Source organism: Chaetodon auriga, chromosome 7 (genome assembly GCF_051107435.1).
Source record: "Chaetodon auriga isolate fChaAug3 chromosome 7, fChaAug3.hap1, whole genome shotgun sequence".
Classification (NCBI taxonomy): domain Eukaryota; kingdom Metazoa; phylum Chordata; class Actinopteri; order Chaetodontiformes; family Chaetodontidae; genus Chaetodon; species Chaetodon auriga.
The window spans coordinates 12,537,476-12,598,423 of NC_135080.1; the positions used below are offsets into that span (position 1 = coordinate 12,537,476).

General features: G+C 42.5%; 3 protein-coding genes across 8 annotated transcripts; 1 reads left to right on the plus strand and 2 right to left on the minus strand.

The window, feature by feature from the left end:
- Positions 1-856: 856 nt before the first annotated feature.
- On the minus strand, positions 857-35,083 carry mcamb (melanoma cell adhesion molecule b). 6 transcript variants are annotated; one of them, XM_076735856.1, is made up of 17 exons: positions 34,790-34,934; positions 10,201-10,325; positions 9,885-10,116; positions 9,122-9,192; positions 8,931-9,018; positions 8,654-8,833; positions 8,355-8,485; positions 8,073-8,208; positions 7,862-7,977; positions 7,131-7,272; positions 6,766-6,893; positions 5,893-6,034; positions 5,500-5,562; positions 4,396-4,437; positions 3,833-3,956; positions 2,731-2,842; positions 857-2,607 (listed from the first exon to the last, which is right to left on the minus strand). In XM_076735856.1, the coding sequence occupies exons 1-17, from the start codon at positions 34,851-34,853 to the stop codon at positions 2,605-2,607; spliced, it is 1,899 nt and encodes a 632-aa protein (XP_076591971.1). In that variant the 5' UTR covers positions 34,854-34,934; the 3' UTR covers positions 857-2,604. The 6 variants fall into 6 exon arrangements, with proteins under 6 accessions (XP_076591971.1, XP_076591973.1, XP_076591975.1 ...); XM_076735861.1 differs by having other exon boundaries at positions 2,437-2,602; positions 34,790-35,083; XM_076735858.1 differs by lacking the exon at positions 5,500-5,562.
- Positions 35,084-45,258: 10,175 nt separating this feature from the next.
- Positions 45,259-48,678, plus strand: rnf26 (ring finger protein 26). The gene has a single exon (XM_076736133.1). It carries the CDS (start codon positions 45,724-45,726, stop codon positions 47,092-47,094), a length of 1,371 nt encoding a protein of 456 aa, XP_076592248.1. The 5' UTR covers positions 45,259-45,723; the 3' UTR covers positions 47,095-48,678.
- Positions 48,679-55,530: 6,852 nt separating this feature from the next.
- Positions 55,531-60,633, minus strand: c1qtnf5 (C1q and TNF related 5). Its single transcript, XM_076734285.1, has 3 exons — positions 60,298-60,633; positions 57,438-57,682; positions 55,531-57,353 (listed from the first exon to the last, which is right to left on the minus strand). Exons 2-3 carry the CDS (start codon positions 57,667-57,669, stop codon positions 56,833-56,835), a joined length of 753 nt encoding a protein of 250 aa, XP_076590400.1. The 5' UTR covers positions 57,670-57,682; positions 60,298-60,633; the 3' UTR covers positions 55,531-56,832.
- Between the last annotated feature and the right edge of the window lie 315 nt (positions 60,634-60,948).

A 60,948-nucleotide genomic window follows, 5' to 3' on the forward strand; every position in this document is an offset into this window, starting at 1 on the left:
GGAGGTGTAAATGGACCCACTGTGACACTGAGTCTTCACAGCAGACGTTTTGACTTAAAGCAGGAAAAGCACATGTGGCTGATGTGGGACACTTCATCTGTGCCATCTGTGCTCTTCCTGCTTGGACACGTCGAAACGTCTGCCGTGAAGAGGATCTATCGAAAACAGGAGAGGAGAGGAGCTGGATTATGAATGAGTGCGGAAGAAACAGGTTTTCAGGATGAACAAAGTGTGTTTGACAGCAGCAGGATGAGAACTTTACCAAGTGGTCAGACAGGTTCAATACTTCAGTGCTATTTCTGCTTCTGCTCCGTAGCCAATACGCTCAAAAGCTCACTAATGCATTTGGTGACTGCATTAAAAACCAAAATCTGATTTGACTGCCTGGCCAGTTGATCAAATCTGCATCATATCAGGCCCATTTATAAAACCCTTCTGTAACTTAATAAAGCCTTCTGTGTTCCAACTGACTCGAGATACAACATGTCATTTATGTCTGCAGGACAGATAAACATACGAGCGCTTTAGTTGTCTGCATGTCACAATAACAGAACAAGTTATACTTTATCTGCAGGCCCTTAATTTCCTCCAAGTGCACAAGGTAATTATAGGGATTTTTTTTTTTAATGCTTCATATTCACACATTACTGATGTAACATCAGAAACTTAATTCTCTGTATATTTTGATGAACTTCACATTGATTAAGCTCACAACGATTGGAATTAACTGGAAGTGACTAAATGAACAGTTTGTTTATACAGTAACTCTAACTGTAAATCCACAGATATTAAAATATCGTATTTTTGTTGAACACCGGCCGCTCGTTGTTTAATTTAGACACGTTTTCAGTCTGCCTTCTCATTTAACAGTCAATCTTTATTTGGTATAATTTTCAAAAACTACAAACAATGAATTTGTTGGTAAATTGGTTTGAACGGCATCAATGACATTGATTTTACATTTTACAACTCCAAGGCATTAAAAGGCATTTTGCAGATTTCAAACATCCAAAACCATTTAACAGTGGTAGTTCTTCCAAACAGCAGAAAACAACAGACTGACGGAGGGCAGGACGGGTAAGTATGGACGACATCTACATAGAACTGAGCACAGAGCGTCTTGATTGTCTGCAACTTTTAATTTGCATATGTGGAGACACAGTCATTCCCCCTCCTCAGTAGTCATATACTGTAGTTACCATGTCATTAGTGGTCATGTCAGAGGGTAATTATGTGTCTCTGGGGTCCAACAGTTAATTCCAAGATCCATTCAATGCTTGAATTAATGAATTTGTTAAACAGAAATGTGTTTTACTTCTGAAGAGGGCAACTTCATGCCATGAACCATACTTACCATGGACCAATAATCTGTTCCACCCTCATCCTTCCTCTTAAAAAAAGAAATAAAAATAGCTACAGAACTATCATTCAAATACAGTCACATTAAAGAAAACGGCTGTTTCACATTAGAGAAACACAACTGCATGAAGAAGAACCACAAAGAAATCAGTGCACTGAACATTAAATATAAACAACAAACAATAGAAAATGTTGGGTTTGCTTATATTTCTGTAGGCTTTGATTGGATTCCTAAGGCATCTGTAACCTTCTGACGTGAATGTTGGCAATGCTGAAACTCACACACGCAAAATATCAAAGCAAAGAGAACTACACATGTGAACCCCTCCGTGTCGAACGCTGAGCGGATTATTCACCCGTCTGGCAAAAATATCTTCTTCGTTATGCACAAACTGCAGCGTGTGAGGAGGAGAGTGTTAGCGGTACAGAAGAAAAGGCTGTGAATGGTGTGTGACTACGTGACCTACGAGTTTGTTCTGAGCTAACGTTTTTGGTGAGGCTGTAACTGGCTGTGAGGGGAAGCATCGCTGCATCCACAAAAAATTCAGTGTACAGACAGAAAACACAGAGGAAAAAAAAAAAAAAAAGACGTCTACCTAAACTACATCAGCTCCCGAACAAAGTAAAACATGATCTGGTCATTTGTTTTTATTTATTTAGTTGTTGTTTTTTTTTTTTGTATTTTTTAATGGTGTTATTTTAAATAAAGAAATATATACATAGATTATAATATGTACACTTGATAAAGAGCTAATTCAGGCTGCTCTTCAGTGATTGCTTTGCCTGAGGTGATGCGTAGTCGGGTATAAAAACAGTCCCTGGTCAACGTTGTGCTCTAATTCTTGTTCTACGGACAATCAGCAGTATACAACACTCATAGTAATGAGAACTAGAGGCTAAGGACAGTCCTTAGTTTGTAGGTGGAAGATTTGTAAGCAGAGTTTCGTCACGGAGCGCTCAGATCATTTCCTATTAAAGCTCAAGTTGAAGTCCGACAGAAACGTTCCGGGACGTACGGGGCGGTAAGCAAAGGCTGCAGCGAGGGAGATTTTGAGTCTCGGTCGTCCATCATGACATTAACTGACAGGCAGCTGAGCTTTTCCATGACGCTACTCGGGGATAAGGACCTGTGGTGGAAGCTTGAAGGCATCGGCGGGTCTGAGCCTGAGAGGGAAGAACGGGAGCAGCTGTTGGTGCGTCTGCAGTGACCTCCTCACTTCTGCACGTCCAGGTACTCACTGCTCTTTACTCCAGAGGGCAAACACACATTAAAGCACAAGCAAAGAAGAGGGGGAGGGTGGGGGGGGTAAAAATGTTAATGGTGTCATCAGACCAGCAGAACAACAGCATCCTCGTTCAGCAGATACCTACCTGGTCGTTAGGAGGTTGCTTTTCTCCGTTGACCCCGAGGAGCACGGCTTCCTCTGTGTTATCACTCTTCATCTCCACCACAATGTTGTCTTTGTTGGACTTTTCTTTGGTGCTGCAACAGCAAAGCTTGAAGTCAGACACATACACACTGCAACAGACTGTTCTTCTATTCAACCATAACGATTAGTTGATTAGTTGCGTATTTACACATCCAGCAGTTACAGAGCAACAGGGTCATTTTTTTGGAGTCGTGTTTGTGTCCATCTGACGAATCCAAGTCCAATATTCGCTCTCCGTTTAGCTCTGTTTTTGGTCTCCACCGACTCCTGAGGGAAATATTTGGCTCTTTAGCTGCTAAACGCTCCACTTAGCGTCACCAGCTAAAGGCTAACTGTGTCTGTCTGCTGCTTGCTGCTGAGCAGGTGGTGTACGATGAACAAACGATGAGCTAAAACATGCTGTGATAGAACTGCAGAGTTGTTGGTAATGATATGTGGGTTCACCCCTACGAGCAGCGCTAGCATGCCTATAATGTTGCTTGTAAATGTATTCAATTATTTCATTCTAAAACTATTTACTTACTTACTTTTTAAGCAGTTTTGTCCTCGTATTTTATTCTATAGTTGATTTAAAGCCTTTTGGGGTCCTGGTATCATCTAAGTAGGATTGCTGAAACCCACAAAATCTAAATGTCGTCTGCCATCAGGTCTAACATCTTTCTTTGCACTTAACATTCACATGGGCACAGAGGTGATGGCAAACAACCTGTGATGATGACCATGCACCTCTTTAGCTGTGGACTGGATAAGAGGAAAATTATAGCATTACCTTTACTGTGTAAAATGTTTGTTGAAAGAAAGCATGAATAGACTGCACTGACTTAAACCATAAAGCATCATCTCCACATCTGATGGTCATTATGTTGGACAATTTGCCTTATTCTGTCTTACTTTGTTCCCAAATGCTAGTTTAAGCTTGTTTCATTACTCTGACAATTTTTGATAAATATTCAATCTTCCTTACAATTGACGCTGGCTCTAAAGGGGTAAACACACACATCCCGTCTTTACATCCAACCTCACGTGGCTCTCTTTGCACTCACAGGTCCTGCTTGCCGGATCGGCCACAGATCTTGCCCTTTTTGTAGAGGAAGTACAGCACACTCCCCAAGATGGCCAGCAGCAGGATGCAGATGATGATGACTGCAATGATGACACCACTGCCCTCTGGTGGAGAAGAAGCACAAGGACAACCACAGGTTTACTCACTGTAGATGAGATGACAGTGTGAGGCATGAGAGTGGATTACAGGATCACACCAGGCAGGCGGTGCAGCATTCCACACTGTGTAGGTGCAGTAGATAGCATTTAACAGTGCGTCTAAAGAGAGTGCAGTTCTAGCATCATTCAGGTGGACTAAACCTGGCAACCTAAAGAAAGGAAGGTGTCATTCAGGGGTGTTGGAGGAAAGGTGTGCTCATACAACAACATGATAACATGCACAGGAAGGGGTGAAGATGAACAGCTCAGTGACGGTTTGATGTTTGAGGGGGGGTGTGATGAATGCTGGGAGTCGAGAGAGGGAGGTGCCGTGGAGGAGAGGTGGATGGAAGCTTTGAGGAAGAGCAGTGAGGAGTCAGAGTCTTCAGCAGCGTAACATACAAACCTTTCTTCATTTTCTCTGGTTGTTTAGCTGTTTCGTCTTTGACTGAGAAAAACCACATGAGCACAATTATCAGTGGGTGGCTGGATGTATTAATTAACTCACATGAGCAGGCCTGACACACACACACACACACACCACACAGGCCTGAACTGAACACAACAAATGTTTAATTTGAGAGGATGTTATCTGTGATTTGAAGCTAAACTTCTGGCCTGATAGGCCAACTGTGGTCAGTAGCACAACAGTCATCTCCCCGAGCAGCCCTGTTTAATCTCATTTAACCAGAGCTTTTCCAGAAACGATGACCCAGAACAGTTTTCCTCTGAGGGGCTGGATATTTCCTGGCATGACGTACAAGAGAGACGGGAGGCAGAGAGAGAGAAAACACAAGGCAGCGCCCGTAATGGGAGTCAGGAGACTTGCTCTGAGTGCATTTAAAGCATCAGCTGCTTTCTAGAGTCACACTCAAGCATGGGTGTGTTTGTGGTTGTGTACTGTGTGTGCATCTGCACGCCATAACGCTATCAGGAATGCAATCCTCATAACACTGCACAAGGTGAACCTTGTCAATCTGATTTCACTGACTGTTGTTCTGGGAATGTTTTCACATTATTTGTAAAACTCATTGAAAGGCCACATATAAGCAAATAAAGTTTAATTCCATAATAACAAGCAGAAACTACGAGCTGTGCCAACAAATTAGTCAATAAGACACCTTGTAGTGATGTCAGAATGCAATAATATCGACTATTTGAAACAATAAATACCTTGTAGAAACCGCAATTTTATGTAATCAGCACGATCACAAACCAACACTTCTGTAATGACCTTTCAGTCGTGCCAGTGTGGTGATTACTGCAGCCTTCAGGTGCTTTCTCGTTTTCAAGCTCTCATTTTTTATGTCTGACTCACAGAAAAATGGCACAGCCAGGCCCTGAATGAATGGAAGCCTGTAAACCACCTAACACTGAGGAGCAGGCAGATAAAAACCTTTCACTCTCAGTCAGGTCCTGTTCGTGGGATTTCCTCTGATAGAGTCAACTTTTTCAGCTGATTTGACTCGAGTGGTGCTTGGTAGGCAGTGCAGAGTGACTGTGGTCTTACCTGTGGTAGAGGACATGGTAGTGCTAGTTGTAGTCGTGGTGGTGGCTGGTGTGGTGTGTATAACTGAAAACAGTTAGAGGCACAGACGGGAGGACACTCTGTTAACACACTGGGGGAGGAGGGGAGCACATTTAACAGCCGCACAGCTTTGCAGCGTCTCGTCAGAAACAACAACAACACTGACTGAAATGTCCAGAGTCACAGGCAGCACGTTACAGCACATGGCCGAGCTCGAGGCCTTCAGACAAAGTAGAAATAAACAACGAAGTGACAGACATGAAGGGCTGGAACAGAAGGAAGAGGGGGGAGCGAGGAGGACAACAAATAGAGACGCACACGCATATAAACACAAAGAGCAGAGACAGGAAAAGGCAAGCAGCTGGAGGAACTCACTGGCTTTGATGTTGAAGGTCACCGCGTCAGAACCGTACTCGTTGGAGGCATTGCACAAAGCAGTGATGTCAGAGGTGACCTTGATACTGACCACACTCTGAACGCCGTCCTCAGTCTCTTCTTCGGATGCTGTCTGGAGGACCTGCCACAAAAACACACAGATAAAACCGCAGAGTGAAGCTGGTGCAGCACAGGTGCACAGGTCAGACTTGAAGAGTTGAATGCAGCTGTGAAAGACGCAGAACAGAGAGTCTACAGCTATACTCGTGAGTCTGTAAGGCTACATGTGAGCTAAAGGCTAATGCTAATTGCTAAAGTACCACTTCTTAATGGAAGTCATGAATGTGAAATATTTTGTGCCAATCCATCCAGTAGATGGAGATAACTGAGACTTTTGTCATGCTATTAGTCACTAAGATACATCCTCTTGGCACCATGAATATCTGTACAGATCCATCCAATAGCTGGTGAGCTATTTCAGTCTGAACCAAAGCGGTGGCCAACCGGCCGACCAACATTTTCATCCACCAATACCAAAAGATCTTTACCTTGAATTAATTTCCCAGTAAGGTGAATTACTAAAAGGCATAAACAAGTCAAATCAAATGATCATTTGAACCCTGCTTTTCCTTACATTGCACTTAAACTTCCCTTTAAGTGGCTTTTAAGTTAAATAAGACTTCTTTCTGTACTGTGACACTGTGGATCAGACACTGTAAACCTCTGCAGGGTTTGAATGAGTTTCTCATGACCGACCTGAGTTGAACTCTTCAGGATTGAACAGATTAAGGTCTAATCTAGCTGGAACACACTTGGAAAAACTGTGCACTTCTGTTACAGCTGTAGCTAATGTCACGCTTCCCTCTGCCGTACCTTTCCATCAGAGGTGATCCAGGTGATGCTGGGAGCAGGGAAACCTCTGGCATGGCAGCTCAGTTCGACTGTCTTCTCAAAAACCAGGTCCATCTCCGTGTAGTCCTGCTCCATGATCTCTGGTGGGCCTGCAGAGAGGAGAAATGATAACCATGAAAACCACAACCTATTATAACTAATAATAGCACCTGCTGTTGACACACAAACATGCTTTCCTTAAAACCAAAACTCGAAAATGCAACTGAAACTCCCCAAACTACACATAAAACGTATATTTACCCACATTAAAACATTACATTCTGCATTGTGCACTGCGTAATGTAACACTGTAATATTCAGTATACAGCCTCTGTGATCAGATTTACCCTGGACATGAACAAGAACTGTCCCCCTGGTTTCCATTCCCTCGATCTCAGGAACAGTCACCACACACTCATACGTCCCTGCGGTGTCAAACGTAACGTCCTGCACGATCAAACTGTGGCCCTTTGACACCTCCTGTCCATCCTACACACACCAGGACACAGAAAGATCAGATCAGACGGCTGCTCAACAAACTTTTACACAAAGTTGTGCCAAGAAATTTCAAACAATCCCTGAACAGATTTAAGTCCTATTTTAACTGAAAACCTGAGCTTTCGCCAAATGTTTTCAGCTGACGAAAATACTTTTTCTACATGCTCAGCAACTACCAACAACACAGGACGCACTGCAGCTGTGTCCAAACGAAACAAGAAACGATCGACAGCACTTTGGAAATAACATAGAGCAGCGTGTTCACTGACGAGGGAAAGTGAAATCATCATAATTTTATATGGCGTAATAACAGAGTTTGAGCAGTTTGTCTCTGGGTGGAGCAGAAGAAAAGATTAGGAGAAAAAGTATGAGTTCATTCATTCATTTAATCTATAATGCAGACATGGAAGCAGACAGAAGCGGTGCCAGTCTGACTGGATCAGCAGTCAGCCTTCATGTTCCCAGGAGGGGCCACTACATTGTGCAATTCACTCTATAATGATGCATTATAGTTTTATAACTTTTTTAGACAAATCATTGCTGTTTAGTAGCTGTACTGTGCTGTAGGTGTGGACCTGACCTTAAACCAGGCTGTGTCCAACTGCAGAGAAGAGAGGGCGTTGCAGGTGGCTTGCAGCTCCTCTCCTTGGGCCACCACAATAGCGTCTTTAGGCATCACCACAGCAGGATCGAGATCTGCACGCACAGCAGGGAGAGGGGATTCAAACTGCCCTGCTGGTAACAGGTACACCTTCTCACGGTCAGAAATCATATCGGTACAGACTCCTTACAGTTGACAAACACAGAGGTGTTTCTCGAGATATCTTCAAAGGTGTCCGTGTCCGTAGAGGTGCACTCATAGACTCCACTGTTTAGACGGGTCACGTTGTTTAGCACCAACACATTGCTTTCCCAAGTCTGATCGCTCTACAAAAAGCCAAAGTAATGTGATCACCACATAAATGTGCAACTTTTAACTCACAATGGGTGATAAGTCCTTAAAAACATTAACAAAGGAGGCCTAAACTACACATTTGATACATGAATAACGAGCACAAAGGGGTTTCTCTTACCTCGGTATGCTTGATTGAAATAATTGAGGATGGAATATTCCCATTGCCGTGGCAGTGAAGCTCGATCGAGTCTCCTTCCTTGATTTTGCCCTTCGGTGACTCCACCCAAATACTTACAGCTGTGGAGGGGTCTGAAACAGAGAGAGGGATTCACTGGCGGCACAGAGTCCTGACCTCAACTCCACCCAACACCATGGGGAGGAAATGGAAAGCTGACTGCAGGCCAGACCTGAGCGATCAGATCACAATGCGTCGCGGCGGTCGTTTCTACCTCCAGTTAGTCTATGTGTGAAACTCACAGTACACAGTGATGTTAATACGGTTGGTCTCGGTCATCCTGGTTCCTCCAGGAACAAAGTAGGTGACCTCGCAGTAGAACTGATCATCTTTGTCCTCCTTCATCACCTTCATGCGCAGCTCACTCCGAACTGAGAACAGACCACTGGATTCAGTGGTGATGCTGGGCACTATTTTCACCACTGGAAGACACCAAACAGACACACACAAGACATGAAACCACATTAAGCTCAAATTAAAATGGTGCAGAAGCGCATTGCAGATGTTGATCCGTCTCACCATCCTGAACAGTGTGTAGAGGCATCCTGTTTCTGTACCAAGTGATGTTTGGCTTGGGGAAGCCATTTTTGACCTCACATGTCCCAATCTGTAGGAGAGGAGAAAGAACCACATTCAAAGAAATAAAGTGCAGCCTGAGAGTCATTACATCACTTTTATACTCCGACTTTCACGATTCAAAGCTTCCTTACCTTGGAGAGGCTCTCTTCATTGGCTGAGATCCCCGTTTGCACGCTCTCAATGGAAGGGAGGTTTGGCGTTTCTGCACAGGAATTAAAAACTGAATCATGAACCAGAAAAGGCAAAGTGTTCTGACAGCAGCTAATTGAGAACAGTCTGAGGCAGTTTCAACGTCTTAGCATGTTGCATGGGGGAAATGTTTGGCGTGAGAGGAGCTGAAGTGTTATTGTAAGAACTAAAAGAGATTGAGGCCTCAGTCGAAGGGTAAGCGATGGAAGTTTCAGTGGAAGTTTAAGGGCTGAAGAGGCAGAAACACGCTGAGCTGTTAACTGAAGCCTATTCGCGGAAAGAGACGTTAAACTCTCATTAAATCCTGCTGATACTATTAGTTCATTTTTTGAATGTTTTAAACTAAACTAGACATATCGCATGCATTGCTCTGTTATTGGGAATGTAATATGTGAAAGCAGTTGAAGCGTCAGGGAAAGCACTAGAGTTTAAGTGGTTCTGCTGCTTTGAAGGCCACAAGCAGCACGTCGCATTGCTCAAAATGTGACATTGTGTGAGAGAGGATGGGGTTGTGAACACTGTGATGTATTAATTACACATGAAGTGTGGAAACTGCAGGAGTAACAAGAGTTCGAAGATGTTTTTCTGACAAAAGTCAAGCTGAAGCTGACAAATCTGAAAATGTCTCAATATGACAAAGTCCAAAGGGTGGAGACTGATTAAAAGTCAAAATCAAATTCCACGCCATCTCAGATTGAACCTTACCAAACACCTTGAGCTTGGTTCGTCCCTCCCCAGCTCCCCCTGTTACACTTTTGATCAGACAGATAAATTCCAGTTCGTCTTCCAGCTGCACATTGCTGATAGTCAGTGCCACGTCTGCAGTGGCTCCGGTGCCATTCACGCTGATGCGGTCCGTGAACGGTGTGCCTCGGTCTACGATCTTCGTGGTGATGTCCTGGTAGTAGATTCTTTGCTTCTCACCTCCCCGGGTCACCTAAAGGTTAGAGTTCACACACATGAAACACCAGGTGCGTAGACACAGCATACCTCTCTGTGCATGTGTGCGTCAGAAACTCACGTAGAACCACTGCATGATCATCGCACCGATGCCTTCAGACGATGTGAACATGCAGCCGATCAGAGCCGTATCTCCCCTGAACGCCTCCACTCTGTCCTCCATGGTCACCTTCACATCAGCCCACGCTGAAAAAGAGAAAGGTCCCACATATTTCAGTCATTTATCACTATCGTTCTCATGTATTAGTACTGGTTCTCACTTTCTTGATTTTCAACTGCAATCACCGTCAGTCATTCATTTGTCCAAAAATCTACGAAAACGTAACAGAATGTAAAAATGTATCTGTGATGTATTAGAGCACCACCATCACTGACCTTCTGAGGCCAAATGAGAGTCCCAAAAAAGTCTCATAACGATATAGCTGACACTAATTAGTGAACACTGACAAATAAATAGTTCGGATAAGGATTCCTTAAAGTGCTCTCTAGTGGACAAACTGTGTCACTACAGCATGCCTCAGGTTACGCGTCAACAAGACCTCAGCTACCTCAAACTCTTCTGTGCTGAAATTTCATATTTATCAACCAGAATGTATGCCAATACCAATATATCTGTGTTAGCTAATATTGTCCTATACAGTATAACAATGTGAGAACAAAAAGCCCATAAAGCTTCATTCCACGGACCCAGAAATGGATGGGATGGTTAACAACTGTGATTACTACCATCCTCACAAGAACCTGAGTTACGCTGAAGAAGCGCAGCACTTCCTCATCCACACCCTGTTGACTCAAACTCAAAGGAGGCATGGAGGCAAAAAAAAAAAAAAAGAGAGAGAGAGAAGAAAGTCATGGTGGGTCAAAGGGATGAGAGAGATGCTATGACAGGAATGAGGAGCCCACACATGTCCACATTAATGTGCTGCATTCCACCATGTCACCCTCTCACAGGAAGAAAGGCTCAATTTACAGGCAGCATAGTAGCTCCACTGTTCCTTCATGGTCTGTCTCTGAAGAACGAGTGGTTTTCCCCCTTCCAGGGTCTCTCGCTGTGGCGCATCCTACTAGGAGGGACTCCCAATTACACTTTACATCAGTGATTCAGTAGATGCATGAGATGCCAAGAGGAGCTGTAGCCTGGAGGTAACGAAGCTGCCAGGTTTGATTTAGCCTTTCCTGAGCGTCTGTTCATTGTGTTGGTGAATGCAGCTTTTCTTGTGACGGAGAAAGAAGCGACGGCAGGAAATGTCTGAGTTGATGTCAAGTGTTGCGCAGAAGAATGTAAATGTGCTTCATCTGTCCTGCATTGACCTTTTTTAGTCATTCATTTGCGCTTCAAGAAGCACGGCAGACAATACACAATAGAACACAAAGTCAGCCATTTGGTCTTGTGCTCCATAAACATGCATGCACCAGAAATAAGTTAATGAGTTCATTTTTGGCCTTTTTCCAGAGCTTTCTACCGCATCTCATGCTCTGCCTTAGCACATCGAGTGTGCTTAGTTGTCATGGAGTCAATTTAGTTGTCATCACGTGACCTGAGCCACGATGGCAGTTATCATGTGACTAAAGTTCTACAGTTGGGTCAGTGCATCAGCTGAGGAAAACTGTGAGCTCTGAAAACGTTCTTCCTCTTACACACAAAATGTTGAACTTAGCAGAAATGCACGCACTTGTTATGGAATGAGCAGGAGTTTATGGTGGCTAATGTTAGCAAACTTTAGGCTGTGTAATGTACCGTATGCCCGTCCTCTACCTGTGCTCCTGTTACTCTGTGTTCTAGCATTTACCATGATTAAATGATTGTCAATCATGGCCACAGCGGCTGCTGTTTTTTCTTTTCGTCAAAGCCATCTTTGAAAGTCAGACAGCAGAAGATCAGTGGCTCAATCCTCTGACCTGCAAAATGAATCTGCTGAGGTTCCAGCCACGAGTTTGGAGCACAGCCCTGCCAAACCAACCATTTCCTCTAAACGAGTGGAGTTCTATAAAAAGGTTAATTGTTTTACATTTCATCTGTTTAAAAAATGGAGGAATTGTTAAATAAATCTTTCAGATGGAAAAGCCTGACAGAATCAGGGCAGTATTACACAGTATCTGGACTCTGAATACACTTCATCCAGGGAAAATGATCAGATGTGCAGCCCTGCAGTTAAGTGAATTACCATCACACCATAGCTGCTCGCTGATGAGTTATTACACACACACACACACACACACTCATACCTGCTTCACTCCTGGTGTTTCATTCCATCAACATCTGCATGTCTGACCAACATTTACTGTCTTAGTAAACCTCCCTTCTCTTCCTCACCTCTTCCTCCCTCTGCCCACCTCTCAAACTCCCTGATAGTCCCCCCCCTTTTCTCTCCCACCTGTCTCTCCCTCTGCTGTGTGTTGCTGTTTATGGCTAATGGAGCTGGACGGATGCTTTCCTGTTAAAGAAATCCAATTAGACTCTCCAACATAGACATTTCCTGGCCATTAGTGATGGAAGGACAGCGCTGACTCACTTGCAGCCTCCCATCCCCCACCTGAGGACCTACCCACAGTAAGAGGAGAGATTCATGAAGGGATGAATATTGTGATTCTTGTTGGCATTAAACTGAATGTTTTGCAAAGTCTTTCCCATCCTGTCTGACAGCTGGAGTCTGTTTGCTCGTGGGGGTATCAGTCGAATCTCATTAGTAATTTGACCAGTTTTCATCTCCACAGCGCATCAGTCAGAGGGCCTGGCGCTCCAAGGCCTCAGATCGATCCTCTCTGATGATGAGAGAGCAGATATTGTAGTCCGTGCACATTGGATAATAGTCCTAAATCAGCATGACAGAATCAAGCTGAGCATCCCCTCTGATAACAGCACAATGGGAAAGCTGGGCCGCTCCATCTTTATGAGCTCCCCTCAGCAAACAATATATTTTCCCCGAAGAGTGTGTGTTTGACCCCGAGATAACAACTCCAAGTGCTGAGTGTGTGATTTCCACGGGAAAGGGGAATTTGCTCTGTCCACTTTAGTAAATATCCTCTCTGACCCTGACCCTGAATTCAGATGCAAAACTGTGGAAACCTATGAAGTGGCGTCAGCTTTTTTGGAAACAAACATATTTTTTAGATGCCGATACTGAGTCGTACTAATCAGTGTTCAAATCAACAGAACTTTACTGTAATGATCAAATGTGTCGCAACTACAAGAATAGACAATGACCGGTTTCCATTAGCGATTCATTTGTCAACTACTTTTTCATTTAATCGATTAATCTTGCTGTATAAAATGTCTGAAAATGGCATTTTTTTCATCCGACCAACGGTCCAAAAAAAGGGAAACAGGAATGGAAACAGCTAGCCTTCCCAGAGACCCAGGTGGTTGCCAGGCTAGCTGCTTCCACTGTATTTCCAGTCTTTATGCTAAGCTAAGCTAGTAGCCTGCTAGCTGTATATGATTCATACTGTATTTCCCTTACAGACATAAGAGTGGTGTCAATGTTTTCATCTAACTCCAGCCAAGAAAATTAACAAGCATATCTGTCGAACTCTTCCTTTCAACAAGTTTGAATGTTTCAGGCAGTAAAAGCATTAAAAAAACTCAATGAAGTGGTGGAAGCAGATGTAGAATAAACAGTGTATGTGACTTTGGCATACCGTGTGAAAAATGTTTTCTTCAAAGACAGACGAAAACCATACAGCGAAGTTCAAATGAAGGCTCGATTGAACAAGAATGCATTCAAAGGATTCCCACACCACAGAAAGAGGAAAGCCCCCTCACAAGAATAGCACTGTTTATATTTCCGCAGATACACAGAGGACACGTCAGAGAAACATCGCAGTTAAAAGGGATGTTTGCCTTTGATTTATGACACCAACTGAGTCTGGGTCACACACATACACACACACACACGCACATATCTCAATTAGTGTCAGCGCTGATAATCAAGGCATCAGAGAGCCCCTGTCGAGGCTACAGGTGATCTCTCAACAGGAATAAACGTCTCGGTTCAGCTGTTCTCCCCCAAAACACAGCTCATCCTGCAAAGAGGGTGGACTGCATTTAAAGGCAGTGCAAAATGAGGTGCACTTAAAGATAAGAGGAAATAAGCCCCACAAAACGGCCCTTATAAAGGAGAGCAGAGGCAGAGAGGATAAGATAATCTCCAAGGGGAAGTCATATCAAACACATTGTTATGTCTACAATGAAGTCAGAGCCTTTTGTCAGGATACACAATCACTTTGTGTCAGTGGAGAGCCATGATAACAAAGCTTCCTGCCAGGCTCTGAGCTTCTGTGGCTGCTTATCCACACTGATAACATCTCTTCATTTAGACCTCTTACTATAAGAACATGTAGAGAAAACCTCCTGCAAAGACACACAACTACTGCCAGGTGATCTGCACACAACTGTAAAACAGACACTTGACAGTCCTCCCTCTGACAGGCACAGCAGAGATGAGATACGACATGTGGTTGTTCAAAGGCTGGAATCTGGGCTGACTGTCTATCCACGAAGGTTTAGTTGACGGCCTGCAGTCGACCTGCCTCCCTCTGTCTGCTCTGGCAACTGGCCCAGACCACAGATGGTCAACAGCGAGGGAGAGGAGAGGACGTCCACCTTCAGCACGTAAACTGACATTCAAAGCAGATTACCGGCCTGGACTCTTTTTGACATTAATCTAACTGGGTGGCAGATTGGTGACTGAAGAACATGCTCCCACAATGATTCCCCTTTGTCCTCTCTTTTTTACTTTGTTCTCTTTATCTATTCCATATGGAGGTGTATTTATGCTGCAATCAACTGAAACCCCATGAATACACCATTTAAGTACTCATGTGACTTCTAAAACCAATTGGCTGCACCAGTTTGGATTTAGTTTGATTAAATGACATAAAACCATAAAACATGGTGGCCAAACACTATAGAGCTAATGTATGAGCTGCATATGAATAGATCACTGCACTGATGAGTGGATGCTCTCTACCTTCTCCTGTGTCAAAATGTAAATGAAACTACAATGAACACTCAAAAACATTTAGAACAAAAAGCCTAAAACTATTACATCCTGTCTCTTGATATTGTAGGGGAGTTAAAAAAAAGACAAAAAGTGGCATAAAATCACTGAGATTTTGTCATCACTGTTTGTTTTGCCAATTGTGTCTTTGCAGGAAACAACGCAGGACTGTGACACCAGAGACGGGGGATTACGCAGCAGACGCGCATCCTGTTTTTTCCTATCCTTAACCAAGCGCTAAACATAAACATGAAATAACTGCTATCATGCCTCAATCACTGAGGCAGATAGTGCAGTGCTAGAGGACATATTGTAGGAAAACAAACATATGTTGTCAGTGCGTATTTTGCTGGTACGCTTAGTGTCAACATTTAGTGACAGGGCAGATAAGTCAGTTCACAAAGTTTCCTCTCTGTGTACTCGTGCTCTCTGAAAAGCACTGTGATTCTTTCTAAAACTTATTTGCTGCTGCAAATTAGTTTAGAAATTTATTTTTAAAAAGATGGGGCTGCAACAGGGAGGAAAGCTTAAAGCAGGTCAAGAGACACCACACAATGTGAAAATGACTGACAGAATCAACAAGATACTGAGTGGGAGGTGCAACAGGAGAGGAACTTGAAGAGCATGAACATTTTGACCTGAAGGTGGGTCACAGGAGAGCTCACAGGGTGCATAAAATAATGACATTTCACCCGCTGCTCACCATGAATATACTGAATAAATATCAGGACAAGCTGTTGATTATATTAGATTTGTTCTTGTGTAAAAGTGGAAAATGTAGTCTGTTGGTGGTGCTGGAGGAAAGGTCAGGAGGTCGCAACCACGGTGAATATCCATAACAAACAGGTCAGGTCAAGCTGGCTACTAGCTGTCCAGACATGGTTCATATGGATGGACAGACTGACATCGATTTGCTCAGGCCCGGCTGCCTGTGGAGAGAAAAATCTCAAGAAAGCACTTCTTCAAATCTGTGAAACAAAAAAAAAAGAAAATCAGATCAAAGCAGCAGGAGCAGCGACTGACAGGATGACCGCTGAGGTCAAGGGAAAGCACACACACACACACACACACACACACACACACATAACCTGAGATCTTTCAGCCTGTCTGTCTGGAAGTTGTGAAGTGGGCCCATCAGATGTGCAACAGAAGCTGCTACACACACACGCACGCACGCACACACACGTCTCTAAGCTGTATTTGACTGCTGACCTGAACATGAGACTCGACTCCAGCACTAAACACGTTATTACATGGTTTGAAAATGTCTCAGGGCTCAACTCGCACATGACGCACATCCTACTCTGCAGTGTTTCATTCACCAGTTTCCACCCACTTCATCTAGTGATTCAACAACTGCCTTTCTGATCTCTCTAAAAGGAACTATGCAGACCAGAATCCATTAATCAAAAAAGAGAGAGCATGCAGTTTTGTTTGCATTAGAGTCCTTATATAACATGTTTCTTCTGCCACGAGGTTAGATTTTAAGGTAGTGTGTTAGTATTTACATACCGAGGATTCCCCGGCTCAGGCTCTAATTCATGTTTAATTTATGTCTGGCATGTCCTCCAAAGAAAAGGCTGGGGCTCCACTGAGTGAAGACATTAAAGGATGAGTATGAATATGATATTAGAAAGGGAGGACAGACAGCTTCTCTCTGTGTGTTTGTTGTTGAATGCAGTTTTAACTGCTTTAACGACCCACTACTTTATCCCGTCAGGTGATAGTACAGCTGTATGTACACAAAGGCAGCAAAGAACAACAACATGTGGAAGCGTAATTAGAAAAATAACCAAATAATTCCATGTTAAATTCACTTCCTTGCTGGTTTGCACTGAAACACATCATGCATACCACAGTGCATATTAGCTGGAACCGAATATTTCCCCTCAAACACGGCAGTAAAATGAAGCGACGGCTCGGGGACGTGTTTCCAGCGCTGTCACATCTAAGAATAACAATGGCCTATCAAACTTGTTTGCTTACATGATACAGCAGAATTAGAGTGCACTGACCCGACTGGCACCAGAAATAGCAGCAGCCCTACTTCAGGACAGGGTGAGACAGAGAGAGGGAGCATGGGAAACCAGGGCTTCAGTCAGGCTGCTCTTTTGTATGGATGTAAATAGGTCTGAGACGGGTGAATAGGGTGTAGAGTTAACGTGAGAAAACAGATAAAAGACGAGCGAGAGAGGACAGAAAATGAAAAGACGGAGGCGGGGCGGGAGGAGAAAATCAAGGTGGCAGACGGAGACGTGTGATGAAGTGGGTGTTCGGCTCTCTGCGAGCTGCTGCGGCCCCTGACATTTATCACACTAATCCCTCAATGGCACACTTGAACTATCATGCAGAGAGAAGGAAATGTTATCAAGCTGAAGATAACAACTCTCACTCGGCACGGTGAGAAGGGAAATGCAGCGAGGGGCTCAGAGCTGCAGCACTCCCTGCCCCTCCGCTTTTATTCCTCCTGATTAGCTGCAGGATATGAAGTTTATTTAAGTCATGTGACGCAAAGGCATTTTTTACTTTAAGGGTGGATTTATTCCTCTAAGCAGCTCTCTGATTCACGCCAAAGATATGCAGAACTGCTGTTAAGAAATCTGGTGATAAGAGGCAGCCTGACAGGCAGTGCAGCAGTTATGGCCTCGCAAATGTTGAATTGTTATCTTTTAGATAACCCTTAGCAAGCAAGTTCATGACTTTTCCTTCAAAAAGGTATCATCCCTTCATAAAACCAAAACCATTAGTCTCTATATTATTATGCCTGAGTTCAAATTTTTAACCCTTGATTGTGAAAAAAAAAACCTGTGCAGCCAAATTTGCACAGATTTCCACAGAGCCCAAGATATTTATCTCAATGAGAAGGAGTGAGGGACCTTTAGGAATCCCATCTAGAGGAGAGGAAGACAACAAACAACTCTGTTTACAAGATATGCACATACATAATACATGAAACACTACATCAAACATGCACGGCTCTAATGACACCAGCATGTCTGCATAGTCAAAGACACACATTTGCCTCTTTCAGAATACAAACAAAAACAAATGAAGTGGAGAATGGCTGGACTTTAGAGGGTGGCAGCATCAACCTTTCTCTCCATCACTCTTTTGTTTTGCTCTCCATCCACAACCTGCTTTAAGCCACATAACGAACCTCTCAGGTGTGACTGGAGCTTCAGGCAAATCCGTCCACATGAAGGTGAATTCATGTCGCAGCACCATCAGTGATATCTGGTATCTGTGTATGAAACAGCATCTAAACCTCAAAAAATAAATCTTCCATTTAGTCTTGAAGCACAAACACACAGCACAGGAGTTTGGGCATAATGGGTGGTACCACTCTGTGAAAACAGCTGTGTAATGTCTTATTCTTAAATCTGTCTCTCACAACTTCCTAAACTTTATGGTCATTCAGTACTAAATCAAAGATAGTTAAGGGGAAAATGAAGGCTCGATGTGCAACCCTCCGCTCACAGATCCATTACCAGCACAGTAGCCCTACTTATCTTGGGTCAGCTCAGCTTTGCTACATGGCATAGAAGAATGCTATAAGACCCTGTTGAAAACGTACACACTAAAGGCCTTGTCACATGTTCATCAATCACATCAGTTCTGTGACGCACCGCAGGGCATTCTAACTAACACCACACAGGGCACTTGGCTTTATTCAGGCAGTCACAACGAACAGGACTCTCACTGACTCATGAATCCCCCATACAGCTCCTGGCACAGCAGACACATTTCTCCATAAACATGCAGCAGGGTTTATAATGCCATAACTAAGCCACTCAAATAAAAGAATGCCTAATAAATATACATGATATGTGGAGCCTTTATCTTTTTTATGCCACTTTGCAGATCCATCTAACAATCCTGCAAGTTGTAACAGTACAGAGAATTCAAAGCTTCTTTGATCCACAGTAAACGATGGTGTTCATTAGGGATCTTTCCATGACACCCCCCCCCCCCCAGCTCTTTGACCCAAGTGTGTGTTTTACTCTTTCTTCATAAATATGCATGCTTCTTTTTATCCTGTTTGCTTGCATTGGTTGTTACCAGTTAGCGAGTCTTTCATTAATTAATGAGGACTCCAGTGACCTTATTGAGGTCTTCAAGAGGAGACTTTTCTAAAGCTAGTCTTGTTGCTGTGACCTTGGGTTAGTGGGATGGCTCCGTGCCCGCCATGTTGGCTGCACACAGTAACTCTGCTGAAGTGAGAGGACTGGCCAACAGCACCAAACAGAAATAGCAGCTAGAAACTAGACACTAGAATTTTAGGTGTGAATGGATCAAGACAGTGAGAGTGCAGATTTGTAAACTAGATGTAGTGGATCAGTGTCGCATTATGTGTATTAATATTTAATGTTTGTGGGAACAGATCTGAGCAAACACATCTGTCAGGTATACTGTTACCACTGAAATGATCAGCTAATTGTAGGGCTGCAGCTAATGATTATTTTCAGTATGGATCTGCTGATTATTTTCATGATTAAGTTTTGTCTATACGATGTCACAAAACTGTGAAAAATGCTCTTTATAATTTCCCAGATTAATTGATTATCAAAATAGTTGGCGATTAACCTTAATTTAATTGACTAATTGCTGAAGCTCTAGTTAATTGACTGGCCAATTAAATGATGTCAGTTATTAAAGCCAATGTCATAGATACTGGTTCCACTTCGTCAAATTTAAGGTGTCCTGTTGGATTTTCGACCACTAGTTGGAGCAAAGTTTTTATGAGTGGGTCCCATTTTCAAGAAACTGGAAAATATCTACATTTAGGAAGCTGGAATCAGAATTTCGATAAAAAATTATTCAAATCCAATTAATCGATTATCAAAATAGCCTGCGATTAATTTCATAGCTAAGAACTAATCAATTAAGTGATTAATTGTTGTAGCTCTCGACCTGACGATCACAAAGCAAACAGTAAAAATACAGAGTTCATGTTACAAAGTAACCTACAAGCAACTCTGCCTTAGACGTGAAAAAACAAACACTTTGAAGATGTTTTCTTCTCCAGCTTATTATTTATTGATATATTTTACATTTTTGCTTTTACTGGACAGCCAATCATACGTGGACAGACAGGAAATGTGCAGGGAGATGAAGGGTAAGAGCATGCAAGCTGCAATTATATGGTGTGCATCTTAACCACTAACATCTGATGTTTTGCAGACTGACAATTAATGAACAGATCACAGAAAAACTGATAAGTTTAATTGATAATCCAAATAATCATTAGATATGACCCTCATACACTGCGCACAGTACAGCATGTTCCTTTGTATGTGTGGGGTTCAGGTGATCATTTTAATTGCTGTGCAGAGACAATGAGATGGACAGTGGCAGCTGCAGCGACCAAACTGCACATTCCCACGATGCCTGAGAGAAAACAAGGTCAACTTGTCACACAGACCTGCCAGACACTTTCCTTAACACACACACCCACACACACACACACACACACACAGATCCCCAGGGTGCTGGAGCCGAATGCAGGCGGTATCCACTCAACATGCCATCAGAATTAACGATTTCCAAAAGGCAGAGGAGACGAAGGATACAAAGAATGTAAATACAGTGGATCAGAGCGGACCACACAACAGGGGAGAACGGGAGGGGAGTCACATCGCTCTCTGATTTCTCCTGGTGATCTGACGCTAGTTTCCATTTCAACAGACCACCTGTTGTAGAGATCAGTCCAGGCTAGACCTGGCTCGGTTCGCAGCAGGCCTGACTCCAGTCCATCTTTCAGGGGGGGCTCTGCTGACTCACAACTGTTACAACAGTACAGTAATTAAGCTGGGTCTCATATAAGGTCCCTGCTAACAGGGGCGCAGTGGCAGACTACTTATGAAGAAATGAACTTGCTTTTCTCAACAACTAGAATCAAGGTGGCATCATGCAAGGTAATTATGCCCAATGGGGGCAGCAGAGCAGCTGCACTCACCAGAAGAAGAATTCAAGAATTCAATCTAAGTCTTAAAATGCTAATTTGTCATTTGAGTTATGTGTTGGACTATTTCTTGGCCGGGCATGGTGACTTTCATTGCTACACATTCATAAAAAAAAAGGAAAAGCACAGCTGGAACAAATAACGACGACTAGCTGCACCTTCACAAGTCAAAAGATCAGCAGTGAAAAAGGTTTATTCAGGATAACGTTTCACTCCACATTTTGGGCATTTTGAGCCAAGACTGTACACTTAACCTAAAGAAAGTGAAGACTCTTGGACTAGCAACACAATAATTTCAGAGCAGTGGCAGAACCCAGCTGTGAGGATCCAACCACAGGCCTTCAACTGTGAGGAGCTGCACAGGTTCACTGACCTGAGGCCAGCCCCTCTTCAGTAAGCATCTCTTTGGTCTTCCCTCTGCAGTTACACTCCAAAGAGAGTTCACTCTGTCCCTTTGCCTTTGATAACTACTTGGCAAGAAGACAAGACCTTCTGCCCTTTACTCAAAGTTTCCACACTCAGCTATTTTGATATGCCCCCACACACACACATAGATACATATAAAGTATGTGTTAAATATACAGTATGACTTCTGGCTTCGTGTGGGATGCGGCCATCTTCCCATGTCCAAATCCACGACTCCCATAATTTAAAAAAACAGTAAAATTATTCTCACAACTCCATGCCCACTTTCTGTGTCTATGCGTGTGTGAGTGTATCTCAGTGGGCCATTTCCTCATGCCTGCTCCCATGGTGGTACAAACGCCCCCTCCATCCTCTTTCCCACGTCCCAGACAAAATGTTCTCCATATCAGCCACTCTGTGAGCAGGCAGAAATAAAATAACACAAGCTGCCTGAAAAGTATGGGAAAGGCCAACAGGGAGAAGTATTTTCGTACGATGCTGATTGTGATGATACAGAAAGAGAGAGAGAGAGAGAGAGAGAGAGAGAGAGAGAGGTCCCATGACATGGCTTCACAAGTATGAGGTGTATGTTGCTTGCTGCTGGCATATTATGGCTAAAGATAGATTGCAGATATACACACACACATAAACACAGTGAAAGCGTTTTCTCCATTGACTCACAGGATACGAAAATGAGCTCCTTTTTTTTTTGGTGGATGCTTCAAGTGGCAGTAATAAATCACAGAATCGTTCACGGCTCTTTCATGACAGGACATCTGTTTGCTACATGTTCAGGTGTGAGTTGGTGAATAGGAGTGTATATGTTTAAGTGACATGGAAGTATTTGTCATATGCAACACAGTCATCTGACATTTAGAAAACACCCTGACAACAATCAAAGGCTTTCCTGTGTATGTATGTCATCAGTTAGAAGAGTTAAAGATCCCATGAAATGGTCACTTTAACTTCCTGGAAATCTGTGGCTTCCTGGGAAACTGTGCATCTTCAGTGGTGACCTACAGCAGCATTCAAGCCATACGGGATGGATGCGAGAGATGGGAAAGATTCATGTTTACCACTTGCAAACATTCATGTAACATGACAACTGAGGATGGTTGTGATCACAGAGTTGGTTGAGTGAGGGTTAAAAATTATTTGCATTGACATTGTGACACATATCCACTAAATCTGGGTTTAATCACCTTGAACAACAGACTTGAGGCCTTATTTTCTAGTTTTTAAGTCAGAGTTATCAAACCTTTCAGAAAAAGGATCTTCACGTGAAAATTAAAGTCAGAGTCTCCTTACTGCAATACTCCCATATAACATGAATGTAACATAAGACTACATTAAGGTGAGTAACTAAAAAGCCCCTCTTTGCTTCTAATCCTATCAAGTCAAACTGCTTATCTCTCCTTAACAATTATCCATTGGTTTCCGACTTTCTGTTTGTGACGTCTTAAAACCATTTCTCAGAACTTGTAAAGGCTTTGTGAAATCAAAGCTTCAACTTCATGGAAAACTATAACTTTCTGTATATTTATAGGTCACCTCAATTCTGTTGTGTCCAGCCACCTGTTTCAATGGGTAATACAACACATACCGCATATGATGGAGGTAAAGTTTAAATCCCCTGGACAATACGAGAGGATCCACGGGTAGAAAGTAAAATAATAATGGGTGAAAACCGCATGAATGAATGTGCTCTTAATCACACTAACATCATCTCAAGTTTTGGCAAAATACAGTATCAGTGTTGACGTGAACTCATTTCTTGCTCACATGCTTTACTTGCCAAAAGCTTTGCCTGTTTAGCACTGGGCAAATAAAAAGATCAATTTAAAATTTCTCACATGTTGTGATCTGAAGTACCGGGTGCAGCATGATGAAGCAGCCTTGAAAACAATGATCCCTTTTGACTGCATCAGCTGTTTCTACTTGGAGAAAGCGGATTCAATGAAATTGATTCATTAAATCATATCAGACTACTTTCTACTGAATGTCTGGTGCGACCTAGATTTAAAAAATTATCTCGGTAATCACAGTTTGGTCAGAAGAGGAAGAAAAATAAAACTGATGCATAACTAAAGCTGTATGATGTACTCTGAGATGACACTAAAGCCAGAGAAAAGAGCAAACCACTAAATTTAACTACTAACCATAATCCAATGTAACTAAACAATGTGAAGCCAGTCTTCTCGCTGGAGTCAGTGGCACAGTGTCATGGCTAAGGGTTGACAGGTTGCATTAGGTTAAAAGGATCCTAATGTGCATTAGATCAGCACAGAGCATTATTTCAGGAAAACAACATCCATTATTAAGCAGGGTGTTGAACTATCAGAGAATAGACAGAGATCCTGACAGGCCTCTAGTCTCCACTTGTGCCTGTGCAGCTCCCAGAGGACAACTTCAGATGCAAGGATCAGCCAGAGCCTGAACATCTCAAGCTTTATGCTGCTGCAGTTCAAAGCTCTGCAAGTTCTCTTTCTAGTCTTTCTATCACCTTTCTGTGGTGGCACTGAACTTAACATCCTACAGCTTGAGGATGTTAGCCTGTATCAGGTTAAACCAGTAGGGTGACTCCAAAATGTTGTACAAAAGAGAACTCCATGACTTCGCATGATACAGACTATCATAGCCTATATTATGCTTAGTAAGTTGGCCAACTCCATGACTTAGCATGATACAAGCTTTTCAGCCTGTACCGTGCTAAGAAAGTAGGCCAACTCCATGACTTAGCATGACACAAGCTTTTTAGCCTGTACCGTGCTAAGCAAGTAGGCCAACTCCATGACTTAGCATGTCACAAGCTATGCTAGCCTGTATCATGCTAAGCAAGTAGGCTACCTCCATGACTTCACACTAAGTAGGTCAACTCCATGGCTTGGCATGACACAAGCTTTTTAGCCTGTACCGTGCTAAGCAAGTAGGCCAACTGCATGACTTAGCATGACACCAGCTATGCTAGCCTGTATCATGCTAAGCAAGTAGGCCAACTACATGACTTAGCATGACACAAGCTATGCTAACCTGTATCATGCTAAGCAAGTAGGCTACCTCCATGACTTCACACTAAGTAGGTCAACTCCATGGAGTGGCGTGATACAGACTACCATAGCCTCTATCATCCTTAAGTTGGCGATCTCAGGGCTTAGCATGCTACAAGCAATGTTAGCCTGTATCATGCTTATCAAGTAGGCTAACATCATGAGCCACAAAGCATGGTAACAACTCAACTGTCCCAGCATGTTCTTCAGCTTTTAGTGTCCACTGGAAATGTGTTGGCAAACTGTCTGTGCTTTGAGTCTTTTCCTTTTTTTTTTTTTTTTCTCTAAATGCCACAATGCGTTGTCGATTGTGTTTTCTAAAGTCCTGCGTTTGAGCTGCTTTTATTCTCGCTGACTCTTGGATCTGAAGTTGTCCACTGTAGATATCCACCAAATAAAGACCACATTCAAGGCCAGACTCATGTCTAAGACCCGTCAAGTCGTCACAGTCTGAATCATCCTGCCTTAACTGGACCTTCCAGCCACATTTATTTGGTGACTCCCACAAAAGGAGGCCCAGGAAGCCAGATGATGGCTTTATTAGTAATATAACTTTCACTTGACAATAGCACAGAAGCTAGCCCTTTTCAGTAATTAGCCACGGTTCCTTGTAAACAAGCACCAGTGAGTCTCATCTCCAGCACACTAAAAAGCAAAAACGACTGGAGGGCAAAAGGAGAGGCCCCTCAGCCAAGCAGTGAGTGTTTTTCTCACATTGGCCATACTTAACAGTGGCACAGAGAGGGCTCTGTGTGTGTTTGACCTCAAAGCAGAGATGAGAGGCAAGGAAGCATTTAAGTCACGGCGTCAAAATGAAAAAAAGAGACGATTTCTCCCCCAGAAATCAAAGCACAGGAACCAGTGACGGACTAGATGTCTCTCTGGATGAGACAACTCTGCATTCCTCTGCTGCCACTGCTAATCAATAATCTTCATTCACACCAATGAAATAACATTCTATGGGACTTCTACATGATATCAGAAGTCTTATAATATTATGTAACATCTGTTCAAATGCATATATATATGTGTGTGTTTTGATGATGAAGTTGCCCTCTCTGCTCTGGTTTCAAATCAACCTTCACACCACAGCATCAAAGCACATGCCTGGTTTTTATCCTCAGTGTTATTAACTGTTCTCGTGATTTTGACTGTATATCATGCTGGATAAAATTAATCACACAGTGAGATTTTCACTAAAATGTGCACTTCAACAGCTTCGCACTGCAGACGTACCCCATACCAATGTCTCAAAACCATACAGGTACTTGTGTAGAAAAGACAAGCCTGCCTTTGTAGTCACATCTTGTTACCATCTTTTCGGCATAAGATACCTTTTCCTCAGGTATTGGCTTTGCTTTAACATCTTGTACCCTGCTGCATTAATGTGTTATTGACGCTTTCCAGGATCACACATTTGCTTGCAGGACGTCCTGCAGCTCTGCTGATGCTCATGTTAAAAGCTTCTCTCCTTTGATACGAGTTAAAAGATAAATCTAATAGTGGATAAAAAGAAACCTCTTAGGATATTTCAAGCAATCTTACTGGCCTGAAAGCTTGTCACATAATCCCTCTGCCTCAATCTTTCATATCTCTCTTGCTCTAACAATGTCAACCTACTTTTGTACCCTTTTCTATCAATATATAAGGGCAAAAAACAAAAGATAATCACCATCCAATGTGTTATAAGAGTAATTAGAGTTAATAGTTATTTTGGCTTTGACTACGGAAGCTCATCAGTATTATCAGAACATCATCTCTCATCATCCTTATGTATGAAAGCAGATCTGGAGAACCCGGGTGGAGACACAACCAACGTTTCTGTATTCAAGGAATGAAAGTATCTGTTTTCAGGATGATGCATTCTCAAAATGTTCTTAGGTTTCAGGTGATTCATGTTGGACTAGTAACTTAAGACATAACTCTAGAAACTGTGGTTGTGGTTTCGATGGGCAAAAATTACTCAATTTTCTTACAAATTAAGCAAAGTGGTAGTTTTGCAATGTCAGAGGAGCGAATGAATTTTTGCTGGCATTTTATGACACACATAAGGCCCATATATCACACATCCCTTATCCCATCTGACAGTGCAAACGGTGTCGATTTCAACATTTTGGTAAAAGTCCACGCCCCTGCAACGCCTAAGAATGATCACTATTTCTTAAAGCCAAACCACCATGTAGAAACCATCATTTTGACATCGGAGTCAGTGTGACTGACAAGAAGGAACAGCTGGCTCGACGTGGGGCCACTAAACAACCTTTGAACCAGAGTGAGGAAAAACAAGTTAACTGGAGCATTTCCAGGGCAAAAACGCCAGATCTCAAACCTTTGTCCTCCTGTACACTGAAACTGGCAAAGAGCTGCTCATAAAATCTAAACATTAACTAAAAGAACTGTTATTTCTTAATATTGAACCACTGAGCAGTAACTGTACATAGATTAGAAATTAATTCATGGCATTATGATTTAATATGCAGACAGAGTAAATGCCTTTTATATGGTTTCTACTTTTGGTTGCTGTGGTAAACAGAGAACAAGCATCATTGTCCATAATTGCAGCTTTTATCACTCATTCTGACCCACAGACTGTATTTAGCTTTTCAGACTGGCTGGTGGTTGCCTGTATCTCTCTTGAAGTTAAACTTGAATTTCATCTGCATGTTTTAGGATTTTGACAGCTCATCCATCTCAGGAATTTCTGTTCCAACCGTTGTGCACACCATGATTTATGTCTAATGCCAGCAGTCAGCGCAGATGCAGGAAGCAGTGCACTCTTAATCTAACAAGGTGAAAAGTAAGAGTGTGGGGGTCGGGGTGGTGTGTATGCACGTCTGACTTCCATCCAAGAGACTTACCAGTAACCACGTTTCCAATATACAGTTAATTTCCCATAACCATGATCTTTCTCTGTAGTGTAGTTTTCAAAACACATTGCCGTCTGGTTGAAAAAAAACGACGGTGTTAATGGATATAATCTTGGATTTGCAGAATCGTTGTATATTAATAATTCTTGTCTACCAACAGGGCTGCTTTTGGCTCCAGTCTGGAACAAAGAGACGCCTTTGGCTTTCAGTGAATATAATTTTGGATACAACTTAATTGAAGTGACGCAGAATCACAAGCTACAGCACAGACAGAACAATCACCGCCCTTCCTCTGTGATCAAAACTTCTTTTTCTTCACATTTATTCCTCGACAAACGGCTGATCCGTCCCCATTCAGACGCTATAAAAAGTGATACAAACCTCTGTAGCCAAACACAAACCGCAATTATTACTTTTGTGTACCAAAGAGAGCCAGAACGACATACCAAAAATCCAAACAGCATTCTTGTGGGGAAGAAAAACACAAAGTTGCAAGCATACTTTTGTACAGTTTGCACTGCTGTAAGAGACAGAAATTAAATCTAGGATGAAATCAATGAAGTATCCACTCAGGCCTCGACCTAACACCAGCACACTGCACCTCTTCAACACGTCTTACATGATCACAGAGGGCTCCTCAGTGACCTTAGTCATGTTGATGTTTTTGACTAATGAGAGTTTTCTCAATGTGTCTAAAGAAAAAAAACCCACTGGAGGTTAAGAGTTTATTTCAGGGTTGATACAACATTGTGCAGTTTGCTTTGGTTTGTTGTTCCAACCGTGACCCTAGTTTAACTTAGCAAGCCATCCCACAGAGTAGAGCTACATTTATTGAAGTCTAGCAGACAATCTGGAGGGATAAAAGAGCAACTATTCATATCACATTTACAAGAAGTGATGATAAGACAAGGTTGATGATGTCTTCACACATTCATGGTAGTTCCATCCATATCTGCTCTCCATCTCATATTCAGTAGTGTGGCATCACACTGTGTTGAAGCACTAGAGCAGTTTGAGGTTTAGTGCCTTGCTCAAGCAGGACCTGACAGTTTGATAGTGACAGCAGATCAGCTTTCTTCCACTTGCCAGCTTCATAAAACCAGCTCATGACTTTTAAATGACTTCCAAATGGAGGGATCACATTAAACAGTCCTGTAATAGTTGTCAAGTGAATTGTATTCGGAATACAATGTCAGAGAGAACAGGCCAGCTTCCTGCTTTCCTACAGAGTGTGCACGGCTCAGACCTGCAAAACACTCGAGATGCAAAAATAGCCCTTCATCCTGTTTGTATTTTCATTCATTTTGACTCAAGTGGCTTTGAAAGCACCACCCTGACCTCTTAACCTCTCTCACTGCAATAAAGAAAGGTCTAGGTCACCCGCAGAAATTCACGAGAGAGGTCACTTTGGAGAATTTCACAATTTTCCTCCTTTACAAGTGTCAGACAAACACGAGCGGCTTTAAATATGTTTTATGTCCCAGTTTACAGGTAGGTTTAACGATGAGCTTCTGGCTCAATTTGTGGTCATCTCAGGGATCAGGTAGCAGCTCCTGTCAAATACCTTCCTGAGTGCTGAGGCTTTTACACATTGTGCTCATTAGCCTTGTGTTAATATAACGGTTTTCACCTGGACTCACAAAATCCTTCAGATGACAACATAGTTTGGGCATTTTCAGAAAAATACACATTCATAGATGAATTAATCTGCTGTGAATGTGGCTGCAGGCGTGTGTAAACAGGATGTAGACGTTCAATGACATCTAATTCATTTATTATTCATCACATTATTGAATTTAGAAATACCTGTAGCATGATCACAGAGAATACTCGTCTCTATATGGGCAGAGACCGCACCTGCAGAAGCCTCGCCACGATCCACATTATTACTCAAAACTTCTCCTTTCAGCAAGTTTGCAGTCAGGGATGTTTCTGACTTTATCACATCTTGTCTTCTTGGTATCATTTTAAGACTTTGAGCCAAAATGCATTAAGAGCATTGCCCATACGATATGCTCAATTAGTTAAGGAATAACTTGCTGGCATGTGCTGCATTACTAAAACTCAAAACTGCCCTGTTAAGAAAACTGCGAGATGAACAAGCAATAGGAGCTTACTATGTGTTCAAACGCCTATAATACTAATTAATGTAAGGTCAGGAGAGGGATCCTCCAAAATGCTGAAGACAAACCTCTCCTCACAGCTTCTTTACAAACACTTTGCAGACAGCTGAATGTGGCCACTCGGCTCTGCAGCTGGGATGGTGTAAAGTTTATAAAACAATAGAAAGTGAGGCCTAAGCTCCCATAATGACGGCGGAGCATTAATGCTGACATCAGCTCGACATTCCTCTTACAAATGAATACCTCGATAATTAAATGCTTTCCGATTGTGCACTTAATTTATAAGTAAAAGTGAATTTCGACAGTCAGGTTCTACAGTTTGTCTGTGTCACCGGCAGTGAAACAGTATCCCCACTTTAACTCAAACAACACGTGATGACAACAGGTCATTAAGTAGCAGCAGTAGGCTGACCTGAGTGGGCACATGTTTTGTGTGTATGTGTGTCTTTATGTGTCTTTGAGTCTTTGGGGGACTGTGAGGGCGCCAGGTGTACGCAGCCGTCCGTCTGATCAGGGGACTTCAAAGGCCGTCAGAGCGGCGGTAAGTGGCCACAGTCAGCGGAGAGCTGGCTCTGCAGATGCTGCGCTCGCTAAAGGTGATCTCTAAGCTGCAAGATATGAATGGATTTGCCCTGCAGCCACATATGGAGCAATACATCAGAGTACACTAAAGCTGTCCAGTGTGTGTTGAACCCTCCAGTATGGTCTTACAGATGAAATGCCGCATTGCACATCTGCAGACAAGGCCAATGCTGTGTTAAAGCTTTCTGCTGGGAATCACTGATGGTGTGTTTCTTATAAAACCAAACTTTGTTGACAAATGTCACAAGAGGCATTGAAACTGAACAAATCAGGAAAATCTTTATTGTCTGAAGGCTGTTATTTGGTGGTTATTGCAAAATCACTTCCATTGCAGATGTTTGTCGGTTCCAGGCCAGCACGGATACAACAAAGAGGATTTCTCTTTGGGAGAAAAATGGACAAAAGTGGATTCAGTCATTGTTCTGAAAAGCGAAGACTGGTGGAATATTGACTTCCTTCCTTCCTTTTACATAGTAAACAAGTGTTAGACCACTCGCTTTGGCAACAAAAAGTGTTGATAAAAAGATATCAATCAACACAGCTTGGCTGCAGATTGTTTCTTGCTTGAGCTACATTATACAAACAATCATTTGCTGCTACACGATGACAGCAGCACAAAGTCCTGGGAGCTTTCTCCACCAGTAACAGCCCCGCACCCTCTCCATCACTGGTTTGCTATTGACCCAGGTAATGGTGATAATGGATGTTATTCACATCAATGGGAAGATCAAACAGTAAAAGGAAACCTTTTGCTTCTACAATTCATGCTCCCAAGTGCAAAGCCTCAACCCATTAAACGGCTCAGCGGGGAAACACCGGCTCCAAACACTTCAGTTTCTACGAAAAACACCTGAAAACAACTGCAGCTTCTCCTCTGTGTTCATGGTCTAACACTTTCTTTTTCTTCACCTTTCACACACTTAAAAAGCTGACAGTACCAACAACAATGGAAAAAGGTGTTGAGGATTTATTCAAGGACAAGAACTCTTACTGGACAATTACTGGAAATGTGCATGAGAGACTGAGAGAGAGAAGAGAAACACTGTCCTCAGTCTGACAGTCGACCTGCAGCAGAGTCAAACAAGAAAAACACAACATAAACAGACACATGCAATCCTGTACCCTTATCAACAAATGAGTCAGGAACTGCCTGCTCTGAGGCACTTTCACACACAAACCTTAATGACATGAAAAATGAAGAGTGGTATGACTACAGAATACACACAAGACCTGCGTGTGAAACTGCACTTTCTTTCCTCAACAGGCCGTTCTACCAAACTTTTGTTTAACTCTACGCGGTTTGCAAATGTTGTGTTTGCGCTTGATATTTAATGGTGATTGGTTCAGACAATAGGATTTGTTTACATTATCTGGTCACTCAGTCATTTTCAAATATCTTTGGACAATAAACTTTTTCTGGTTCTGATTCTGATCCTGAGAGTCGGACGTTGCTGCCAAGATATATATATAAGGTAATGGAATTACTACAGAGTTACAGTAATAATCTTGCAGTAATCTTTTGAAGCCAGCCATTGTAAGGTCTGCTGAACAGCAACAGCTGTGGACACAAGTGGTAATGACTGTACGGATTGCTGGATAATGGCACGCTATACTATACTTCCATAGATTCTCTGAAGACACCCTTTAAAGAAACAGGTTGCATCATCAGTGTTGACCGATTCACAGCAGCAGCATCTCTGCTTTGGTTTGAATTCTGATGGTAAAAAAGCAAAAACAAACTAACTTCCAGCAGTCTGAGTCTGATAAACTCAAAACCAGCGTGCGTGTTTAATAACTGACTAACTAATTGTCAAGATATATACAAAGGATTTCCTGCAGTTTTCAGATCTGCTGTCCATTGCTTTTTACTGTACTTTAAGTTGCTGTGGCACAGGGCTGGTACTCTCTCGCCTTTGTACTGTTTTCTTTCCAGGTTTCACTGGGGATCTGGATTATGTTTCACTAATCCTAACAGCCATAAATTCACCAAAACAATTTTCGACATGTCCAGATGGATGCTGCACTGTCACGGCCCAGATCAAGAACAGTGGTGGACCGCTCCTTCTCTGCCTGGTGTCCTGAGGAGTCTGTTGCACAGGAACACATAAACAGAGAACTTGAACAGTTCACGGCTTTATTTCAGGACAGAGATAAGACACCATGTGCCCGTGGCAAACTTTCTCCGCACAATGACCTAATTTTGGGCATTGTGATTATTTTCATCGGTTGGTTACTAAGAAGCATTGAAGAATATGTAATATCTATTCCAAAAACACTGATGTATCTTTCAATAATCTGCTCACAACGAATAAGAGTGAGAGTGAGAGTGTTTATGTTTGTACGTCAAAGAAGATCCAAAACTCCACCATGTTCTAACAACCTGTTCCACAAACCTATGCATGGAAACAACACATCACAGTCCTGGCTGTGGATATGTGCTGGAAGAGAGGTCTGAATTTAGGCACTTCCATTTCAAACCCTCTCTGCTATGCTGATTTACTGCCAGATTGCTAGGCCTCAATTTTCTATGCTGTGGTAGAGACACAACAAGGGCACGTATTGTGCATGACCAGCTCACTTTTTCTGAAGAGCAGCAGTTGTTTCGGGCACATGAAACTGAAACACGGCGCCGCAGCCCAGCAGAGAGTGAGCGAGGTCTAATGTGAGCCGCTCTTTGGCCCGGCTTGATTAGTAGATGTCACAGGAAGTGAATTGTATCCTTATCAGGGGTCACAATACAGTCCAACAGCATGTCCTCCCTCTGATGTCATCGGGGCCTGGAGATGGAGATCTGGGACAGACACAATGGCATCCATTCGTCCCGCATGTGCACATACATGTGCACGTATTCAAACAGTCTTTTTGCAGCCCTGAGGCGTGTTAACCAACATCATGCTCAAGATAATAGCCATTGAACATACTGAGGGGGAGAAAACTGGACCACAAACAGCTTTTTTTCCCAACAGGGAACAAATAATCTGGTGTGAACTTTGCCTGAAACCAAAGACCTTTATCACCGCTCACTGGTGGAAAAGATTCACATCAATATCTTTACTGTTTGAAATCCAACAGAGTGCAAACAGCTCTGCAGAGGCCATCTAATGCCAGATTTCACACTGAGATGTAAATATCATCCTCCGGTCAAACAGCTGCACTTCAGTGATTTAAAAAAATGTAATATGATGAATGGCGGGGTAGATATGGATTGGAGTTGAAAGGTACCAGCACAGACGTGAAGAAAGCCAGAGAAGAAGGGAAAGTGGACTTGATAAGAGCAGAGAGGGTTGGAAGAGATCAAGGACAATGGTGAGGCTGAGGCTAAACAGGAGATCAGCACAATACAGGGGCGAGGGAGGGAGAGGTTCATGTGCTGGAGGACAAACAGGGAGAAGGAAAGGTGAAGACGTGAGGAGAGTGGCAGGGCAAGCGAGGAGGGAAGTCAAGCTCACAGAGGAAGGGGTGGAGGGAGAAAGCACACATCGACATGTCTTGTTTAAACAAACAAGGCGACACACCAACACAGAAAAGTATTTTGAAAAGGAGCCGTAAAGCAGACAGCTGAGAGAGCGTGCCCTTCTCATCCACATAACACCGCATGTATAAATCTACACTCACATGCTCTCTTCTAATAATAAACACACACACACACAAACACGCACACACAACAGCCAACTTTTTTTATGACAGTCTCACACTGTTGATTTAAAGACGTCTGATTAACAACAACCAGGAGGATAAACTGCACAGGTGAACACTTTTCTTTCCTTTGGCCTCACACTGAAACAAGTATCTCGCTCCCAGCCTGTGAAACGCAGACACTCCAGCTATTCACCGAAGAGGCAAGAGCTGACAGAAAGCAGACGGGGAGTTCCTGACTACAACCGGACCTCTGTGGATGGCTGGTGGTTATAAATACATGTAGCAAACTACACAAACTGTAACTTCATGAGCCATGGAAGAGAGCAAGCATGAGTCTCATTATGTTAATTCAAAGTAATTTCTTTACTATAAAGCAGAAGTGAGTTTGCCACAAATCTTTTACAATTAAGAGTCTACATTCCTCCATTTTGATGCATTACACCACCTGCAAACACACCCACCACAGCCTTTGATTGGGTGGTTTCATTTCTCGTTTAATGAAAGTGTTTCATTCTGAAATCTACTTTATGTGAGGACTTTTCACAGATAAGAAACCTGATGAATCAGTTAAGCACATACAGCCAGGTTAAAACAACACAGGCCTGCAGTGGGTGGATGGGTCACTACTAGACCTAGTAGATCTGTACTGACAAGTAATGCAAGCAAGTGAAGAGTCTCTCTGCAGAGCACGCTGCAAGGAGGTAAAGTTTGTGTGCAGACAACAGCTGAACTAGAATCTCTTCAGCTCCCACAGCCTCCTGACTGGATCCTGTACTTCACATAAATGATGAACTTCTATGAAGATGCATGATGGAGAGCAGTCTGAACTGTGGCTCACATCACCCACAAAGCAGTTCCATAATTCCTACTTTCCTGACAAACTTCTTCTAAGTTGTCTCTGTGATGTATCGTGGGATAGAAATAGTTTGACCACACAAATCAACACGTATGTCCCAGCAGCAGCAGCAGCAGCGCAAACCCGCATGTTGCACGGATCCAGTGCCAAACGTTTCCCGGACACTCACCTCCCCAGGTGTGAAAGAGGACCAGAAGTCCGACGAGCAGAGAGCCAGCGTCCCGTACAGCCATGCTTTGTTTGGTCGGTCCTGCAGCGTCCGTGCTGGGGTGTGTGTGTTGAGGGAGTCTGACAGGGACTGGTCCTCCTGGGAAAGTGAGACACAGAGAGAGAGAGAGGAGCTGCGGCGCCGCGCGGGGAGGTAAGTGATGCAGGAGGGGCAGAGAGCGGAGGTCCTGCGCTGTAAAAAATGTCCGTCTGAAAGACTCATTCAGGCGCACTCTTAATCTGAAATGCGAAATATTTTCTCAACACAGGCTTTGCTTTACGGCTAGGTCTCATCTCTATAAAGGTCTCTTTATTTATATGAGTAAACCTACAGGAGTCCAGAGACCGTGTACAAATGGATTCTTGAGGTGGATATTTTTTGCAGTGTGCAAAAAAAGGAGGAACTTGAGCGAGAGCAGCAGGAGGGCGGAGGTCTCGAGCGAGGGACAGTGAGAAGTTACAATTTATAGTTCCCTAAAATGATGCTCACCAAAAGTACTCTCACTCATGTTTCTCAATCTGTTTCTCAAGTTTCTCCACAGAAAGTCACGACCAGTGAAAACTAGTTGAGCATGAGCAGCAGTCATGAGGTGAGGGCGTGCAAAGGTGTGGCCCCTGCTCAGGACAGTGTGTGTGTGTGTGTGTGTGTGTGTTTGTGGTAGGATGAACATGAGACAGGATATGTGGTGGTGCTGAGCCTCCATCCTGGACAAAACCTGCTCCACGGTGAACTGATGCAGCTGCACAGCATCTTCAGCCTCCCGCTCACCACCAGTCACAAAGGTGACACACTTATGCAAACATTGAAGGATATAGGACTACTGAGTGTTTGGGACCGTTCGATACAGGATTTCCCAGACTGAGCACAAATTAAGAATATATGCAGCCAGTATTTATTTGACAACATTAGTTACAGCAGATTTAGATTATTAATAGAAAATATGAATCAGGTAATAACTTATTTTGTATTGTTATAGATTAAGTTGCCCAGCAGTATATAAATTATATGGATATGGATTAGCTCCATCTTTATCAGGTGCAATATTCATGATGTTACTGCATCACTAATCATAATCACGTAATATAATATACATTATTCTGAAAAGGGCCATTTTGTACAATGAGTATTTTTACATTTTGTACTGCAACTATATTTTAATGTTAATGCCTGAATCCAGGACTTTTGCGTACTACTATTACTTTTACTCTGTGCAATTGCAACTTCTACTTACAGTACTTCTTGGCTATTTTTCAGGGACTGTAAATTTAAGAAGAACAAATCAGCCACTCGTGTTACAACACTTACAGTACTCACTATTGAAACCGAAGTTTGCTCTTTGTCAATAACTGTTCGAAAGGTCATTTTTATCTACATCCGAGCCCTCATAAAAATTGTGAATATGACTCCCCCATTGTGCTAGATGCCAAGCTTAATATGGACATACTGAGGGAATGGATCAGACTGACTCCCTAAACGAACCGCGTGAAAGCGGTGTGTTGCCTGCCAGAGGATGTCTTATCATTTACATGATGCTGACCTCCCGCGCTTTGGTGCTTCTCTGATAAGTAAAACAGCTTAACCGTATACATGGTTTGACTGTCAGGGATGGATAATTATAATGTTTGCCAGACTAAAAAAGCACCCACACATTACTGGGATGTGCACAACGAAAACAAATTCTCAGAGTAACAGAGGCCTGCAGGAAAATGATATATAATGCTGTGCTGTTAACACTCTGGTCAGATACCAGGCTGCTGCGCGTTTCTTCATCCACGTCAACATAATTTTAGTATTTAGTTTGCCCAGACTGGAGAGTAGCACAGTACATAGATACAGGAGCTTTAGCTTCTCATTAAATAAAATTAGGGTTGATTTTGAATGAGTAAAACTCAACCTGGGACTAATGGGTTGATAAGAGCTAAAGTTCAACTTATAGATTTTTTTGAGACTGATCAATATTTGAGAGTAACAAAACTTATTTAAGAAACATGTAATTTAACAGACACAGAAACACAAAGAAATTACAAAACAAAAACAAACAAACATATTTCTCTGAGGGTAGTTACGCTGTCTGGAGCTGCAGTAGTAAAAGTAGTCCTCAGTTCAACCCTGGTGTTTGGCACAGCCACGATCACCTGACCAGGAGACCTGAGGGACCAGTTTGTTTTACAGACAATACAGCGCTTCCCCAAACTCTGCACAGACAGTGATAAAACTCCAAACTGTAACAGTACAGTTACAACAGTCGTTTTATGTTAGTATTATTTGATCCCGTGTGAACTATCACAGTGTGTCCAGTTGGAAACAGATCAATGAATGGTGGGACGTTATATGTACACTGATCTCTGTAACCTTCGCTGCTGGAAAACACCGCTGTGTCTGCCATCTGTGCCTGCCAAGTGGATTGCCTCTGAGTGCAGGTCACAGCCACATAGGAAGGAGCGGGCGGTGATACCAAACTCACTCCTGCGAAAGAGTCCACAGCGGAGACGAGGTCTGCTTCTGGCGAAAGTCCTCAAAGGAGGAGACAGTTTTCCAGAAGGATGGAGCAGACGTGGTTGGTTTTGTTAGAGCTTTTTCCACATTATTGTGGTTTTAAATGCCTGGAAAAGAGGAAGTGGGGACACTGGCTGGGACAGAACGGTTAATTTGTCTTACATGCTTCATTTAATTCTGGTTGGATCAGGGCACTTCATGTTTGAAGCATATTAGTTTTAGGTGGACTCCGACATTTCACTGCTCTATTTCAAGCTGTGTTTTTTAGATAGGATCTTTCATTTGTTTTCATTTGATGGCAACCAAATAAAGAGGCCATGAGAGAGATTCAGGGAGCTTTTTTTCTGTGTATTTCTCTGCCAAACTGTTGCGTATTGAATGTGAAAGCCCTCTGTGTGAGGTAGAGCGATTGAATATTAGTGGAGGAAACATGTATAGATGGGAGGTGCGGTAAAAAGCCAGCCATCATAGAGAGGACAGAGGCGATAACAGCACACATTTTCAGACATTTTCTCTCTTGTAAGTCAGTCATACTGTTGCACTCATGTACCTGACATGAAAAGTGAAAGAAGAATGTCAGAAAGTTAAGGAAATGTTTGGACAAATAGTCATGTCACGTCAGAAAGGTGCAAGAGGAAGGGGTTTCCAAACTATTCCACCACCTGACAAGCATTTCTAATTGATAAACTGGCTGCCTGAGGTGTACCAAAAGTAAGTATTCAACGTGGAACGCAGCCAGTGTTTTAAATCAACTCGGGAAGTTCGCATAAATTAGCCAGGTGTCATTTCAGCCAACAAAATCAGCAGTCTACCTCGGTGTGAAACCAGAGATAATTGTCTAAAAAACAACTGAGATTAAGTGTTAAATATGCTGTTTATTGCATGTGTAGCATGTGAGAACTGACAGACGTAGCAGCAGTCAGGAGGGACGGCCTTAACGAACAGTTAGTTGTTGCTGAATGTGTGAATCAGTGAATGTTTGATGCTGTAACGTCAGTCCATTTGTTGTAAATCAAATTCACAGGGTTACAAGGTTAAAAAACTGCTCAAGAGCACTTTTAAAGCTCACTGACATGTTATATCTAATTTGTATGAAAGTACTAAACCCAAAAGTGTACGGGTTTTGTAATCTTTGATCACAGGCTAGCTGCTTCGTGGTTTGTCTTTATGCTAAGCTAAGCTAACCGGCTGCTGGGAGTAGCTTTGTTACCATCATGAGAGTGGTATCGATCATCTCATCTAGCTCTATGCCACTAAAGCAAATAAGTATCTTTCCAAAAATGTAGACCTATTCCTTTAACTACCAAGTGTTTTCTCGTAATGGCACAAAATTAAAAATTAGAAATGATTACACTCATGGTCTCCGTGCAGTTCTTTTGAGAATCGGCTGTTTCCTACTGTTCAAAGCAGGTGAACAGCAGACAAAGATATCACTGGTGTTCTGTTTTTCCCTCCATCCTGAAGCTATCATCAAGGATCTGCTGGTGCACTTCCTGTGCAAGTGCTGTTGCTCTGTTTTGATGGAAATGTGAGGCCAATACTGATAACACAGGCAAACATGTCTCTCACTGCTGTGACGAACTGTTAATTGGGTCTTGTGTTGACGGAAAATCAACACAACATCCTCTCTGGATTGATGTATTGCTGCCACAGAACGGGTTACAATTGCAATTGTTTGACCCCTCACAATGTGTTTCACACATGAGAGGTTTCATGTTGTTCAATGAACTTCCTGAGAAATATGCATTATAAGTTCTGTCTAGATCTACGGCATGTACATTTATATAAAAAAATCTAAATGTAACTTACAGAAAACAATGTGTACTGGATCTCATGCTTTTTAAATGAGATCATATATGAATGTATATAAGGGTGTGAAGCACCATGTTGGCTCATTTCCTTTGTGGTTTGGTACAGTCCTCATGGTTCATAGCGATAGCAGAGTACTAGCCGTTCTCATAACAGCTACATTGTTCAGCCACTCAAGGCCGATAAATTATGACCAAATTTTCAAGGCCGCCATGTGACTTGGGCGTGGCACAAGGTGTGGGTCTATAATTGAACGTGAAATTTGGGGAAACTATCTTTCAAGAGGCCTCTTAAAATTCCTTGTGGACAAATTGCAAGAATGTCCCCTTTTCACCCTTTATTTAATATGATACATCCTGGACAGGGCATTTGGGAATATCAGAGGCAATGGATTTGGGAATGAGAGTGAAAAAGGAAAACAGCAGCAGGAAAGCAGCATCCCCTCCCCCACACAGTTCCCAGAGACTGCAAGACCCTGAAGCATGTTATACAGTAAGAGCATGTTTCACAGCCTGCTGACAGGGGAAAACCTCCAGCTATCAACCACAAAACTAATCAATTCAAGCCTGGAAGAATCTCTGACCTATTCTTCTCTTAACAGTTGAATTAGCAAGTATTGGCACTTGATGTTACCCTTCCACTTGCTACCTGTAAAGGAATAGTTCAGCATTTCGAGAGAAGATGGATACCACTCCCAAACCTGTCCATTCCGTAAAGAGCTACAGCCAGCCGCTAGTTAGCTTAGCTTAGCATAAAGACTGGAAACAGAAGAAAAGAGCTAGTCTGTCTCTGTCCAAAGATGTGCTTTACTTCAATTTTCTGCATTTTTTTTAACTATCAGAGGGAAATATTGTACTTTTCACTCCATTACATTTATCTGACAGCTGGATTTAGGACTTAACAGATTGAGATTTTACAAAGAATACTTGATTAATTTAAATATGATACTGTGCAATAGGTTAAACCAACCAGCACTATATAAAGTAGTTAACATATGCTCTACCTGCAGCTGTAACATTAAAATGATGCTGACATGTTAAAGCAGGAATAATAATACTCCAATGATATAAATAATAATATATCTATGAAAGGGACCATTCTGTATCTGCCATGTACTTTTATTTTGATAGTTTACGTACATTTTGCAGAAATCTTGAATGCAGCACTTTTACTTGTAACGTGTCACAGTAATTTTTGGGAGTATTCACCCTCGATTTTACCTTTGAACTTGGTTTCTTTAAGATTTCCACTCCTGATGCCCTGACTTGAGTGTCCTCACCATGCACCGCTGTGTGTGTCATTCCTTTGTGATTGATGAATACACACGACTTCTGTTTATCTCACCAGGGCTCACAGCGCTCTGCTCATGGGCTAAGGAAAGCCTCAAGGAAGGAAAGGGAGGAAAAGAAGTCATTCTTTCCGAGCCACTGAGGCCAGACCCGAGAGCAAGTTGTTTTGGGGGTAGTCTGCCCGGCATGAGAGACGGCTATTGTCCGAGTCGCACCAGAGGACGGGGGGCTTTTGAGCATACGCTGGTATGGTGAGGGGGCTCAGGGGAAGAGTGGGAGAGAAATTTGAATTTCTGCTAAACTACGTCACGACAACAGGGATTGTGACAAAGAGACACTTTGATAGCTGCATGGGCCAAGAATTGAACATCGCTTCTCCATGGTGATTATATGTATTAGGGACAATTAATCATAATAAATCCACCCACTGACATGTTTCTTCAGTGTTTCACAGGGGGAAGATTTGGGTATTAAGAAGAAGACAAAAGGAAGATGGATGAAAAAAAGGTTAATGACTTCAGTCTCATAATGCAACTTGTTATCTCTGCTTGGGGTAATTATAATTAAAACAAGTGAATAAAATCTGTGACATAAAGTCGTGATGCTATGTTGGAAGCATCATCGTGCACAAGTGCTTGTGGTTTATTATTATTCAGTTCATCAGGTTCACTAACAGGAAATTACTATGTACTAAACCTTGGAGGCTTACAGCTTCACAAGTGCAAAGAGTTGTTCTCAGTTGTCAGTCGATCAGTTGTTAAGTTGAAGAAGAAAGAAAATCCATCCGCATCTATTTCTGATAACTGTTTCAGTCATATTTCAAACTAAAATGCCAAATGTTGGATGGTTTCAGCTCTTCACACGTGAGAATTTGCTGCTTTTCTTTGTCAAATGAGACAGTTAAGTGAATATTTGGGGGTTATAGACTGTTGAATAAAGACATCAATGAATTTTTTTATTGAAAATTTTCACTATTTTCTGAAATGAGTTATTGAGAAAATAACTGGCAGATTTATCGTTAGTTGCAGCCCTATTTGTTTTTCTGACATTACTGTTGGCTTTGGTGATTGAAAAACAATCCCAATTGATGATTTAACACAGGATCTTCCTGCTTTTCTCTCTCTTTTTTTCCCCTTTGGACAGATGCAGAATAATGAGTCATGAAGCAGGAGGCTGCTGCCACAGCCTGCAGACTTATGAACATCCTGCAGATGCTCAGACAAGGTCCTGAGAAGACAGCTCAAAGAGCAGGAAAGTCACGCCAAGGGACCTTCGCGGTCTTCGTCATCTCATTCATAAAGTATCTCTCTGAGTCACATCAGTAAAATCATCACTGTGTCCTTATCCACAATGAGTCTTTTGTCCCACTCCTCATGTTGCTACCTTTTTTCTCGGTTTTCCATCAGTCCTTCTCTCGCCTGCCCTGCCTATAGTGCAGGCAGCAGGCTTGAGGCGGAGGGTTCCTGTGGAATGCGGGGTCCTGCTCTGGGTCTCGACCAGTCTGCACTCCAGTGAGTTCTACTGTTTGGAGTTTGTGCTTTCCCAGAGAAGCTTCTGGTCTGCCGCCTACCCCCTGTCCTCTTTCTAAAACACACACATACACACAGAGATGTGTTCTGAGTGTAAATTTATGTGAGTCCAGCGTACTGGCTGGCAGCCAAAGTCAGCATTGAATCTGAGGATCTGAACTCTTATGTCCCAAAATAAACCACTAAACCTGGGAACAGAACGCAAAATCTGAAGTCATGATTACTATGACGGATTTTCAAGATTGTGGGGAGATTGGTCTGTGCAAAAATGGTTAGGTCATGCTCAGCTGACAGACTGTCTTGTGGTGTGTTGAGTTCAAGAGATCCTGTTCTGTGAAAATTTGTAGTTTAAAGATGATTCAACTCAGGAATCTGAATGAACGCACGACTTTCATGCAGATGACCAGAGTTTGTGTCCCTCCACAAACCTTCAAGTAACATTTTTATTTTGAGGTTTTTTTGGTTTTTTTTTTTTACTATGCTTATTGGCTTCCTGGCAAAGAGTTAGATGAGAAGATTTTCAGCAGTTTTTGGGCAAATTGCTTTCATATTAATATTAAACTGAAATGAAGTATAGTTTCAGGATTTAATATGTCGACACAAGAGCTCTACCTCGGCAGTGTGGAGGACACTTTAAAAGAGTAGTTTGGCATTTGGGGAAATGTTCTTATTTGAGTTAGATGAGAAAATTGACTCTCATGTCTGAACTGTGAATATATCAGCAGTTTGTTAGATTATCTTAGCAATTAGCATGGGCACTTAGCGGGGGCAAACAGTGAACCATTCTGAGGTCAAAGATAACAATCTGTCTACAGCTCACTTATTAACATGTTACAGTATATTTTGTCTGTTTAATTTGTAGAAAACCCAAAGTGTAAAAATGACAATTTTCCATTTTATAGGGGGTAATGTGTTGGACTACTTCTTCTTGGCTGGGAGCAGGAACTTCCTGGAGTTTCCACACAACCTTTTCAAAATAATCCAGGATGTTACAGAATATCAGCACTCTTGTTTGGAGATAGGGTCAGTCTTTTAAAAATCTCATGTCTGATGTTTGAGCCACTTTCACACTGTACGGGTGGTGACTGCTCTAAATTTTAAGACTTTATAGTTAACATGTAAAATATTAAATGTGAACACCAGCAGGCTCTGTGGAAGAGGACACTGTCACTGCCTGATCCATACCAAATCCTGATTTGTTCTTTGCATGTGTGAAAATGTGACCATAGAATGCAATTGATTGTGGACCAGTTAGGCTAAGAATAACCTAACCTAACACCTGTCAGGTGTTAGGACCTAACCTACACACATGTGCAGTACCAATCAGGCAGGATGTGCAGATCAGGCAGTGACAGACCTATACCTCTGTAGATATGAAAGAGCTCACTCTAGGATAGTAAAAACACAACAGATTTTAGTTTCAGGTGACTATACACTGATAAAAACACAATTCTGAATATTATATTCCATTTCTGCCAATAGTTCCCCCTCTATCCTACACAATGGACCTTTAATTTGACTTCCCGTAGTACTGACAAAGAGGTAAAGAGTGTTTTCTGGAGAGCGGAAGAGCAGACAAAGAGCTGGAAGGGTGGATCAGATGATCACGTTTCTTTAAATTGTGGAAATGACCCAGCGGGTGAGAAGCTGCTAACTGCTGCAGACAAGTCATCCATAGGCCCATGGCTCCTTGTAGGAAGCACGACAAGGGGTTGGTTTGTCCTGCCGTCTCTTTTCCATCCTGTTCAAGCGTCTCTTGTTTCCCTTGCTGCTCTTGTATGACTTTTTGTTATGTTTGAGGTTGTTTGCTTATTTTAACTAAGACAGCTCTGAAAAGGCCCACATGTAGTTTAAGATGGATTGTCATTGTTGACAAATGGTCGCTGTAGAAATCAATCTCAGCAGAAATGGTGCTCTGAGGTTGCTGGGGTGTGACTCTCTGCTCACTGTTGAGTGAATGTGACGCAAGTAACATTACATTTTTGCGAGCAAATAACAGCACACAGCTGCCTGAAAGTGTGCAGCGTCCAGATTTATCAGCAGTCTTAAAAGGAAACAGTTATCTCGGCTCTACTAAATAGCCTCCAACATCTTTGCAGGACGCCAAGATGATGAACTAAAGTGGACATTGTGTAGTATCCCTTAAGGACACTAAAAGAAAGGCTGCAGAAGGTTTGAGATGAAAGCGAGCCTTTTGTAACCCCATGTCATTTAGAGAGGAAGGATTCGGTTGACCAGAAAACAAACAAAGGAAGCTGACTACTGGCCTGCTAAAGGACCAGAGGGAAGGTTAGCTACCATAAAAGGAGCAGGTCTAGAAGCTCTCTGCCAGAGACAAAGTAATGCACAAGACCTTTTATAGCTTCTTGCACTGCTCCTGCGTATCCCTGTTGTGTCATTAAATGCTTAAACAAATGCTTCAGAACAGGATTTCCCATGATCATATCAGACAGTTTCCTTTTGCAGGGAAAAAAGCTCAGTGCTGAGCAGCTCAGATGGGGAGGATGAGGCACAAGGCAAGGAAGGAAATACTGTTGATATTGTTCAGGATTGCAAAGCCTTTACATTTCATTGTCACTTTAAGTGGCTGAGGTAATGGGAGAGGATGGCTCAACAAGTAAGATCGTGTTAATGTAAATGGAATGGGTTCAGGAAATTGGAAAACCCTGGTGATGCATGAAAGGTCACAGTGCTGAAAATTGAGTGCAATCGCTTTCACCTCACTCTGTCTCTCTCCTAACACACAGAAACACACAAACACGCACACAGACTTTCTAGGAACAAAGAATATGTGTTTTTTTTTATGTCTTTATCTTTACAAATAATTATGGAGGGAAAAAATCAAAAATACTTGAAAGCCCGAAATAAACAAAAAAAAAAAGAGAAAAAAGAGTGAGCTCAGTAAAATTTGTTTTTCCTTTTTCCCCCCTCAGCTTTATTCTGAACGGTAAGTCATTGACAACAGAGGCCAGGGCTTGTCTTAAAAAATATAAAAACTTTTTTATTTTTTAAAATCCTGGAGCTGTTTAAAAACTCCTCTTTTAAACAACTCCTTCCTCATTAACCGAAGAGGAGATTGTGTCAAAGCACTGATTTCACTGATGAGGAATGTGAACAAAAATGAGGAATTGAATTTGTATATTTATTATATATGTAACTTTTTAAAATTATATTTTATGTATGTATGTATGAATACAATTGTATTATATATTTACTTTTAATATTTTATGTGACTCGCTAACGGCTCTGTGACGTTGCGCAAACTCACCGGAAGGAGGCAGAGAGGTCAGCTGACACGACCAAAACAAATATGGCGACCACGCTAACGCTGATCAATACGTCCAGCATATCGCTCTGTTTTTCGTCGTTCCTCTTGGTTCACTTGCGAGTTTTACACATGTCATGTTTTGTAAAGCGAGCGTTTTACTAATCAAATGTTTCTGGACCGTTTTCTGAGGTGAAAGCCAAAACGAAACCCGGAAAATTAACGGAAGTGTCCGCCTCGCGTTTGAACCTAAACATCCGCCACCGTAACGCGTGTGTTTACTATGTTAGCTCGTCGTTTCAGCCGAACAAATGCGGAGAAAGCACGAAAAGTAACGTTAAAGAGAACGAGGAATGGTGTGACTTACTGCTTCGTGTGACACAGGACAGCTAACGATCTGAGCAATATGTAGCTGTCGTCTGAATATCCAACTCTGATCAAATCAACAAGAAATGGACTTTGCCTTGGAGACAACCTGAGAGGTGAACCAGTTAACGACATAGTACAATGGGTTTTTTGAACTTTGTAATATCCACTGTAGGAAAATGCCTGGACGCTGTCTGCTTACTGCTGGATCTGAATTTCATTATCGTCCACACTGTGGTGCGGACGATCCTGGCGGTTATCACCTTTATAACCAGCTTGCCCTCCCTCCTCCTCTGCTCAGTGATGCAGTTAGGAAACTTGATGTTGTGTGGCTTGATTTCCGCGGCAGAAGCAGCGTCGGACGTAGCCCACGGGACTGTCACCATGCTGGGGAGCTTGGTGCTGGCCCTGGAGGGGCTGCTGGAGAGCCTGAAGATGGTGGGTTACCTGTCCATGCACGTCCTGCTTCGTGGGAAGGAGCACCTGTGTCGAGGTGTGCTGTCCGTGCTGGAGGGCTGTGGCATCGCCGTCAGCCTCGTGGTCTATTTTGCCAACACGGTGGTCAACTTTGCACTCATTGCCACTCAGAAGGTTTACCTGGCGGTGGTCAGCGTGTGGCAGACGGTCTCCAGCCCGCTGCAGAAGGTGCTCGAGCTCACACTGACCTCCTTCACCTTCCTGTACAGCAGCCTGGTGGGGACATCAGCCTTCCTGTGGTCACCCTGTAAACTGGTGTTGGACTTTCTGGTCTCGCTGGTTCACATGTTTATCAGCATCTTCATATTGAACATCTATGGCCTCCTGCTCACCGTCACCATTGCTCTGACTACCACTGCCTACCTGAACCCAGAGCTGACCCGTCAGGCTGCTGTGCGATTTGTGGATTACATGAACTCTTTTCCTGCTCTTCGCAGACTTCGTCAGGCTCTTTGCAGATTTAGTCTGGCTTTCCGCCGCCTTGCTTCAGCCTTGCGGAGCACCCCACATTTTTTACATGGTGCCATGGCGCGCCTGCCCAGGATACTCCATCACTTCTACCTGTTAGAGAGAGGACTTTGGCGGCAGCTGTCTCGACTCAGCAGCCAGCTAGGCCTGGCTCTGAGGACGCAGCTCCACAGGGACAACAACAACAGAGTACGTGGCGATGGTGACCCCGGAGAGGAGAGGCGGGACCCACCAGATGGAAGAGCAGGGGATGGAGACCACCAGGAGCTGCTGGATTTAGTTTTCCCTTCATCAAGCACAGACAGGCCGCTAAAGAAGCAGTCGTCTTCAGGCAAAGACAGTAAAGCTCTGCCTGCTGAGAATCTGCTGACTCTACTGAAGGAGCAGGAGGACAGGAAGAAGTGTGTGATCTGTCAGGACTGTACCAAGACAGTGGTACTGCTGCCGTGCAGGCACCTCTGCTTGTGCAGAGACTGTACGAACATCCTGTTGAGGCAACCCATTTACCAACAGAACTGCCCGCTCTGTCGGCACATGATCCTCAACACCATGGACGTGTATCTATGAGGGACGGAGGGAAGTGGATCTGACCACACGGGACAGTGTCTGTACTTTAAGTTTTACCACCACTGACATGATGTTGTGTGATTTGTGTGTTAAAGGATAAGTCAGGTAATATTCTGCATTTTTTTGCTGTCAGATAAAACATCAACAACACGTCATTCCATCTATTAATACTTTCCCACTTCTCTGTGCTGACACTGGTACTTCTTCCCTTCAGTTTGAAGTCTTTAAAAACAGGTGACAAATGTGTAGTTTTACTTAGTAAATGCTACTCAAATAGGAGTAAACAGCAAGTAGGTGTAAATGGTGTTAGTCAGGTCAGGTCATTGTTGGCTCTGTTTGGGATTTACTGACAGTAAAAAAAATAAAAGGGTATCACCAGACTTATGTAAAATTTGGTTTCAGATCTGTGCACCTTTTTGGGAAGAGTTTAGAAAAGAAATTCTTCAGAGAACAAATGCTGTGTCCCAGTTCCATCCCACATACTAACTGCATACAGTAGGTACTGTCGAATGGATTTGGGACACAGCCAGATGCACCGGTTTAAATATGCCAGTATTGCCACGTTGAGTCTCAGGTCTTGTAGCCATGCTAACCCGTCAGTGCCCTCCCAGATGCTGAAATGTTTACCACCGCTCATGTCTTAAAATGCTGTGTTTTCAGTGGGCCAAGCTGTGAAGAAATAAAACTGTGCTTTAATGCACGAGTATACAAACGATTCCACGCATGCTGTACGTGTGAATGACGTGTGACGACCTTTTGTTCTGTTGTACAAGCTTTTACCACTTAAATATACCTCTGGAAATGGTGATGATGATCGCACAGAGCCAGAGGGGTTTCTGGATTTGAGGAAGGTGATTTAAAATTTTCCAGTCAGGCCTGATAAAATAGAGCTTTGTTCCATTTATTTGTTCTATTGATAGGGCTTATTCCAGTCTTCCATCACAGGCACATTACAGTCAGCACCAACACATAATCCATAAAAGGTTTTCCCTTTCCTGCGTCATTGTACCAAAACAGATCTCTGTTGTATAAATGCACCATAAGCTAATAACGCTTGACAATTTCATCTGCTTTTGTTTCTCATGTGTTGCTGTCGAAGCTTTAGTGTTGATATTGATCGCTGTTTAAAGTTTACAGGCCGCTTTGGTGACACTACTTCATTATGTATTATTATTGATGGTGAGAGTGAGATGTGTCACACACTCGTTTGCTTTTTTTTTTTTTCTTAGTCTTTTGTATGATTTGAAAAATGTTGATTTCTGCATTGTTTTATTGACTGGAGCTGTGCTGTACCAGTGACTGGCATTATCATCATGCTGCATCACACAGATATCACTGATGAAAGTGGTCCAAATGTCAGTTTTTGATAAGACTAAAGGATTTGTAGAGACCAGACTGTAGTCATTGCAGACTACTCCTCTAAGGTTGCAGTTGACTGAAAACAGCTCACATGACCGTCACCTGTTGCTGCCTGCAGTTTGTTTGACTGTAAGACGATGTGGTTTGAAGAAGTGAATGTACCTTTTTTTAAATGCTGTGGCTGCCACATAACAGGCAAGTCTTCTGTTCCTAATAAAACAGCAAAATATGAATCTGTCTCTGATGATCAGTCCAGCACAAGACTGCGACAAACACAGGAGACACATGGATGTAATATCCAGCACTCAAGCAAATGTAACAATTAGTCTACAGATTATTTATCTAGATTAATCAATTATTCATTCAGTCTATAGATTATCAGCAAAAAAAATGCTCTTCACACGTCTTGTTTTTTTCCCACCAACAGTACAAAGTCGAAATTTATTCAGCGTACCGTCATAGAACAGTAAGTATTTAATATTTGAGAAGCTGGAGCCACCTTACGAAATTACTTCAATGAATTCATGATCAAAGCAGTTGCCAGTTAGTATTCTGTCGACCGATTCATAGAGCGCTTGCTTCAACTCTGAAATGTATTTATACCAAGTAGTATAAAATAGTACAAATTGGTGGGTAAAGTCTGTAATATCAGTGGGGGTGTGTGAGCCCCAGGGGCTCATGGGGAGATGGTGGACTTGTACAAATAATTAAAAAAATATAAATTATGATTTGGTAAAGAAAAAACATACAGTATTTGTGTTTAGGAGCTAAAATGAAATACTCAAATATCTACTAAAATATATATTCAGTCACAATACATTATCAGCTACATACACTGACAGCACAGAACACACCTTCAATCTGACAGTCTGACTCAGGTGTAACACCTGAACGCCTCATGCTGCACTTGAGAGTGAGTGAAAACTAGCAAGCGAGCATGTAGAGAAGTCAAACAGTTTGGGGGACGAAATGGCAGAGATAGAGATATCAACGCAAAAAAAACAAAAAAAACAAACAAGCCTGAACACTGTGTTTTGAATTAAAAACTATTTAACAACATCCACTTTTATATGATAAATAATGTTAAATAACGTGCAGTTATTGTTGATTAACGGGCACTACAGCTCATCTGATGTGAACCACTGGTGTAAGGAGTGGACGAGTGAGTGTGTTGCAAGATGAACGACAGAAAGGCCTTTATGCACGGGCCGCATGGTGTGTCGCATGCTGCCTTCAGGTGCAGCCCGGAAAATAAGAGAGCGGCCTGCAGGGAAAGCCATCACAAAAGGCCTTTTTTCACAGACACGTTTTGACAGTAGGAATAACCACAGGTGTAAGTCATAAAACGAATGATGGATAAGGTCCATTTAGCTGCTTCTGTCACACGGTCATGGCTTACTGGGACACCTGAATAGAAATGAGCCATCGTTAAGGTTATTAGAAACACCTGGGCCTTTCCAACAAGTCGAACTGTCTGCTGTGGAAAAGGCCTGTGTTGAAGTCATCACATTTTCAGCTTAGTGCTAACATACTTTACTAAAACACACATATTTTAAGCTTTGACCTCTGCATTTTTATCGTTTTAATGATATCACCATCTCCTCCACGCAGCCTCCAGTGGGCCCCGGGGCCTTCACACGCAGCGGATGATGCAGATTTTTGTGACGGGGTTACAGAGGGACGTCCCCCCACGAGGACTGGACAAACAAGTTTACTTTCATTGGTTGATGCTGCTTCTGACACATCTGAGATAATGCAACAGTTGAGTCCAGAGATCTTTCGTGTTGTGAAGATGAAGGGAGTGTTTGGGGACTGCTGAAGGGTTGAAGGTTTAAGAGGGGTGGGGGCCCTGAACGGCCATATGAGACCACTTCCACCACCATATGACAATTCACCAGAGCCTTGTGGTTTAGAGCTTCATTCCTGTTCCCAATGTTGTCTCTAAAAATATCCGCAGCTCCATACAGACATCTGCTAAGATAAAAGAAAGCACTCAATGACATTAATCTACAGCATTAATTTTAGTGTATTTTTTTTTGCAGGTTTAAGTTTGATTCTCTCATTCGCTGTCGTCACCTGTGTCTCAACAGGAGACATCTTTACAGCTGAGAGGTGTGCGCAGGTTTCTACTGGATGAGCCCGAACTAAACACTGTTAGAGATCAGAAAACTAACCCGGGGTTGTTTTATTGTCTCCTGACCCGCAAGCTGAGCTTCAGCAGTGTTTACGTGTTAGTTGTAAATGAGGGTGGTGTTAACAGAGGAGAGGAAGTTCAATGTCAGGGGAAGAGCAGGGAGGAGTAAACCAAAGGAGAGCTTCATACTCCGGGGATTCGACCTCTTCCTTTTGACCCCGGTGGTCCTGGCCAGGGAGCAGCGTGGGAAAATGTCAGACCCGGGCGCACTCTTCCCCGCCTCACTCGGGCTCTATTTTTTCTGTTTACCATCACTGTCTCCATCTCGTACTCTGACTCTGTGTTTCTCCATCATCTCATAAGTGTGTGCTTTAATCTTGGTGTTTTAATGGGTGGGAAAACCTCTTCAGCACCAGAACACTCCAAGCCATCACAGCAGTGAGCGTCTACCCTGCTAAAGCGTCCAAGACAAACAGCGCTGATCAGGGGTCGACCCTGACTTGTGACCTCCCTGTGGGGACTCGTGAACAATGAGAGCATTTCCCTGCATAAATAAGCTGTGGGAGGGATCAGGAATTGTGTTTCTGTGTCTAATTGGCTTACCTGACATGACCTGCCATGATGCAAGGACAAATACAACAGTTCAAATGAGACCCCGGTTTCATAGTTAGACAAAACCGGTGATGGAAAATAAGCAAGTACATTTATTCTACCACTGTACTAAAGCCGCTTTATACTTCTACTGCACTACATCTCAGGGGACATATTGTAGTTTTTACTGCATTACATTAATATGACAGCTTCTGTTACTTTGTAAATTAATACTTTTACATTCAAAACATGAGGATTTTTTAAAAAATCTGATGTTATGTTATGAACTAAATTACCCAGCAGTATGAGTACAGCAGAAACAATTAGTCAGTTAATCAGTGGATGGAAAATTAGCAACTATTTTGGTCATTTTTTCATGTAGAAACATCTCATTGTTCCAGCCTCACAAATGCTTTTAAGTGTTTTAATAATTTCAATTTATTCGTAATAATGTTGAGGTCTAGACTGCAGGACTTTTACATGTAACAGAGTATTTTTACATGTGGTACTAGTACTTCAACTAAAGTAAAGGACCTGAATGCCTCCTCCATCACTGGATAAGACAAAGCAGAGAAAAAAAAATATGTCCCTGAATTAAAATGCTAAACAGTTTGACAGTAATGTGGAGAGATGAGGAGACAGGCGGCTCATTAGCCCTGGCCTCCATCCAACCCTGACTCAACTGTAATTAAGAGGTTTGTTGTAATTAATCCAGATGATCCTGATAACCTTGAACAAATGCAGAGTGTGATGTATGGGCCACGCAGTGATTAAAGCTGGTGACTCCTGATGTAGGAAGCTGGATGATAGCCATCAGGTCAGAGGGCACATTATAGGGGGCCCCCAATGGTACTTGAACTCTAACCTTCAGACTGAGGGAGAGATGAAAAGTGCTGCTGTTCCTACACAAGAAGAAGGATGGCCAGGGCTAAAAGAGAGCTTAAAAACTACTCACATAAATGTACTGTTACTCATTTAAATGCAGGGCCTAGAAAAGCTGTTCAGCCCCGTCTTGCTTCATAACACTGAATCAAAGGGTATAGAATATGGCTTTTGTGACACTAATCAACATAACTGTAGTCAGCTGGTCAATAATTGTTCAGTACAATATTTCATCAAAAAGCTATTTTTAAATACAAGTCTTGATCTTAAATTCAAGTCCAAAATTAACATGCAAAAGCCCCTTGATCTTTTCAGAGATTACTTGTGAAGGAAATGGAAAACTAGGCTATGGGAAGGCCCATAAGGGGACAAATGAATGAGAATACATTTCAGTTTCAATGCATATAAAATAGTCCTCAACATGCAATCTAAAGTCACGGTCGAGTTATCAGTGGAGAATAAAAGCCCCTCTCGCCTCAGTGGATATATCAAGTTTTATTAGATGCTGGTCTGCTGACACTTCAAAAGTCCATTTAGTGTTCACAGATGTTCAAAGTAAGTGTCTTAATGTTGCACTAGCGGTAATACATTTATAATGAATAGAGAAGAGTCCACTGTATGACTGAGGTGCTTCACCAGTGTGCTCGTATTTTATGAAGATAATCCCTCTGGTTTAGCATTTATTGAGGATTTTTTCCACATAAGAATATAAATAAAAGGAATACAGTAAAGGCCTTAATCTATCAATCATGTATCTAGCAATTCTAAATGCTTTATTGCCTTTAATTGTGTGTTAATCTCTTGAGATCAAGTATTGTGTTTCAAAGGGTAAATATGTGGTTTTGACAGAAATCCTTTATTTCTAATTCTATCTTGTAAATTTGGGTGAGGGGAGAATATGATCCATAAATAACGGAGTTCCTCTGTGACATAATGGGAACATTATGTCTACTGGAACAGGTGTCGAATAATAAAATCCTGATGTGCCTTACATTCCTGTGTGCACTGCCACTGCTGCACCTCAGGACTCAGAGACTGTTGATACAGCTGGCTGAAATGATGAGTCCTGCCCAGAAACCCTCAGGAACGTACTGATGCTAATTGAAACTCTCCTATGCAGATGTGGCTGCAGACGGCGTCATTGTTGTTGAACAGTGGTGCAACACTGCCCCCTGCTGGACAGACGCGGTACCGTCACGGCAGCTTCGTCAAATCATATTTTTCTTTGAATAGATCCAGAACTTAGTTAACGCCTACACACACCTTTAGTTTTAATTTGGAGACCCTCTCGCTGAGGACAACGTGGCAATTTGGGGATTTGAGGACCTGAGGAGTTTATGTTCAACAATTACTCACAAGTTACACATGGTGGGTTTTGATGAGTATTTTTAAATGTCCTTACAATGTAGTCCAGGTATGACATGTTTATTTCTTTGACTGTTTTTCAACTGAGACTTAGATGAGAAAACCAACACAACTTACCAATCACGAGCACTGCTCAAAACGCCAACATTTTCTTCTCAATTTCTGCCCTTCTGTCTTGTAAAACGTGTAAAATCCTACATTAACTTTTCAAAGGATCGTTTCCAGGACAGCTTAAAGCGACAGCTACGAGTTTTCTCCATACATATGAGTGTCCGTCACATTCAAGCTCGTGCCAACAATTCACACAATACTGGTTAAGCCTGTCATCACCAGGTAAATCTCTCTGTAACCTGAAGTTTTTAAATCTTTTAAATCCATGGCGACTTTCCCGCGCTCGTTCGCCGGAAGTGATGTATGCTACGTTGATCGTGACTTCCTGGAGTTTCCACTGGCGGTGACGGATTATCGAAAAATCAAATTTGGGTAGAAATGAAAGAATTTCTTCAGTACAGGCTATAGATAATCATATTGCGACACAAAACTACGAAAATAAAATTTAACTTTAAAAATAATAAAAATAAATAAATAAATAAATAAATAAATAAATAAATAAGATAAATAACTGTTTTACAGGCAGTACGGAAGCCGAGAGAGGCCGTGCCTTTTAATGCTATAATAATCTCGAGATCGGGAGTGAATTATGTCGTTATTTTGAGATTTTATTCTCGTGGTAACGGCTTAATTTGTTGTGTTATCTCGAGAAGATTAATGGTCGATTTTTCGAGATACGAAATTTTTGACGACATAATTTCTCTGCTTCAGCGAGCAGCTGCTCAATAAAGCCTGTAATAATGGCAGGGGCCATCCCACTGTACACAGTGACCCCACAGCAGCTCTGCAGCCTGCTGAGTGACCCAGACTGTTGTCAACAAATTGATGGCATAGCCAAGTTGGCTGGATGTCGTGTAAATGAAAACTGACCACTCCTGCTGAAGAAATGAAAGATTGGTTTCTGAGCAGATGGAAGCTGCTAAAGATTGATGATGTAAATTAAATCATGACACTAAACTGGAACAGCAAATTACCTTCTGATGCCTTGATTAATAATGTGTATTCCTCAATCTGACATTTCATCTTAAATCAGTCGCTGCAGTTGTCACTGCACCATCTATGCTATCGATTATCCTGTTATCTCGAGACAACAAAGCTTGTGATAACAAAATAAACTTGTGATCTTGAGACCACATGTTTAAAAAAAATAATAATTGCAAGCACAGCCATTCTTGGAACTTGCTTATATTTTCTAAAACCCTACAAACATATGGCCGTGCCAGTCTGTCATGTTATCTTAACTACATTGTATCTGCATCAAGACTTTAATCCGGACGTCAAACTCTTCCTCTCCTTCACCCACACAGACGCCTGTCCACCAATGACAGCTCTGTCTCTCAGGGTGATGTCACTGTCTGCTCGGCCATCAAGCAGTTAGAGAGCGATTTACAGGCCGTGAACTAATGGAAATATCTTATTGATGCCAGGGGAAGATTGATTAACTCCCTGCTTCTCTCATTCTTCCCTCGAGGGAAAAGTTACGAGGATATATTTAAAGCTTAATTATGTGTAGGAGTCTCAGGGAGTGAAGGGAAAATAACATTTCCTCATGTGTGAGGCAGCAGGCAGTGAAAGACTTTCTTGGATTCTGCTCTTGTCAAAGTGTTTACCCTCCTAAATAAACAGCACAGCCTCGAGAAAAATGTCAAGGCTCACTGGGAGAGCTCAGCTCAGTAAAATAATCCATGCTGTTATTGTTTTAAAGTATCATCGGTGATGGGAGGAAGGAGATGACTCGCCTCAACCAGCTCACAGTGTTGAAATGTAGCTGGAGAGTCTGTCAATGCACTTACAGGGTTTGGTGAAATCATCAGGCAAGAAGTAAACAGAGTAAATCCAGTGGAAAATGAACATTTTCCAGCCTTTTTCGTTTGGTATTTACTTTGGTCGTGCTTTGCCTTTGGGGATAAAAGCCAGAGAGTTGGGTGTTGGATTTTATTGATTAAAGTGCCACGTAGAAGTTAATAAATCAGGGAGAGGTGGAAAGGAACTCACTTATTTGGAGGTACTTGTACTTTACTGAAGTATTTCCATTTTATGCTGCTTTATGCTTCTATTTCACTACATTTTAGAGGGAAACATTGCAGCTTTACGACACTACATATATTCAGCAGCTGCTGGCTGCTTTTCACATGAAGATCTTACATTCAAAAAAACATATACATTAGTAAAATAGGATGTGCTGTTAAAGATTAAACCTGTGTTTTGGGCTTGTGAGTCCTTACTTGTCATGTTTTGAACATTGTGAGCAGCTACAACAGAGAGTTATGTCCCCTCTAAATGTCTCAGATAGTTAATGAGATAAAATGAATAAATCAAAGGAAAAGAAGCAGAGAAAAGTATGAAACTGGCCCATTAATCATCTCATGGCCCCTCAGATTTCTCCTGTTACATTTTGGATGAGGGTGACCTCTACGTTGGACACCACTGGATTGATACCAAACTGTATATAAAGCAGTGACTTGTATCAAAGCATCTGTGTTAACATTCTAACAATGTCATATATAATAATGTTCCATTCAATGGGACCATTGTTCTGCAGAATGAACACTTGAATCAATGAATGAATACTGCTGAGAATCCCTCTGTACATGAGTAGGGGTTTAGATGCAGGATTTAATGTGTGATGGAGTGTTTTTACTCTGGACTGTTGGTGCTTTCATTAAAGACTCTGAACACTTCTTCCACCCATGCAGTTACACGTCTATCTAACAGAACAGCTGTGTGCTCACGCTGGCACGCTGTGAGGAAGTGCCACAAATATCATGTTAAAAGCCTTCAACTGACTCACTGCAACAATTAGTAAAACTGATCTCCTCACATGTGTCAGCAACCAGCATAAATATGGCCAAGAACATATCAGTCATGTGTGTTCCAAAAACTATGATGATTTATTCATTTTTTTTTCATGTTCGCTGTGCAGAAAGTGATGGGAAACGAAAGTGCAATCATCTCATAGAAGCTGTTTGAATTTGTGGGCAGGAGCTGGCTGGAGGCCGTCGTCACAACATCTGTTACAAAAATTAAGAGTCACAGTTTAAAGGCTGCAACTGAAGAGCAGACACTGGATAAACATGACTGCTCCGTGTGTGTACCTCACACTTCACCAGGATGGTATGTGCCATTCAAGTAACATCGCCTGGTGTGTTTTCTACTTCTTACATAAACACAGATGTACCATGTCACGTCTTATTCGTGTGTCTTTATCCAGAACTTCTCAATTAGAAAACAAAAAGGAAAGGTTTTGCTTCATTTCCCAAAGTGGGATATGACTTTGTTGTGTTCAGGAGCACATGTCATGCAAAAACAGCAGAGTTTTTCCAGTCTGAGTAAACCAGGAAGCCGGTGAAGGTGCTGTCTGTCTTGGTGCTGGAGTAAAATCCATTGTATTCTGTCAGAGCCATCTGGACCCACACCTGGTCGCCAGGGATGAGGTGGAGCAGGGAGCCGCCTGACAGAGACGCCGGTTTGGGCCAGTTGCCGTAGAACTGAAAATAAGATGCCACCGTGTGTGCGTTTTTCATCAGGTCAAACTGGAGGCTGGCGCGGTAGACTGTGGCGTGGACGGCAAAGTAGTAAACTCCAGGGACTTTGCAGGTGAAGCGCCCCGTCTCTGTGCTGTAGTCGCCCTGTTCGTTGAGCATGATCTTATCGAAGCAGACTGTGTCGCCCACAGTGAGGGGCAAAGCGTGGCCCTCGGAGAGTTTGGCACTGAAGGCTGACTTGGGGGCCACTGCACACTCTCCTGGCTGGCCCCTCTCCCCTTTCTCTCCTGGGTCACCTCTGTCCCCCGTCAGGCCTCGCACTCCTGTCTCACCTGGAGAGGAAGAGGAGCACAGATGTGAGCATCCGCTGTAGACAATTATCACATACTCACACATGAATAAATCAAATGGAGCACCTGAGTCTCCCCTGTCCCCCTTCTGTCCCTTCTCCCCCGGAGCAGCATCTCTCCCGTCCCTCCCGTCTCTCCCTGGTTGACCAGGACTGCCATGACCTCCAGGAGAGCCCGGGATGCCAGGGTGACCAGTGCACAGACTGGGAGGGATCTTGTTGTCTTCTAACTGGCTGGAAAGATGGACTTGGAGGAGTAGGATTGAGTGCAGCAGGGGCAGCAGCCTGAGCGAGGTCATTGCAGTGTCTTGGCTGAGAGAGAAGAGAGAAATATGGAGACATTACTTTTACAAACAAGTCTGTTGCGGAGCAACACTGCAGTTTGAACTGGACCACATATGATGGCATAACAGTGAACAGATGAAACAAAATGGCACCACAAGTGGCACCATAAACATCACTTCAAATCAAACACGATAAGATTATAGACGCAGGGAGCAGCACATAAACATGCTGACTTGAGGGTTTTGCAGCATAATTTAAGGACTTGCAGACGTATTTTCAGTTTACCTTCTCTTGTCAAACAAACTGTGTTACAGGCCTACCAAAGCCTCAGCATCAAATGAATTTAAAGACCATTGTCCTCTCAGGCAGACCTGCTGCAATACTAGACCTTCATGGGAGTCGTGAGTCAAGCACACTGACATTAAGTCCCAAAAGTGCCAGGAAAAATGGGCTAATTTTAAAAAACTGGGGATCTATCATTTTAATCACGCACTTCATGGGTATTAACAGAGAAAAATATCAATTAGAATAATGTTTTTTTCCAACAAATTCCTTACGTGGAAATAGCCATATTACATTACTGAGTTGGCATTGTTCATTAGATGTCAGCGCTGCCAGAGCTGTAAGAAAAGAACCAGTAATTCAGAAGAGATTACAATCTGAAAGCATAGTGTTTGAAAGGTAGACTCTGCCTAAAATCTAATGGCTTTAGATATATTAAAAACATGCCTGAGCAGAGATTTTTGCAGAGATTTGACTGTAACGTAAACACCAATGAGGAACTTGTGTTGTATTAACACAGGTGCAGCTTTTGGTTCCAGCCAATGATTCAGCGTCCTCAAATAATGGGTTGAGAGTCATGGCACTAAGAACGGCATGCTCTGTTCAGAGAAGACACGTGATGGGAAAAACTGACCATCACTGAAAGACAATTCTAAGAACAGCAAACACAAAAAGAGTTCGTTTTTTCTGCAAACATCAGAAATCCGTGTACACAAACATCTGTTTCTAACACACCATGTGTATGAAGGCTTCAAGTTTCTCTGAGAGGAAAAAAAAAATCTCTGTTTTTCGATTCAGGAGGCTGAAAACAAGACAAATTCCTGAATTAATGATGAATCATGCCTTCAAAACAAAACACAGCACGCTTGGTTTCTAAACAGGTGTGTCCAATAAAAGTTTGATGAGATGCTGAATACCAGACGGCCTGCTCAGTAACTACTCACGGTCACACCTAAATGTGAAAGATTCATCCTCAAACTCACTCTCTCTCTTTTTCTTTCTGTCTACGTCTGTTTGCTGTTTGTGTCTGAACCCAAATCAAGAGCCTTAATCCTCACTTGAGCCTGCTTGGACAGTATGAAAGGTATCAAATTGTACACTTACTGCTATGCAACCTGCATAAAAATGAGTATGTTTGTTTTGCAGCACCCTTGTTTTTCTTGCGGGGCTTTTGGTCAGGAGACACCAGCTCGTCTCGCCCGTTTGGCCGTCTGTCTGGGAGCAGGACAGGCGTCACGGGACCATAAACTGAGCTGATGAGCTGAGCAGGATACCAGCTTCTTGTGGGACTCCAGCTTTATGGTTTACTAATGAAAACTTGCTGTTTGTGGTGCATGAAAATGATGAGAAAGAGTTATTGTCATCTATCTGCAGGACCCCTAATTGCATCTGAGTGCTTACATCCACATAAAGGGGGGGGGGAGTACAAGCAGAAAGAAAAAGAGGAACAGTGAGGAAAAAAAAGAGGAGGGAGAAAGAAATGCATGTCAGCGTTCCTGGCAGAAGAGGAGAGCAGACAAGAGGACAAATACTGAGTCTGAACAGCTGTCCACCACCACTCCTCAGTAGCCCTCAGATGATTGGAAACATGCTTTCAATGATGAATTAAAAAAAACACTAAAACAAATGAATCCAGTCTCCATTTTTTTTATTAGTTCAGTTGTTTGGATTCAACCTGTAGACTCTGCGGCACCTGGACGGTTGAGATGAACTTCGTTCAAAGATCTGATTTCCCTGTGGGACATAAATCAAAGAGCCCCAGCAGCCACTTGGAAGAGTTTGGCATTTTGCCCGGAGACCAGCTGGAGTTCACTGATATCATCCATATTTACTGTAACTCAGAATCAGACTGTTAAAGGCAAAGCTGCCCATTAACTTTAACCCCGTATTGCTCAATAATACCCTTATCTGATGGTGGGAAGTACTGTAACCAAGTACATTTACTCTTATCTACTTAAGTGAAATTCTGAGCTACCACATTAAAATACTGCATAAACTTCAATGCATCAGTGACAATAATCTATACATTTAATATATAATAATTCTGCTTCTTAATGGCTACTTTTGTTTTCATACTTTAAGCACAATTTGCTGATACTTTTACTGTAAATAAAGGATGTGAATACTTCTTCCTCCACTGCTTTAAAGTTTTCTTTGTAGTCCAGCTCAACAGTCATATCTACACAAAACACAATGATGCACTTTGGTGGTCTCAACACTAAAGCCCTCAGACGTACCTCAGCCCTGCATGCAGACATGACATGAGCAGATTTCACCTGAGTGCCCTGAAGTTCAAAGCCTGAGGAGCAGCTTTTACTCACGTTTTACTCATGTTAGCTCAGGGAAAAAACAAAACCTACCAGATGATGATGGTGAAGTCTTTGAGAGCTGCTGCTCTGTGTCGATCCAGTGAAAGCTGTTCCTCCCAACCAGAGAGTCTGGCTGGGAAAAACTGAGAGGAAATGGTAATGAAATCCAATTAGAAACTGGGGTGGGTGGGAGAGGAGGAACCGAGGGTGGAGGAGAGCGAGAACAGGGAGGGTACAGAGGGAAAATATTTGATGTTTGTCCAGCACAAATAAAAGAGAAAATATCCAACTAGAAAACAAAACTGCGACAAGATTAATACGAAGGATGGGATTTTAGAGGGACGAGAAAAGTTATGGGGAGGATGATAAATGGTGGAATGTTTGGGTGATTGCATAACAGTGTTTGGGAAAGTCTCCAAGATCCAACCACAGAGAGTTCAGAGGGCTGTGGTCCGAAGAGGCAAGTGTCACCACAATAAACTGCAGCTGAAAATGAGCTGTTCTGCTCACGTTATTACACTAAAACGCCGCAAAGACAAGAAAGAAAGGTGAAGAGAGGCAAATACAGGCAGCAGCTAACATAAAGGGAAACAGACGCACACACATTCAGATATTCTTCTCTATGTGGGTTTCGTTGTCTGAGGCCGTTTGCTCCATCCAGACAGCATCTACTAATATCAGTCTTCCACTCTCTGACAGTAA

What these genes read in the sequence shown, in the direction of transcription:
- rnf26 (XM_076736133.1), top strand. Translation starts at nt 45,724, where the DNA reads ATGGGTTTTTTGAACTTTGTAATATCCACTGTAGGAAAATGCCTGGAC.
- mcamb (XM_076735861.1), bottom strand. Translation starts at nt 34,853, where the DNA reads ATGGCTGTACGGGACGCTGGCTCTCTGCTCGTCGGACTTCTGGTCCTC. An exon ending in AGTTCTTGTTCATGTCCAGG is followed by an intron (nt 6,894 to 7,130) that starts GTAAATCTGATC and finishes TCCTCTCTGCAG; the next exon opens with GCCCACCAGAGATCATGGAG. An exon ending in GGATCACCTCTGATGGAAAG is followed by an intron (nt 6,035 to 6,765) that starts GTACGGCAGAGG and finishes TTTTTGTGGCAG; the next exon opens with GTCCTCCAGACAGCATCCGA.
- c1qtnf5 (XM_076734285.1), bottom strand. Translation starts at nt 57,669, where the DNA reads ATGACCTCGCTCAGGCTGCTGCCCCTGCTGCACTCAATCCTACTCCTC. An exon ending in GGGGGACAGGGGAGACTCAG is followed by an intron (nt 57,354 to 57,437) that starts GTGCTCCATTTG and finishes CTTCCTCTCCAG; the next exon opens with GTGAGACAGGAGTGCGAGGC.